Genomic DNA, 72089 nt, shown 5'->3' on the forward strand with positions numbered 1-72089 from the left:
TAGAGTCAAAGTCAGGATTGCTGTCAGAATTGTCATTCATTTTGAGGAAGCTACAAAGCACACGTACGGAATCATCCTTGTTATCATAACTTGTGCTATCCCATCAGGTCAAATTTGAGAACTTAACATTTGTTAACTAGAAACAGGATGCTGGATATGATCAAAGTTCCCTGGGAGAGTGAAAAAGGCTTGTTGCTGGAGGACCTCAGAAGACAGATAGTTTGGTCTACCTTCAAAGGAACACAGCCGTAAAAACCCTATAGAGCATTTACACTGTGCACACAAGGGAACGCTGTGCCTCAGAACTGATGGGAAGTAACAACAACAAACAACAACAACAACGAGATACAAAGGGGTCAAGAACAAAGCTGAGCTTCTAAGTACAGTGCTACAATGTATATAGGCACATTCACCTCATATATAATGAACTAGCACTCTGTGAAAATCCTGTTCACCATACTGGAGGTAAAAATATCAATAATACAGATATTGAGGAATTTATATGAAACTTAGGAAATAACTATGTGAGGAAGCAAATCATTGTAGATCATGGCAAGTGACATGCAAGAGAACGGAGTGCTAAGTTATTGGGAAAACCAAAGGAAGGAGCTCAACTCCACTTGGAAAACTAAGGCTAGCTTGAGGAACTTCACGTACCATCTCTGGATTTTCAGGTTGTGGAGAGCTCCTAGGTGGCGCAGGTTGCCTCAGCTACTAACCCAAAGGTTGATGGTTGGAAGCCATCCAGGAGTATTATAGAATAAAGCCTGATGAGCTGCCTCCACTAAGATTATGGTTTCTATCTGACTCAATAACTTTGGATCTGACTATTGGTCTTTATGGGTTAAGCATGTTGCTTATTCCTAAAGTACAAGAACAGGGTTAAAGGACCGCATCGCTACTTGCAGTGTGTGCTCTAGGTCAGGGGTTAGCAAACTGCAGCCCTCAGCCATATGTGCACTTTCGGCACACACATGCGGCTCTGAAGTAAAACCAAAAAATTAAAGGACATTATACTGGTGATTTCCTTTATTAATATATATATATAAATATATGGCCATCAAATAATTTTTAAGTTGTTGCGAGGGAAAGGATTGGTTTTCCCATCTCAAAAGTTTGCCAACCCCTGATTTAGGTAGTTCTTTTTTAATTAATCAGAATAGTAAACATGACGATAGTTAACATTTATTGCATGCATATTATGCACCAGTGTTTCTTGAATTCTAACATTGATGCTCACAACAATCGTGGAGGTACCAGTATTATTTGCATTTTATATACACGGAACTTAAGACACTGACAGGCTAAATGACTTGCTCAAGGTCAGGTTACAGAACCAGAAAGCAGCAAGGAGAGCATATGAACTAAGCAGTCAGTCCCCAGAGTGTGAGCTTTCTTTTCAATAAAGTGATGTATTATGATTAAACATTAAGCACTCAATTTTGAATAGAACCTTTGGTAAATTTTTCTTCATTGTGTTAAATGCCTAAAATAGTAGCCTGCTGTCCAGAATCACCTGACTCTGTGTGTATTATGAAGTTAGCTGGTTCTAAGCTTCATAGCAATATATGCTTGCGAGCAGATAAGAACCTGGTTTACTTTATTCCTCGGATTTTGACAACGTTTATTTTTTCATTTATCTGCTGTTCATAGTGAGATGTAAACATCTTACTTCCCAGTGTGATTCTCATATCATCAGTGGGTCAGTTCAAAATATTGGGAATCAATATGTTATAAAACATCAGCCAGTACTAAAAAGGCAGACCCAGAGCAAATTCATTGGCTGTCAAATAAAAAATAAACATCAACAGTTAAAAATGTAATAAGATAATAAATAAGAGCAGAGAATTTAAAAAATCTTAACCCAAAAGCAATTTGACAAGTAAGATATACCTGTATTAAACACAAAGCCACTTACAGTACAGGGAGCAATGAATTTTCATGTAGATATACAGAATAATTTTTTCTAAATTTAATAGAATACATGACATTAGTGCCATTGATGGTGGGATTTGGGAATTGGGAAGGGAGAGAATACCGGAGTCTCTGTGAAGATATTCGTGTAGGCTTTTCATTGTTATTGATTTGTGTAGACATTTAAGATGAAATATTTTTAGATTGAGGGGTTCTTTTCATCTTACATAGATATGTATATATTTCTATGTGCAGGCGTTCGGCTCTCTCTCTCTCTCTTTGCTTAATTTTATATTCTTCTTTTCATCTAATTCAAACTGCCACAGTCTGATCATACTACCAGGTGGCCAATCTGCCTATGAGGCATTATTTTATTGACTTATCTTTGAGCTCACAGTGCTCTAGAAAGCCCTATAGCAAGTGACAAAAGAAGTAGAGCATTGCTTTACTTTGGGCTATTTAAAATGCAATGTGCAAAGACCAACAATTAAAAGGAAACAAATAATATTATCGAACACAGTTGCCTGAGCCAAATAGTCAGGACCATGAGGGTTGAGGAAGTGTGATTGTGCTCTGAGTCCTTTCAATTCACTCACTGAAAATTCTCCTCCTGATAGGCTTCTGCATGTTCTTGGCAAATATTTCCTTTTAGCAATGATGTGTCCTTTAGAGATAGGAGATCTCTCTGGTAACCCGAGCCTTCTGTGTGGGCACCTTTTCTCCCCAACTGCTCTTCCTTTGGACCCTACATGCCAGCCACACCCAGGACACTCCGTGAGGAGTGATTGTGTAAACACAGACACAAAATAGTGCTCAGGAAATGTTTTCTCGTTTTTAAAATAGTTTTATTAGTCCTTACTCAGATCTTAGCAGCCTAAAATATGCATATATATATATATATATACACACATACATACATACATACAAGGGGACTTCACAAAGTTTGTGGGAAAGTAAAACTTTAAAATAATGACATTTCTCCATGAACTATTTAAAAACCCCTTTTGTGTATTTATAAATATATGTGTTATTTTTAATCAATAATATTTTAAATCTCTTTCATGTCTTACCATGCCTGTGTCTGGGGAAACGCACAGTGCTTTCCTTCAAGCTCCTTTCTACAGGAGTGGAAACAATGCCGTGTGTTCTGCATGTTTGGTATCTGATGACTCGAGCTACGCAGCTCTAAGAGGGCTTTATGGAATACAGAGAAAAGGCACCAAATCATCATGCATTTAGGAGAAGGATGAGGATATCATCCTGTAAATTATACCTGGACTCTTACCTAACTGAAGAATGGAAAGAGGTTTCCTAGACAGAAGGAAATTCTTAAACAACAACTGCAGAATAATCTCTGTGAGGATCAGAAGCAATTTAGCTTAGAGCAGCATAGAGATCAAGGTAGAACCGAGTAGAGGATGAAGCGATAGTTGAAGGGTTGGGCTCAGTCACAAAAATCCTTGCTTGCCAGGGAGAGGGAGCACAGAACTGATTGTGATGATGCACACACAACTCTTTTTAAATGTGATTTAACTATGCAAGTGTATGGTCGGTGACTACTATATCAAGGAAATAACTAAAGCAAGACAAACAAAAGCCACCAAAAGCCAAAGAAACCAAACGTGACCAATGACTGTGGTGGGTGAAGGCGAAAGTTGTTGCTTGTATGGCATTGCGTTTATGTTAAAGGTGGTGGGATAATTTGGAAGAGGGACAATAATGCTTGTATGACACAAAGAGTCTGTCTCTGAATTATACATGTAGAAACTTTTGAATTGGAGAATGTTTGCACATACTTTTGCCACAATTAGGAAAAAAATACTCACATCAATACCGCTGAGTACTAGAAAGAACAAAATGTTCTAGAAGTGAATGTGGTGATGATTGTATAACTCTTCTTGACATGATTAAATTGTTGAATTGTATGACATGTGGATGAAATGCTAATAAAATGTCTTTTTAAAGGCCTTACGTTCCCTTTTGTGCAGGCCATAGCAAAGGTGTGCTCTGCATGGTGGGCGTTGGTGGGGGGAATGAATAGACTGGAACGAAGGTGACAGTGGAGAAGACTAGAGCTAGGAAGCCCAGTTAGGCAGCCCTTTCGGTAGTCAGAATTACAGGAGGTCTTGCTTAGTGCTGGGGTCGTTCTGATAATAAGGGTGGGAAAAGCCGAGGTGTATATATTAAGCATTCCTGCATGTGGTGAGTGATAAGAATAAGAGAGGGACTGAGAGTTACCCCTTGCCATCATTCTTTGGCCAGACGAGAAGCCATCAAATGAGATGAAATACACCCAGAAGAAGGAATAAATCTATGGGAGATGGTGAGTTGGAATGTGGTTAATATGTTATTAAGGTAATGAAGTCCACTGGAAATCTAAATATTAAGGTAGCATGTTATATATAATTTGGGATTTATCATGTTTAGATAATTTTTACAATTCTGAGAGTATAGCAAGTGTGAGTAATCATAAATACATGAAGAAAAACATGGTCCAAAGTTGAGCCTAAGGAGGAAACTAAATGAATCTGAGGTTGATATGACAGGGTACAAGAACTTCAGTAATTTTAAAGAGAAGAGGAGTGATTTACAAAATCAAGAATTTTCAGCAAAATATTCTGATACAAACTACTTATTTTATGACAGAAACTCTTACTGACCGCAAAATTAGATCTGGTAAATAGATATGAACAAAAAAACAAATGCAGTAGGTCATGGAGAAAAAAATATATAGCTGTCTCTCCAAATTTGGGATGATATAGAAGAAAGATAATTTATGAAAAATGTTTTGTATTTCGTGATAACGACTTGAGATGATCGTAAGAAGAGCAGGGCCAAGCAAAGTATGATAGGTGGGGAAGAGAGAAGAGGAGATCATTTAAAAGACCTTCCCAGAGAGAACAGGAGGTAAGAGATTTAAGGTATGGTTGAAGATTTTTGATCTGCATCAAAACCAAGAGAATGTCAATGTCTGTGAGTGTCGGGAACAATGAGAAAGCACATGGGGGCACCGATCTAGTTAGTGATGACCTCAGGTAAAGCTTTCCAACAGAGTGAGGGAAGAATAGGGTAGAAGGACTAGAGAAAGAGAGAGATAGCTTCTGAAAGCGTGTAGAGAGGGAGCTGATCAAGTAAGACAATGATGAACAGAGAAAATAGTCATGCAGATTTGTACATCCATTGACATGATCTTGATAAGGATGGGCAATGTGTTTGTATTTAATACCCTCCCAAAAGGCCTATGGTAGCTCATTAGCGTATTTCTTTTATGCTGAAAAATTGTGAGAAGATGCAGAAGGTGAGGCATTCACCTACTTAGTCACTTAGGAGACCAATCCTGTCCTAAGCTATCTCCATTGGACATGAAGATGGTGCCTCAGACTTTCAAGAAACAATACAACTGTTATAAATGAGGGTTTAACCCGGTGGTACCATCCACTACATGGGTGCTATTTCAAGTTGATCAAATTAGAGACACAAAATATTTTCATAGCTTTGGCAAAATGAAAGTCGCTACTATTTCTAGAGGGGTGGAACCACAAAAGAAATAGCTCAAATGGAGAATCTCAGTTTACATTATCCCCTACCTCAGATTACCTATTTTCAAATTTATATTCCTCACCAACTGCACGGTGATTTAGATCAGATGTTTCCCACAATATCAGCCTCTCATCAGCTACTCAAGGTCAATGTGGCTCTTCTATTGCCCATGATATCTGCATAACTGACCAAAGGAGACATAAAACCCCTGTATGGAACATATTCAGGCCTTTGCCCTGCTTGGATAAGAGATACTTACAACTCTCAATAGCAGGTATGCCACCTGCAGGGACCTGTACTACAATTGGTGTTGTTTCTCTTTACTGGTGATCTAGAACCTGCTATCCAAAGTGGCCCAGCTCTCTCTCTCTCTCTCTCTCTCTCTCTCTCTCTCTCTCTCTCTCTCTCTCTCTCTCTCTCTCTCTCTCTCTCTCTCCAATGTGACAAGCTTGACAAGGATTATAGTTTGGGTTTTGAATATGAATCTATGATATTCTCAGCATAAGGACACCAGGAACAAAAAATGTGCTTCATTGCAAGCTTTCTATGGTGAGGGCATCTCCTCCCTAATTACTGTGAGACTGCATCCTAACATATACATTCTCAAGGCCAGCCCTCACCCGAACGCCAAAAAGCCACCAACCTCCTAGGCAAACCAAAAACCACACAATCTATAGAGTGAATTACAAGTAACTTCTGGGGCTAGTAAGCAAACCAGTCATAGTTTTAGGAGTAATAATTTTAGGAGGATTAACAAACCTAGTACTAGAAAGGCGCTCTAAAAGAGAAATCTGCTATTTCACATTGATTCACCAGTTCTTAGAAATAACAGGTTCACCCCTTTACCTCCTGTCTGCATGGCAAACTCTGACTTAGAATGGTCTTCATTGTGTTTCTCTGATCTCCAACCTGAACCCCTTGTGCAGAGGAGGCATGAGTTATGTGTTTTATCTTGACCAATCAATTTGGACATTTGCTGTCAAATATTTAACTGAACGCTCTTTTAACTGAACGCAGATTCTGCTCTGTTTACTCTCGATTTATCATTCATTTTTTTAACCATTACATTCATGAGTCCTCCTTCCATTTAACGTGCATTTTTGGTCACTTAACGGGTTCTAGATACAAGCCTAATGATTTTTACACTATCTTAAAATAACGTCTCTATCACACAGCTTTGTTTCGTTGAAAGTGAATGTCCCCTATCACTAATGGATATGTGGTAACTCATGTGTCCTACTTCCAGTGTGATACTTCTAATAATAAAAATTTCAAGGTAGTAGCTTCCAAGAAACCCTGGTGGTAATGTGGTTAAGCACTCTGCTGTGAGACCAAAGGTTAGCAGTTTAAATTTATCAGCCACTTTGCATTAGGAAGATGTGGCAATCCATTTCTGTAAAAATTCAGTACCCTGAGCCTACGGCTCTTTGTAGGAGAGCTATGAGTCAGAATCCACTTGAGAGGATGGGTTTACTACTTTCCTAGTTCTACCTATTTTAACAAAATGGGTGGATTAAATCAACAGAATTGCATGTATCCACATTTCGGTAGACTGTTGTTGTTTGGAGCCATCAAGTCACTTCGGACTCCGTGACCCTGACCCCTTCCCCAGCAGAATAACATGCTGCCACGCCCCGCACCATCCTCATGGTTGAGCTCCATGTTGTAGTCATAGTATTAATTCATCTCCTTCATGGTTTTTCTCTTTTTCGCTGATCTTTTGCTTTGCTAATTCAGGATATAAGCTTGATGTTACTCTTTCCACAGATTCTAGAGCAGTGCTTTCTAAATTGGGTAAGACCACACAGTGGGGGTACTGCAGCAATGCAAGCAGGCTGCAAAAACAGATACCTATACTTTATACTAGATTATGAGCTATAGTCCAAAAGATTTTCATTGCAAGGAGGTGATAAGCAATGGTGGAAGTAAGCCAATTATGTGTGGGAACATGTTCTAGAGCAGCGGTTCTCAACCTGTGGGTCACGACCCCTTTCAGGGCCGAACAACCCTTCCACAGGGGTCACCCAATTCATAACAGTAGCAAAATTACAGTGATGAAGTCGCAATGAAAATAATGTTGTGGTTGGGGGTCACCACAACATAAGGAACTGTAATAAAGGGTCCAGGCATTAGGAAGGTTGAGAACCACTATTCTAAAGGAATATACTTCCCCCTTTCTTGTAGCTTTTGGTGACTCTAGGATTCAGTTTGCTACAATCTACTTCCAATCTCTTATCTTCACAGAGCCATTTGCCTTGTGTGTATCTTCTACTTCTGAAAGCTAGCAAGCAAATTAAAAAATTGCCATGCTCTCTAACAACTCTAGGAAACAATGCTTCCTTGTATCTTCCAGGTTCTCATAACCCAAGGAATTTCTTGGTTTATTGCACCTAACACCAAATTCTGCCCCTGACTTCTCATGAATTTCTTATTTCAGTGTATACGTGTATTTTTCCTATTTCCTTTTCTTATAAGGACATACGTTATATTGGGCTATGTCCCAGACCCAGTCAGTATGAAATCAAATTCAGTGATGACATTTGTAAACATCGTACTTCCAAAGAAAGATCACATCCACAGACTAGAGAAGAGAACATGATTAGACCTTTCTGCAGGATATAATCAAATACATGAAATAAATGTTGCAAACGGTAAAACTTGTTGTTGCTTCTCTTACTGGTGCCCTCCGTTCTATTTGTAACCTTGCACTCAACAAGAAGGAATGTTTACAATGAAAAGATGCTTGAGAAGAAGTGCTTTCATGGGGATATGATTATTTTTCCATTTGACAAGACTGAGATTTAGAGAGAGTTTGGTCAATGTTTACAAATAGCAAGCAGTAGTGATTATTTTAACCTAGGTCTCTGTGAAGCCCAATTTCAAGAATCATAAACTGAGAATCTAGAAATGGTTCAATTTGTGGCAAAAAGTAAGTAGATTTATATCTATAATGTGAGGTATAAAATTCATTTCTACTTACAGATAAAAATGGGTTTTCCTGCATGTGTTTTTTACCGTAGATTTCCCTTCCTCATTTATTATGCCTAGACTAAAGTTACAATGAATGCTGAAACTGGTGATATAAATATTCCACTTGTATGTTAGTTTGCTGTGCTGTGGTGACTTGTGTGTTGTTGGGATGCTGGAAGCAAGGCCATCTGTATTTCAAAGACCAGCATGGGCGCCTGGGGCACAGGTCTCCGTAGAGTTTACAGACTAGGAAGCGGGATTAGGCTCTTCATGTCTGAGGGATTAGCCACTGCAACCTTATCAAAAGCAGCAGAAACTTGTCAGCTATAGTGCAAGAAGAGGATGGGCTCCTGCTATTGAAAGGCACTCAATTATGACTGGGAAAGAGCTGCCTACTCAAAAGAGAGTGTACTTTAATTGAAAGGATGGAGCAACACTTTGGGACCTTCATGTGCTGATTGGGCATGACTCAAAATGAGAAGAAATCGCTGCCAACATCCATTCCTACTCAGGATGAGCAATGTGAAAAGTATGATTCTAGGAAAATTTGAAATTGGCATAAAACTAAATGAAGTGCAGAAATACTGATACCCTAGGCATTAGTGAGTCGAAATGGACTGGTATTGATATTTACCATGTTGAGTTTACAATCTTATGGTTTACAATGCCAGAAATGGTGAATTAAAAAGAATTGTATCACATTCATCATAAAAAAGAGCATTTAAAGATCTATTTTGAAGTACAATTCTGTCTACTATAGAATAATATCTACACATCCCCAAAGAAGTCCAGGTAATAAAATTATTATTCAAATTTGCACACCAACCACTAAAGCTTTTGATAAAGTAATTGAAAAATTCTACCAAATTCTTCAATCTGAAATTGATTTATCAAGCAACCAAGAAGCACAGATAATGATTGGTGAATAGAATGTTACGGCTGGGAATAAACAGTGAGTTAGATCAGTACTGGAAAATAAGGTGTTGGTGAAAGAAATGAGGTTGTGGTTGGAATGAATGAATTTTTCAAAGTGAATAATTTCTTCATGACAGATACCTTTTTTCAACAACACAAATGGCATTAGCCAGGGGCCAACAGTGAAACAGATAATAAATTACCCATATGTAACTTCAAGATAAAGCTAAAAAAATTAAAACAAATTCACAAGAGCCAAAGTACAACTTTAAGTATATCCAACCTGAATTTCAAGAACGTCTAAGGAACAGATTTGATGCATTGAACACCAATGACAGAAGACCTGATGAGCTGTGGGAGGACATCAACATCATATATGAAGAAAGCAAAAGGTCATTATAAAGACAGGAAAGAATTTTCCAAAATAGATGCATCATTTCACAGTCCTACTAAGAGTGTATGCAATTTGCAACCTCTCCATATCCTCACCATTGTTGCTTTCCATTTATTTAAGCTTAGCTATTAGTGCTGGGTTAAAGTGATATCATTATTGCTTTTATTTGATGGCTTGTGTACTATATGTTGGACTGCTAATCACAAGGTCTGCAGTTCATAACCATCAGTCACTTTGAGGGAGAAATAGAAAGCTTTCTACCCGCATAAAGATTTACAGCCTCAGAAACTCCAAGGGGCAGTTTCAGTCTGTCCTAGAGAGTCACTGAGTTAGAATTCATGCCATGAAAGTAAGTTTCAATGGCTAAAGACTCAGCAGTTTTTCATATCTGTTGACAACCTGCCTGTCTTCTTTAGTGAAGTATCTGTTTATGTAATCTACTCATGTTTAACTAGATTATGTCTTTTTCTTTCTTTTTTTTTTAATCATGTCACTGGGGGCTCTTACAGCTCTTATCACAATCCATCCGTCCATCCATTGTGTCAAGCACATTTGTACATATGTTGTCATCATCAGTCGCAAAACAATTTTTTTTCTACCTGAGCCCTTGATATCAGCTCATTTCCCTCCTTCCCCACCTTCCCTCTCTCATGAATCCTTAATAATTTATAATGTATTTTTCATGTCTTACACCGACCGCTGTCTCCCTTCACCCATTTTTCTGTTGTCTGTCTCCCTCGGAGGGCGTCATATGTAGATCATTGTGATTGGTTCCCCTTTCTCCCCCCACCTTCCCCTTCCCCTCCAGCTATTGCAACTCTCCTTATTGGTCCTGAGGTATACTAGATTCCCTGTGTTTCAATCTCTTATCTGTACCAGTGTGCATGCTCTGGCCTAGCCAGATTTGTAAGGTAGAATTGGGGTCATGATAGTGGTGGGGAGGAAGCTTTAAAGAACTGGAGGAAAGTTGTATGTTTCATCAATACTATACTGTACCCTACAGGTTTATTTCTTCCTTATGACCCTTTGTGAGGGGATGTCCAGTTGTCTACAGATGGGCTCCCCTGCATTCACACTGACATGATTTTTTGTTATGGGTTGGGTCTTTGATGCCTGATAAACTCTTCTTTTTGTTGTTGTTGTTTCATTTTGTTGGGGTGGAGGTTCTTGTTGTTCTGTTTTCTTTTGTTGTTTTGTTTTGCTTTGTCTAGGTTTTGTGATTATTATTGTCTCTACATGTCTCTGTAGATAAGATAGGCTGATTAAACAATCCAGAGGAGAAAAAAATGGACCAGTGGTTCCAGGGAGGAAATGGGAGAAGTGGAGGCAGGGGAAAGGAAATGGGGAGTCAACAAACCCAGGGATAAGGAAACAAGTGATCTAAAATGGATGGTGAGAAAGGCGTAGGATACTTGGTGTGGCTTAATCAAGTGTAATATAGCATCAAGGACTTACTGAAACCCTAATGAAGCCCAAACATGATAGTGAGACCAGAGGAAAGTAAAAGGAATTAGAGGAAAGAATTAGCAAGCAAAGGACATTTATAGAGGTCTAAATATAGGAATGTACATATGTAAATATATTTATATGTAACAATAGGGAAATAGATCTATGTACATATATTTATGTTAAGTATTAAGGTAGCAGACAGACATTGGGCCACTACTCATGTACTCCCTCAACACAAGAACACCTTGTTCTAATAACCTGCCATTCTGTGATGCTCAACTTCCCAACAATGCTGAAGACAAAATGGGTGCATAAGCAAATGCGGTAAAGGAAGCCAATGGTGCCTGGCTATCAAAAGGTATAGCACCTGGGGTCTTAAAAACTTGAAGATAACAAGTGGTCATCTAGCTGAGAAGCAACAAAGCCCACATGAAAGAAGCACACCAGCCTGAAGTATTGGTGGGATCAGGTATGTCTTTTTCTTATTGAGATGTTGATATTTTCTATAAACTTTAGAGATTGGTGCCTTGTCTGACATGTCATTGCCATTTTTTTCTCCAGTATGTTGACTCTCTTTTTACTTTTTTGATAAAACTTATGATGCACCTAAGTGTCTACTTTTTAGGAGATATCAATCATCTAGCTTGCCTTTTATTTGTGTTTCTAGTTGTTAGGCAGTATAGTTGTATCATGTTATAGAACCTATATTTGTACCTATTTTTAGATTTTTGGTCTATCTGGAGTTGTTTTTTATATACAATGTGAAAATGAATCTTGTTTCATTAATCTGCAAATGCATACCCAATATCATTTGTTAAAGAGGTAGCCTTGTCACCATTTAAAGAAGTTTGGTCCTTTGTCAAAGATCAACTGGATATTGTTGGATGCATTTACTTCTGTATCCCCAATTAAGTTCCAATGTGTCTTTGTGTTAGTACTAGGGGTTTATACTACCATGACTGTGGAGTGGGTTTTGATATGAATGGGAAATGTGAGAAATCCTAATTTGTAATGCTTAGTAGTACATTGTTTATCTATGGTTGCTTCCCTTTCCATATAAAGTTGGTAGTTTATTCTTTTAAATATATATATATATAATGTAGGAATATGGGTCAGATTGTATTTTATCTGTATCACTTTGGGTAGTATTGACATTTTAAATGTTGACATTTCCTATCCATGAACATAGCAAATTCTTTAATTTATGAGGTATCTTTTGATTTCCTGTAGTAATGTTTTGAAGTTTTCTTTATGTGTTTTTGTTTTCTATATGAGACTTTATATAAATCTCTAGTAACATTTATTCTTAAATATTTCATCTTTAAAAACATTGTTTTCCTGATTTAATTTTTAGTATTCACTTTGTTAGTGTAAAGGAATCAAATGAATACATATATGGTATTATATCATATCATATTATATTTACATATAATTTTTATTGTGGATTAGATGGGGGTTTATATTTCAGATCATTGATGTTGCACTCAATAGCTTAAACCATTTAGCAAACTTCCTAACAAATTGTCCTGCTTCGCCCCTTTGATTTCTCTTCTCCCTCTTGTGGAAAGCAGTCTTCCCTGCACTCATGTAAAACTTATTTTCCTTCTAGCCTATTGCATTTTCTTTCTTCCAATAACCTCTTGACTGAAATATTTTTTCCTTGGGTATGAAAATCTTTGTCCTATGTTTTTCTCATTTAACAATGAAATAATTTTCTCATAAAATATTTATCTTTTTGTAATTGACTAAGTTCACTCAGCATAATGTTATCCAGCCCCATAAATGCCATGAGATGCACCATAGTTCATCCTGGGTCATTTTTCTTTCCATGTAAAAATGGGGAATTCGTTTTTCCATTTTTTTTAAGGATGAAGTTTGGAACTGGGTGGCAATTTTATTGTATTTATAGATTGCTTGTGTTGGTCTCTTGGCCTCAGGCCATAGACAGCAGTGAGTAGCCATAGGGAGTGATTTGAGTGGGCTCCTACTGTTCTGTCCAGTGGTCCCTTTCATGAGCTCTGTGGGCTGGCTCTTTCCTCGGTCACAAAGCTGCGGGGAGTGGGGGGATGTTGTAGCTGGCATCCCTGTCCCATAACTCTACAGGATTAGGGGAATAACTTCAGGCTAAAAGCAGCAGTACCCTGGAATAAGAGACGAGCCAAGAGTGAGCAGGCACCACCCTGTGGTTAGTCTCACCAATCTTGCGAGGAATAAACTTGCCAAAAAGAAAAGAAAAGAAACTGTCTCTGATGGACTCTGTACCCAGGCCTACAAGGGAAGGTGTGCTTTTACCTCTTCTGAGTACCTGGGAGCCCGTGGCACAGTCCTCACCGGCACTATGGGTCTGCGTTTTATCTCCTACTTCTGTCAGTTACCCCAGCAGTCAGGCTATGCGGGATTCCGTTCAGTTAACTTTCATCTTGTCTTGTAAGGCTCCAGGAATCTGGTTTTCCGTTCATGTTTGTTTTCTCCTCTTTCGCTCTGGAGGGATTTTGTCATGCTTTTGTCTAGATGGCCATCTTGACCTGGAGCTCAAATTTGACTGCTTTTTGTTCATTTGTTTTGGACGTTCCCACTTAAATCTTTTGATTCGTTTCAGTAATTTTCTGCCCGAATCTGAGTTTTGATTTTTTTTTTTTAATGTACTGGATCATTACATCTGAAAATAAAGATAGTTTTACTTATTCTTTGCCAAAGTGGATCCCTTTTATTTCCCGATTTTGCCTTAGAGCCCTGGCTAAGTCTTCTAGGACAACTTGAAATGGGTTTGTTGATGAGGACATCCTTATCTGGGTTGTGTTTGCAGAGGCAGTATTTTCCGTCTTTATCGAAAAACCCAATAAAACCTCACGCTGGGCATTGGATCTGCACGTATGCACTTTAATGTGCTGAGAAATGTTTCTTTTCTTCCCATTTTCGTGCGTGTTTTTATCGGGAATGGGTGTTGGGCTTCATCAAATGCTCTGTCTTGAATGGTATGTTTCTGCAGTGAACCACGATCATTGTTTTTCTAATGTTGACCCATGCTTGCATAGCGAATATGATATTTTTTGAAATATTGTGGTTTCTATCAGCTGATTGAGAACTTTTGCATGTTTATTCTTGAGTAATATTAGTATATAATTTTCTTTGTAAGTGAGATTGTCGCCTGATTTTGCTGTCAGGGTTATGCTCAATTCATACAATGAATTCACAAGTATTCCATTTTTTTCCTGTATTCCAAACATTGGAGATTTGAATGTGCCCTTCAATGCCTTGAAAAAAAGTCATGGTCATCTTCTCCCTAAAAATCATCCCGTTGAAAACTGTATGGCTCCCACTTCGATTCCGATACACATGAGGTTTTCATGAATTGGAGTTGAGAAATGGCAAATCTTTTAAATGTTCTGGTCTGTATGTTAAAATAGGACTCAAATTTGCACAGGAGATAACATATAGTTATACATATAGATAACATATAGATATTTTCTTAAGTTTCTCTCAACACCAGAGACTTTGAGGTTCATCGATCCAATTGAGCACCACTGAAAATACAGGTTTTCATATTTCCCCAAAGATTCCTATGGTCACAGAGCTCCCAGATCAGGCTATGTGGTAGACATCGCTTGTCAATGTGAGGATTAAGAGTGCAGGGGTGGAATCTAACTTGTCAGTCAGATCATGGCCAATGAGGCTTCTGTGTGGGCATGGCCTTCTGAGAATTCTGGGAAATCTGGTACTTCCTCTTTGGAGGCAGGAGACCCTCTGCCACTCCCTGGGAGACATTGCAGTTGACAAGACATATGGAACTACACTAGTGCCTTAAGTTGGAAAAGCTACATGAACCTACCCTGATGCAACCAGACCTCTGATGCAAGCCAGAGAAGCCACGTAGAGACCCCTGCCAGCGCTGAGATGCTTACAATGCCACTGGATCCAAAGACTTTCTACCCTCTGGCCTGTGATCGTCCTGTATTCAGCATCATTGCATGTGTTTCGTGAGTCTGAAAAGGACTTTATAGATTGGCATCAGACATGGGCTAGTATTGGACTTATGTACTTGGACTGAACTGGGTTGGGATGATTTCTCAATGTTCAATTCCTTTTGTATACAAAACTCTTTCTTACACAAATATGTGTGTCCACGGATTTGTTTCTCTAGCCTACCCAGACTAACACAGGCTATCATGTCATGAAAACCTTTTCCAATTCTTCCTAACTCAGATACTTTATAACATGTATGTAGATGATATATTTGAAATTGGAAAAAAAACTTTGATATATAAACAATCACTAACTTGTTTTATTTTAAAGAAAATTCTCCTTCATTGCTATCATTTCTAAATTTTATTTCAAGCTATCGTGTTTTTAAGAACAAGGTAATGTTTCTGAAAAAATAGGCTGTAATTGTTTCCAATTCCTTCCTTTCCTTTCACTCAGCCCACTTCACTGAAACTAAGGCCTATTTTACACCAAAGACTTTTTCTGACCTCCACTTGTGCACCCGCCTGACTTAATAAAATCTTCTCTGAAAAGTCTCAAAAGATGTTAGACAGAAAATATTCAAAAGAAAAATCTCTATTTCTCTCTGCAAACTTGTTCCTCTTCCAGTCTTTGACATCATAGTAAAAGACACTCTGTACCCCTAGATGTGGGAGTTCCCAGAAGACTCAGAATCCTGTTTGATTGCTCTTTATACCTTATCTGCATTTGTCCATCAGGAGTCCTATGAATTCTGCTCCAAAAAGCAGGACTCAAATCTCTTCACTCCTCTTTCTCCAGGCCTTTGCTCACTCATCTAGACCACAATCCCTGCTTCCTAGCAGATTTCCCCACTTCTATTCTTGTCTCTCTTTTATCCTTCCTCCTTGCAAGGTTCTTAGTGATCATGTCTAAAATATTATAGAAAGGATGATTTCCTTCTGGCACTTATAGAACTTAGAATAAAAGCCATACTACTTAACCTGACCTGTAATTTCTTACATCTTATAGATCCTTCCTATCCCTGAGTTCATCTCTTATCACCTGATCCTCTGCCTATGGCACTTGAGCCATTTGGCCATCTTCTTTTTCGGGATCTTACCAAACACTTGCCTGCCTTACAGCCTTTTTCTCTCCCTCAGAATTGAATGCTTTTCTACTGGATTTTCATTACTAGTTCTTCTGATTCAGTTTCTAGGTTAAAGACTAATTCCTTAGACAAAATGTCTTTGTTATCTTATCCAATCTACCCCATATTTGCATCTTGACATAATCCTTTTATAATTTTTATTTACCTATTAGAATGTATAATTTCTTAATAAATTTCATATGCATTGCAAATAATATTATTAATTTCTTCACTATTTGTGCTCTTGTTCTTTCATTAGCTTAAAAATATTTATGTACAGGAACCATGTCTATATTGTGTAATATTGGAACCCCAGACAGTATGGAGATATCGTACTAAATGCTCAGTACATAGTTTAGAATACCAGCTCATTAAATGACTGACATGAAAGAATGAATAGATGTGTTAATTAACTTCCTGTTTGTCATATCTATAGTATTAGTTTTACTGGTCCCTGTCAGACGTTTAACAATATTCTTATTCAAATTTTGAAGTTGTTCTGTTTTGGATCCATTCATGCAACCTTGTTATTTCGTTATCTCAGGCTCTTCTGACAGAAGAACCATACATGAATGGCTTCAACAAACAGAGATGGATTAGCTTACAGTTAGAAGGCTGGAAGTCTGAAACCAGAGTGTCAGTTCTAGGAGAAGGCTTTCTCTCTCTCAGTTTGGATGAATGTCCTTGTTTCCGTTTAACAACTGTGGTCCCAGCGTTTCCCTAGCGATCCCCATCTGTCTGTCTGGTCATCAATTTCCTCCAGGTCTAGCAGATTCTCAGTGTAGAAACTCCAGGACAAAATGATGTGATTTGCATCCAGCTCTTCTTTCTTGATGGCATTGAGGTCCACTCTCTGCTTGCTTCTCTCTCTCGCTCTCTCTCTCTCTCTTCAGAAGATGATGCAGGCCCTCCCTCAGAGAAACTCTCCTACCATCATAAAAGAGCTGTGCGCTAAGACCACCCTAATTCTTTAAAACAATTATCTGATCACATCACATCATGGTAGATGATTACATCATTACAGTACTATCAAATTACATTAATCCATAAATGCCAAAAGCTAAAAATCATGGTTCAGCTAAATTAAAACAGATTAGGAGAAGGAGTCACAGCTCAATCCATTACACCTGGCATTCTTACTGCTTGTAAAACATATTCTCCTTTCCCCATTTTCTTTCTCCTAAACATCCCTTTACAAAAAGCATCCCTTTACAAATAACGATGGTTCTTTATTCATCCTCGTCATCAAAGTTATTTGAACAACCTCACTGCCATTGAGCTGACTCATAGCAGCCCTGTAAGATAGAGCAGAAGTGCCCTTTGAGTTTCCTGGGCCAATAGAAAGTCTCGTATTTCTCTCTTGGAGTTATGGCGGTTCTCGAGCTACTGATTTGGAACTAGTAGTCCAACGCATAACTCACCTTCCCTAGAATCCCTGGTTGGCATAATTGATATAAGTTAGTCTGCATTTCAATTAAAATTTTTCTTTTAAGAGAAAGACAATAGCAGTAAATTTGCTTTAGAGTTTAAAAAGAATGATGGTTGTAGAGTTAGCCATGTCTTACATTCTAATAAACAAAACAATATCTTTATCCAAAAATATCCTCATTGTGTTTTCAAACTGTTATCCACTGCCTGGTTAATATTTCTAAATTTATATTCCCATGCCTCTCAAATTTATGATTTCCAAAATTATAAATCCCATCAATTTCCTTTCTGAATTGTTTCATCTATATACCCATCTTTATTTATAGCACTACCATTTATCTTGTAATCTGAGCCATGTCTTCACTTGTTCATTCTTTTAATAAATATGGATTGAGTGGTTTCTGTGCCCTAGGTGCTCTTGTGGACATGTAGGATAGATGTGTTATATAGAACATACAAAACCAACAGACATAATTCTGGCTTATATTTGTTTTAGAATCCTTAATCATCTTAGAATTTGTTCTTTTCTCACTTTCTATTCCTGGTCTTCAAGCAAATTTCATAAATACTAATTACTCTCGTTTTCTCAATTTCATCTCTTCTCATTTCATTTCTAGTTTTTATCATCTCTATGATTACAATAACTTTTTAAATTAACTTACCAACTTTAAGAAAATGCCCTCTTAAATCACCTCCACAATGCAAAAGGACACATCATTCTAAACAGCACGTTTTGCCATTATCCTCCCTATATCAAAATACTTTTAAAAGCCTTTTATTACAGAAATTAAGAACAATATATATTTTGGTTAATCTCTATCACTACAAAAGTGAATGCCTTGTTTGTACATATGCAAAAACCAACTCCAGAGGTGTGAAGAGAGACCAGGACAAAATTAGAATTATGTAAAGGAAGGAGAGGAGAGAGCCCTAGGTGGATGCCCCAAATATTCCTAAGTTTTTATTATGGTATATCATCATAATATGAAATGTGCTGGCACCAGCTGGAATAGATGAAGCAGATCCAATCAATTTATGTGTGTACTTTTTCACCACGGAAATACTGCTTTCATTTTCTAGCTCTCATTCTTTGTGCTTATCAAACATTCTTATTTTATACTATTTGTTAAATTATTAAGTTTAGTTTTAACTTCCAATTCCTTATGATTTAGGAATATACTGAGCTAAACAGTTTTTAATGTAGATTTCTATGAATCATGTGAGTCATTTATACTAAATACACAAATACCATAATAAATAAAGCTTCCTTTATATGTAGTTCTCATTTTAATCACAATTTTTCTTTTAAATAAAAAGATTTTAGTGAGTAACAGTTTGTCACTTGTCGACTCCATCTTGATTGCTACTAAATTAATAGTACTAAACAAATTGCTCCACTATTCTTTAATAACTTTTAGGATGATATTTATAAAATTATTACTTATTTAGAAGTAAAAAATAAACTTACTCTATGGTTACTTTCAATTTTTTAAACTTATATATAAAACTGACAGTATGGGTATAAACAAAGATACAAAATCACTACTATCGGATCAATTCCAAGTCATAGTGACCTTATAGGTGCAGATTATATTATTTTAAAGTTATATTAATTAAAGTCAGATCAGATCATTGTTTTTCTTAGTTGGATTATTCAGTCAGTAAATCTATCAATTAAATATGTATTAGGCGTCAACCAGGAACCTGACATTTATCGTATCAGTTTCTGCGCATTGATGAAATAGTAGTCAAAAACAGGGAAAATCTGATGACAAACTTTCAATGAGAATGATTCATTTGGTTGCTTTTTGTTTTTCTAAGTTTCATCAATATGAATTGAATGTCTATACCAATATATTTTCATGCTAAAACACTATAAATTACATTATTTTTATTTTGGAAACCAAAAGTGTTATTTATAAGCTGCTATTAAAATCTCCACGCTATTCATATTCCTTCAAGGGGATATGCTGTTTTCTAGAGCCCTTGTGATGTGCACTAACTTTATATAATTACTCCTGATTCAAGCAAATGTGCTTTTGTACTACAGAATCACAGCCCTGGGTCACTCAGAAGGCCTGTTTGGAAGAAGCTCGTTCTGAGCTTGGTGCTCTTTCCTGGTGAACTCCAAAACCCATTGTTCTATACGATTCTGCATTTATGCACAATATGCACTTGAACTCTGAACTTGACTTAGGTAATCCCTGTAGAGTTTAGTCCCAAGAGGCCAAACAAAGTGTCAATAGAGCTATGCTTCTGCTAAATCAACAAAGACCAATTGCTGGGGGTTATTCTGGGTCTTTATATATAAAATATCCTCTTCATCTATAGTTTAAAATTGTGCTTACTATAGACTCCAAATTTGAATTGTATCAGGAACTATAAAGTGAAAGAAATCTCTTTAATGTGCCTTTCTCTGGGATCTTTGTCCCTACATGAGCTAGTTAATAGATTAGAGTCACCATATCCCCAAGTGACTGAATCAAGCAGATTTCTCTGTATATCTAATTACTTCATCAGTAAACAATATTTAAACATAACAGTTCAGGGTAGTCGAATAAGCACAAAATATATTCAACTAAGATGTAAATTTAGTGGGGATGGGAAACAGGGGCCAGTAAGCAAAAGCCACCTTCTTTTCAATCTCTTCAGAAATTAGGCACATTTTTGGAGTTCTGTCAGATGATCTGAAGACTTTTTCACAATCAATTGTGAGCCGATTCTTCACTGTTAGCCTACTACACATATTGGTATCAAGCTTTCCGTTTTCATGTATTTAAAGACTTTTGAGGACATATGAACAATATATATATATTTATTAAAATTCCACCTGAAAGCAGATATCCAGCATTTTCCTACAGAGTACTCAGTAAATATAATTTCATATCCCTGCTGTGTTCTCTTTCTATTCATTATATCCTCCAATGATCACACTAATTAATCTGCTTTATTGTGTTGTCTAACTAGTGTTACCATTCTGGTTTAAAAAATTAAATTAAGTCAGATTTTTAGTTTAGCCTTTATATAAAGTAATTTGAACATTTACTAAGAATTTGAAATGACTATATACAAAGACCTGGGATTACTAATTTTAGATGCTTGTTCTAGGGAAATAAGATTCATGCATAACTATATTCATTGTGTTATCTAAAATAAACTTATGAGTTTAACGTATTGACATCAATGGAATTCCAAACCTAAATATAATGTCAATATACATAAAACTAATAATTAAACGGGGCTAAAAATTAAAAGAAAAATTTGAGCAAAATATTCAAGGTGCAAACATTTGCATAATTTTGTGGATTACAGTGCTTTTATTTATGACGCTACAAATAAAAATTCTGGATACCTCAGGGCAGCAAGAGATGATTAACAAAAAGAGCACAAAGAAACTTTCGGGAGTGATAGAACTGCCACTTCTGTGTCTTTGGGGGTACTAATTACATGGGCAGACTGTATCCCCATTTGTCAGAACTCAATGGCCTGAACACAGTCATACCGTTTTATGAAATGTTAACCTTAATGAATAATGAAACTTCCATGCCAATAAGCTACTTACTAATGATCGTCATCTTTCAGTTTCAATTCCATAATTTTGTTTCCTGGTTTGTGGGGCAGAGCTGGGACTGTGTAAGCCACTGTTCTCTTTATGCAGCTAGCTCCATCTTAGCCTCTGCCGTAGCCAGTGGTAGAAGGGAATGTGAGGCTAGCGGAGAAAGAATTGGCTGGCTCCTCCGCCCCTTCCAATTGCTAGCTAGTTGTCTGCTCTTGGTGGCTTGAACAACATTCTAGTCACACTGTGTCACTCTCATATGAACAGTCCCATTCTGTAGCAGCAGCATTAGTCTCCTCACTATAGCCCAGAGTCACAAGTTCCTGGCTAGCACCTGCTTTTCAGAATTATGGGTCTCACACCTATGGGACCCTCTTCTTTGAAAGCAGAAAATAGGAACTATATGAAAGGTGTTTTTGCTTCAGAAGTCTGGGTTTCAGAACCACTGAAGCCTTTTCTAAGTTTTGTGATGTCACTTTAGTTTTTTTTATTTTCTCTGCCTGTGCTACTTTCAGGATGCCTTAGAGTTTACATTTTAGTTGCTTAAACAAACAAAAATCAGCTACTGTCAGGGTGGACTCATGGAGACCTCATATGTATCAGAAAGGAACTATAATTCCTAAGGTTTTTAGTGACTGATGGTGTAGGAAGTAGCTCACCAGGCCTTTCTTCTGAGGCATCTCAGATGGGACTCAGATCCTCGACCTTTAGGCTCACATCCCAGCATGCTAACTATTTACGTTACGTAGAGATTCCAACTATACTTTGGTAGCAGTTGTATACATATTTTTCTTTTTAAATAGCTAGTTCATAATTTTGCCTCCTAGCTGGATCTGAATTGCATTCGTTTCCTACGATTTCCATACTAAAATACCACAAAGTATATAGTTTTGAAGAATAGAAATTTACTTTTGCACAGTTCCACAGGCTAGTAGTCCGAATTCAAGGCACTCATAGGACAACACTGTCTCTCTCTGCTCTAATGGAAGATGCTTCCTAATCACTCCCCGAGTCTGGGAGTCCCAAGTGTCGCTTAGAATCCCTTGATGTATCAATATATACTTTACATGTCTTTTGTCTTCCCCTATATAACCTTGACATTGTGGTTATCCTCCTCTCATATAAAACACCATATGTAAGATGAGAACCTGCCCTTCTTAAGTCTTACTTACCTGAAACTACTTCCAAAGAAAGATGCCCTCTCCTCTAGGAAAGGTTATATTTCCAGATGAGTCAGGAACCTCACTAGTCTTAACAATTTTTAACTGGACTCATGTGGAGCCCATACGTAGAGAAGCTGGCAGTTGTTCTCCACCAGGATAAGGGAATACTAAATAGTTTAACATCCAGACGGGTGTGGGTCAAGGTGGTATCCTTTCACCACACTTATTCAATCTGTATGCTGAACAAATAGTCCAAGAAGATGGCCTCCCTGAAGGAAAATGCGGCATCAGAATTTAAGAAGGACCAATAACAACCTGTGAAATGTTTATGACACAACTATTCTTCCTAGCAAAGAGGACTGGAAACATTTATTGATGAAGATCAAAGATATCTGGCTAGCTCCTGAATGTAGAACAAACGAATATCTTCCCAACTGGACCAATAAACAACATCATGACAAACAGAGAAGATTGACGTTCTTAAGAATTTTGCTTTACTTGGATCCACAACTAGCCCTCATTGAAGCAGTTGTCAAGAACTCCACTAACACCTTAATAGGGAAAATATGTTTCACAAGCCTCTTTATAGAGAGCAAAGATGTCACTTTGAAGGATTAGGGGATGCTCGACCCAAGCTGTCTTATCTTCAATTGCTTCCCAAACACGTGAAAGTTGAACAATGCATAAGGAAGACCACAGATGCATTTAAGTTATGTTGATGGTGAAGAATATTGAAAGTGACATAGAACAAATAAATCTCTTTAGAATAAGTCAAGTCAGAATATTCCTTAGAAGTAAGGGTGACAAGACTTCCTATTACATAATTTGGACATGTTATCCAGAGAGACCAGTCCCTGGAAAAGGGCATCATGCTTGATAAAGTAGGTTTGCATGTAAAAGAGGCAATACTTAAGGAAATGGATTGACACAGGTCTGTAATCATGGGCTCAAGCATCAGAATTGTGAGGATGACATGGGCTTAGGAAACACTCTGCTGTCTGGCACATAGGCTAACTATGAATCGGCACTGACTTGAATGCCACTGAAAACAGCAAGGGATTAAAGATCAATATACCTTATAACAGAGGGGTAAGGGAAAGTAGTTTATAATTAAATCCATGATCATGGAAAAAAGTGGTCTACTTTTATCTAATATGAACTGATGCACGTTTTTCCTTTCTCTGAACCTCATTTCATAAAATGGGACTCATACTGTGTTGTAGCTAGGTGTTGTTTAATCACACCTGACTAATAGTGGCCCTCGGTGGAGCCAAACTAAACCAGCCTGGCTTGGGCTGCCATCTTCATTGTTGTGATGGTTGAGCCCACTGTTGGGCCAGGGTGACTTCCTCTTTTGCACGGCCCTTCTCTTTCACCCAGCGTGATGTTCTTCTCCAGAGACGAGTCTCTCCTCACAACATGTCCAAAGTATGTGAGACAAATTGTTGCTACCCTCCCTTATAAGGACATTCCGGTTGTACTTCTTCCAGACAGATCTTTTTTGTACTTTAGCCCCATTATTAATAATTTCGATATTTTTTTGCCAGCACCATATCCAAATGTACTCACTCTTCTTTGGTTTTACTTATTCAATATCCACCATCACCTGCATACGTCAGAGTCTTCAAAGTAGCATCCTGGCTCGTCAACACTTTTAAAAGGTCTTGTGCAGCAGACTGACCCAATGCAATGGGTCATCTGATATCTTCCTGTTGCTTCTATGAGCATTGATCATGGATCCAAGAAAGATGACATTATTGAGCACTTCAATCTTCTTTCCAATTATCGTGATGTAACCTGTTGATTCAGGTGTGACAAATGTGGTTTTCTTTACACTGAGGTGTAATCCATACTGAAGGCTGCAGTCCTTGATCTTCATCAGCAAGTGCTTCAAGTCCTCCTCACTTTCAGCAAGCAAATTTGTGTGTTTTCTCTCAACTTTAAAGTCACAAAGAGGTTTTGAAAGGGAGCCAGAGCAGATAAATAAACATACACCCAGGAATGGGTTTGGGGCTCTCACTAAATCCTATCTCAAACTTAAGAACAATTAGTTCTTCCATGTTGGCCCTGCTAGATACTTACCCTCAGGAAGGGAACATAGAAAATATGGATGCTATAGCAAAGTGCGGAGAAGAAATTATATGGTGCCTGCCGATCTGATAAAATAGTGCCTGGGTCTTATAGGCTTGTTTCCAAACAATTAGTTATCTAAGTGTGATGCCAACCAAGTCCACCTGGAAGAAGCACACCTGACATCAGTGACCAAAGGATTGTAAATCATATAATCCGAAGCTAATGGAGGGAATAGTATCAGATCCTAAATTGTGAGAATTTGGTTTTCAGAAGGCTACGGATTGCAGTGGGAACCCAAGATGTGTCCGTGGAAATAAGCCTCCAGGTATTCCCTCTACCCATAAGGGAGGAATGGGAAGAAACCAGTGACCAGCGTGCATTGGGGAGATGACTATAGGAGATCAAAATGAAACTGACTGGAATGGTTACAACCTTGTCATTTAATGCCCCCTCTGATGAATGTTAAGTCTGATCTGGTTTTCAACATTTTCAGTATTTTGGGTTTTATTGTTCATATTGGGGTTTATCTCAGATGTGTTTTCTCAGTGGAGGTGACCCTCTTGAAATTTTATTATATGTTTTTCTGTTTTCCAGTATATACCACTGGGATTGATGAACCTATAGGGACAGTGAGTAAACTAGGGGTCTCTGTGGGGGTACAGTGGTGGTGCGGGGCATAACAGGGAGCTGATGTCAAGCAGTTCAAGAGAGATAAGACTTTTGAAACTGATTGTGGTAGCTATTGCACAATACTGCTTGATGTGATTGAACTATGGAATGATGCTGTTATTAGTTCATAACAATATGGTTCTGAAAAAAGTTAAAGATTATATCAATAAAAATATATTGAAAATAGGTAAAAAATACAACTGTACCTTCTGCAAATTAAAGGTTGTAAATAAGCCTTCCTCCAATCCTGATGCTGTTTTATGCTTCATGTAGTCCGGCTTCTCTGAGTATTTGGTCAGCACAAAGCATGTATAAGAATGGTTAAAATATAGCATTGCCACACATCTGTCTTGATTTTAAGCCATGCAGTATCCCCTTGTTCTGCTCTAAAGGCTGCTTTTGGATCTTTGTACAGGATTGACGTGACCACAAAATAACCCAAAATAAATTGCTTTCTTCAAGGCAATGCTGCTCATAGCTACCCACTGTGGGTTTCTGAGACTGTTTAAGGCCAGTTTTTCTCCCCAAGGAGCTGCTGATGGTTTTGCACTGCCAACCACATGGATCTTGCTGCTGACCATGTGGATCTAAGCCTAATGTGTAACCACTACCCCAGCAGGGCTCCTCTTGACTATACAGGAAATCCCCCAAATTTCAATGTTAGGCATAGCTGGTTATGATCTACGCACTAGAATACAGTTACATAATCAATAAAACACAACATTTTCCTGATATTCCTTCCTGCCTGTGAACAAAGATCCCTGTGGCATTCGCTATGATATTCCTTATTCTACATCCTCATCTGAATCTAGCCTGAATTTCTGGTAGCGCCCTGCTAATGTATTGGCGCAAGGGTTGTCGAATGTTTTTCAGCAAAATTTTACTTGCATACATTTTTAATGGTTTTGAAAATACTTTCGGCATTCTGTGAGGTCACCTTTCTTTGGGATGGGTATAAGTATGGGTCTCTTCCAATTAGTGGGCCAAGTAACTGTCTTCCAAATATCTTGGAATAAACAAATAATTGTTGCCAGGGCTTCCAGCTTGTGGAAACAAGTCGATTGGTATTCAGTCAAGTCTTGGTGCTTTTTTTTTTTTTTTTTTTTTTTTGGCTAATGCCTTCAGTACAGCCTGGCCTTCTTTCCTCAGGATGAATCAAAATGGTTGAATGTAGACTGATTCTTTCGAGAGATTGACTCTGTGTATTCCTTCCATCTCTGTGGATCCTGCATCATTCAATATTTTGCTCATATCTATTAATATTACCATTTAAAGGCTTGAATTTGTTCTTTAGTTCTTTCAGCTTGATGTATGCGGCATAGTTTCTTCATTTCTGGTTTTCTAATGCCAGGTCATTGCACATCTCATTAGGATATTTTGTCTTCTTGAACTGCCCTTTGAAATTTTGTGTGCAGCTCTCTAACTTCATCATTTCTTATCCATGCGTTAGTCACTCTACAATTAAGAGCAAGTTTCAGAATCAATTTGATTTATAATGAAAAGAGAGGTCATATGCCTGCTCCTATCAATCAGTAAATATTCTTCACCTCTTTAAGCCTCAGTTTCCTAATCTGTAAAGTAATAGTAAAACAATACTCAATTCTATTATGAAGAATAAATTAAATAATATATGTAAGTGTAAAATAGCTGGCAAAACCGAAATACTCAATTTTATACCTCACCAAGGAATTTGCAGTCTGTAAAAATATATAATGCAAGTATTTTCTAACTCATAAATGGCATGTTAGGGGCATCAATATTCATTGTTTTAAATTGTATCTATCTATATCTGTATATGAAGGGGGCTTCAAAATTGGTGGAAAGATTAAATTAAATTTTCCACAAATTATTTGAAAACCCTTTAGGTGTGTGCATCTATATTACGACTACTGTTCATTTCACAATAAATAAAAATGATGGTAAGAATAGAGCTTGAACATGAGAACATTGTTATGAGGGACTATATATCATGTGCTCAGATTCATGTAATATATTTTTAAAAGCAAAGTTCAAGAATCTATGCACTCAGAATATAAAAATACAAGTTTTTCATTCAATTTTATAAAGTGAACAAGTATAACTCATAACAAAAGCAAATAAATTCAAACTGTTAAAGAAATGAAAAGATTTTTCTGTTACATGAAAAGTGTTTTCAATTAGAGGGAATTCACGACCAATGTGGTACCGAAAGGGAAGCATGGACATGTTCTTCAACCATGTTCCTCACAGCATCACCCTCTCTGTCATTCTCTACTGGGGCCATAAACTCCAAATCCTGAACTCTGCTGGGCAATCTTGCTGATCCTAAGGTTCTGTGATAACATGTAGAATGTTTATTAAGGTCCAGTATCTGTCAATCTTCAGAAATCTGGTGTGTGTGTGTGTGTGTGTGTGTGTGTGTACTCAGGTCACGAAAATGGAAATTCTAAGTGAGAAAAAGTATCAACAACATTTTTAAGATTGAGGTGAATGGATGAGCCACATTTGGCTAGAAGCTGTGATATCAAAGCATAAATAACTACAATAGAAGTCAGTAACAAATAAGACAATTCAAACCACAGAACCTAGGAACTAGAGAAATAATCAAGGATGGGTCTACAAACAAATACATTCTTGGAAATTTTACAATACGTTAGATTCCGTATCTATGTTGACCTAAAACGCTTTGCTTTTTTAAAATTATCTTGATGTGGTTAAATTAACAATAGCAATTTCAAACCATAAATGGCCAGATTTAGTAAGTTTAAGGGACATAGAAAAAGTTAGTAGTGATGAAACTGCATGGATTGACATAATGATCATGACGGCACCGTGTGAAGAATGGAACGAATCGTGTAGAAATGTTCAAACTGTTGTATGCATTGTTCATGTTTCCTGAATATGTAGCGTATCCATTTTAAGACATTTATCTTTGGAACAGTTGAATGTTAATGTTAACATTTAAGAGAGAAAACACATGTCACATACTAAGCAACATTCCCAAGAATGATATCCAATTATTCAACAACAAGAGAAGTTAGAAAACAAACAAACAAATCCTGTAAAATTCTAAGCAAAATATATTGCCAACCAGCATGCTTAGCGAAGCTAAAATGTAATAAGTGTGGAGTGAATAATTATATTGTTACATAAGTGAACTGTCAAAATGTGCTTTCCATGTACCTTTTCCAAGAGGCAATTAGAAGCTATGTTCTCTCAGAAACGATAATGCAGTGTATTATTTCATATGCCTCTTCTAGTCACAACTTTGGCTACTACCACCAAGCCCCATTTGTTCTCCTGAAGGGCCTAGGGGAAGAATGTAAGGGCAGATACTGATTGGTTTGTGATTCAGCTGTGAGTTATTATGAACATGATTAATTATTATTGTCACTCTACAAGGTCTAAAATTCACCATCTCATGAGCAGGGGTTTCACTACCAGTGGGCGCAGAAAATCCGGAGTGTAGCGTGTCTTTGGATCCTGTGATCCCTACCTACGGAATCTCCTTGTTCTAGGAGACAGTTTTGACACCAGAAACATGGCAGAGAAGAAACAACAGCAGAATCAGGAGCTAGAGCATGAGGCAAGTGGGGGACTTCCCAGGCCACCGAGCAAGTGAAGCTGAGTGCTTTAGAACAGGAGGCTGGGCAGGAGGCTGGTTTGTGGTGTGAGGTGCCTCTGGACACATGAGAGATCTAGGTTTGCTGATAACAGAGCTTGAGCTAGCTGTCTCCTCATGCCAAGGCTCATAGAGGAGTGGCATGCCTTTTGGGAATTTATTGGCAGATCTAAAACAGCTTTTTAAAATTACTCAAGATGGGCAGAGGCTAGGCCACCTTGTTGAAGACCAGAGGATGACCTGCTTTCAGACAAGGCTTAGAAGAAACTTTCCAGAGTGAACAATGGCATCCTGAGTATTTTTCACCTGTTAACTTCCTTAATAAGCTACATATTGTGAGTATTGACTATGAGTTATATGTGGCCATTGCAATGAATTCCTAACCTCACCCCCAGCCCCACCACCCACAGCCCTAGAAAAAATAGAGTGTTATGAGAGAGACACTGTCAGAAAAGGGTAAAGGGGATGGAAGGTGGAGGTTGGTTTGACCTCAGCCTCATAGAAATTAGCCTTGTGGGATAATGACGTAGGATTTGGTTTTCCGTCTTCCTCGCGTAGCAGGAGGAGGTCAGATGCCATCCCCATTTCCCTTTCTTTTCTTTTATTAACATAAGCCAACATGGAAGCCAATTCAGAAAGGAAGAAAATGGAATTCCCAAAATAATGGTAATAGATGGGATTACATACAAGTACAACTTGTTTAGAGTGAAATGTTTTTAAAAGTAGGCTCTGGTATTACTGAAAAAAACAAACAAACAAAACAAACCTAAAACCAGTATGGAGTGGCATGGTTTTCAAATCTATTTGACTGTGTTTTTCTTAGATATCTCTCCTATTAGTACTTAAGTTACATGAGGACGGGGACTATGCATGTAATTTTTACTATAATATTGAGTCCCCAAAGTTAAGCATAGCATCTGATACTTAGGTAGATACTATATAATTTATTTGTTAATATTTAAAAGAACATTTTTCTTTTACTTTGTTATATTATACTCCTACTCATAATATTTCAATGTAAAAAATGGAAAGCACAAGTCCAATGGTGCATTATCAAGTCTAGCCTAACGTGGCATAAAAACGAATTAAAAATAAGTAAGTGCTTGAGATTATGTATATGTAATTTCCCCCATATTTTCAGGAGTGCATATTGACATATCTACTAAACTTTTTAAAGTACCAACATTGCTGACTCAATATTTTCACTAGATCACTATAAAGAAACGACTCATACATATTGTATTGGAGGATATCAAATTAAACAAGTTGCCAAAGAGTTCATTTGGATTTATGCTGACACCATATGTTACATATGAAAACGCTATTGAGTTTTCAATGGCTGAGGGGAACTTATTAACGATTTGCATCAACCAGGGACTTCTGTAATACTCTTGTGGTTGTTAGGTGCCATCAAGTAAGTTGTGGCCCACATCACAACAATCATGACCCTGTGCACAACGGAAGGAAGCACTGCCTGGTCCTGAGCCAGCCTCACCATTACTTCTGTGCTTGAGCCCGTTGTTGCAGCCACTGTGTCCATCCATCTCAGGAGGGCTGCCTTCTTGCTCACTACCCTTCTATTTTGCCAACCATGATGTCCTTCTCCAAGGACTGGTCTCTCCTGACAGCATGTCCAAAGTATGTAAGATGAAGTTTTGTCATCCTTGCCTCTGAGGAGCATTCTGACTTCTATAGAAAGGTCTATGTGTGAAGAGATGATTAATGTCACATTCATTGTGCTAGTAAATACAAGAAATAAACTATTTTTTCATGTGATAGGATATAGATAGAAAAAGCTCTTGCACAGTCATACATAGAATATAATGTAGTTGTGAAAGAAAAACAAGGTACGCATGTATAGGCCGAATTTTTCAGCACATTTTTGTGGTAAAATTAGGTGCCTCGGCTGATATTCGGGTTGGCTTATACTTGAATATATATGGCATATATGTATGCGCTAACTTAGGAAAACTTTCTGAGATAAATTATTAAGTGAAAAAAGCAAGATGTAAAACATAGGAATAGAATAGTCTCACTTGTACAAAGATAATATCCATAAATCATGTGGGATCATGTATATGCATTTCCTCCCACTGTTAAATCGAAACTATTCATTACAAATACCATACAGTGAATTAAAATAATCAATACATTTAGATTTGTGAGTGAAGTAACCTGATAAATGTCTAACACCTACTCTTAGAGGGAAAAAAACCTCTAGCATGCCATTATTTTCCAATATTCACGGTGCAAATATCTCATCATAATGTTTGTGATTTCACCTTCCCAACATCAAGTGTAGAGTCTGAAAGAAATGCTCACAAGTTGTTCTCTCCAGCCAGGACGAGCCTGCTCTGGCACAGCAATGGGAGTTACCACAGATGAGCGTACGCACGAGAACAAGCGTGATCTCTGGCCTCAGGCATCATCATTCTTTCATGTATTTTTTGTTGACCAGCAAAGAGGTCAGAAAGCCATGCATCGAGGCAAAAACATTCTGTGATGTTTAGCTTCTCTAGAAAGCTGGATTAGGGGAGTTGTGAAGTTTAGCTTTTGCTCTGAACAAAGAGCAGGCAATTTACATGCATTTCCTTTGCCTCTTTGGGGCTCTTGGATGTTTGCATGTAGAGTAAAGAAAATATTAGGTATAACAAGAATGAGCTATCAAATTGATATTTCCTGACCTTTTGAAATGGAAAACACACCTTAAATTAACAACACATATGGAATAAATGCAATAAGTTATGCCCTTTGATTTCAAACTATTTACTTTCTAGATATGTATGTATGACCATCAACTTTCTGACAGAAACCCTAATACTAGCTGTTTGGAAATCCCCACAGTAAATTCTTAGTTAAATAACAAGAAAGGAAAAATGATCTTTCCTTTTAAGTGAGAGCTGATCCAAGCAGCAGTTTCTTCATTTGCTCAAAGCAATGTCACCTATCACCTATCACATGTGGCCAAAGGTCACGCATCCACAATGTTTATCTATGGCTATGTTTATTCGCAACTGGAAATAGGCAGGAATTGCAGTTATATAAAAGGGGGGAAAGCGGATAAATTCCACATGCAGAAATAAGCAGATTTCTGTTACAATATTTGAACCGTATGCTCTCTATTGAGGTCCCAACAGGTCTAAAATGCTGTGATCCTATTAGAGGAACCAGAATATTTTAGAAAGGAGATTGAGTATACAATTGATAGTTAAACTTCCATAAAACATGAGCTCAGACTGTCAGGAGATGTGATTATATCAATAAATTTTAAAGGCATACAGCTGGGAGTGTTTTGGTGAACTAGTTTAGCTACATAAAATCAGTTGTCCCTGTGGCACATAGCGTCACTTTGAATTGGAACCTACTTGATGATATATAACAACCACATGTCCAAGATCTATGGAAATGGGGCTCAGATGAGTAGGGGAAGAAATGAGTTACATGTGTAGATAATACAAAAGATCACGCTATATAACAGATGGTGTTAAAATACATTGGCCAAGTTACAGTGATACTTTGAAATACTGAAACATATATTATCTGTATATTATATATAAAAATGTGCACACACACATATAAAGATAATTGTGAGATTGCCACTGTCTGGGTAGTGTTTCATTCTGTTGTACTTAAGCTAACTCAACATATAGATTTGAATCCTGTTTTATAAAAATTAAATTATTTTTGAGGGATGAAGAAAATGTTTACTGAATTAACCATGCTTTGATTTTAACTATAAAACTGCATACATTTGGCATTTATAGGTGTAGTTTTAGTTTAAAAATCTACCTCCACTTATTTAATGCAGTTACATTTAGAAATGCCAATATGCTTAAAATAATAAAACTAGTATTAATAATCAACATTGTGCAAAGTGCTTAATGTATAGAGCATTATCTTAAAGATATAAATAAAAAGAAACTGTATTTTAATCAAGCATATCATTTCAAGGAGCAAATTCTATCACCCTTTCTAAGGTAGTTTATTGTGCCAACCTGGCCGATAAACCCATGTGGGGCTAATTGAAGGGCAAAAGGATAAATGGCTTAGTGAGCCTCGCCTTTCTCATTCTCAGGTCTCTTGATTTGTGATGGTCAGACCAGGGTGCAGCTGGTTTAGCCAGTTCCCTGCTTCAGCTGGCAAGACACTTCCAGCAAGACATCCCTGAGGAGAAGTCACATGGACCTACACCGATGCAGCCCTGGGTGCTGGAGCAGCCATGTGGAGACCCCTTCCAGTGCTGAGATGCTTACATGTTCACTGACTCAGTTTTCCTCCTGCAGCCGGTGTCATTGCGTGCGTTTTGTGAGTTGAAGGAGGACTTTGTGGATTGTTATCAGACATATGGGTTAATGTTGGACTTGTGGGCTTGGGCAACACTGGGTTGGGATGTTTTCTTGATGTACACTTAGCCTTTATATAAAACACTCTGAGTTTCTGTGGATTTGTTTCTCTAAAGTACCCAGACTAACACACTTTCTTTCCAATATCTTACAACAGAATCAAATTTCTTCTCTTTGGTTTGAGACTATGTTTCATGATAGTTTGTGAAAAGTGCTGACATTAAGAAATAGAAAAGGTTGATGTAAATTAAATGTAAGAAAAGATTTTAAAAATAAGAGACAGACTCTCAAACCACAGCAATAAATTGCTTTGCACATCCACATTTGTTGGAACTTATACAATTTTAAATAATGGGGGATGACATTTGTCCTGAGTGATGATTCAAGCGGCAGTTTTCCAGGCTTTTCTCTTTAAAGAGGAGAACAGAAAACTCCCTGAAGTGAGACTTCAGTTAATTCATGTCAAAACAATGCCCTGAATTATCAATTCTGTAATGGCAAATTTTTGTAGCTAGAGTTCCTGCATTACAGCATGTACCTGCAAGACTTAACAGGATGTCACTTTTCCCATTAGACAAAACTCTGCTCAGACCCTGGCTTGAGTAAAATGCCAGGGTCTGATATTTTAAATCAAAAAAGAATGTGCAGTGCATAATTAAACTAAGTTTTGCCTTGCTAGAGCTAGAAATAAAACCTTTCAAGGTGCTCCTGACTGTATTTAGGTCACATAAGCCCCGCCAACCATAGTCAGTCTAAGACTTTGATTAAAAAATATTCTAAAATCACTGTGGGATATTTAAAAATTACACTCAAATATTCAAAATTTAATATCTCAAATAAAATTTATGTTATCTCGGTTATCAATTTTAACCTGGTAAAAGATAATAATTGTTTGAATTGATGGGTCTAGTGTATCTATGAACTCAAGGTAAAAATCATGACTTGAACATGAATCTCAATGATCATTATTAAAACATCTGGAGAATAAAACAGACAAATGAAATATGAATATTCTTCAAAACACAAATGAAATACTGAACCTAATTTTAAAAATTAATTCTCCAGAAAAATTTTAGCCATTGCATTATTCACCTGTTCATTCAAAAGCTCAATTGTCAACTTTATTTTCCTATGCCAAAGAAAGCGCCCACATCCTTGGGATATTTACAATTTGTGCAATTTATTGAGACAGATCCAATTCCTTTTTTATTTGTTTTCCCAAAGCACCTATTTTTTTTGGCCTTTGCTGACCAGTGCAAAATCATCCTCACTAATGTTTATAAAATACCACATTATTGTTAGATATCGAATCCAAATGCAAGCACTGCAGGTTCTAACAGATAGGAGCTTGATGGAATCTGTCTTTAGATTGCTGCTGTCTAGACGACCTAGGCAAAGATTCTGTAAACGTCACTAACAAGAAAGAATGGAAAGGAAGAAGATAGGTATATGTGTAAGCGTGTGCACACACATGCTCATATGTACATGGAGATATGAAGTTGGGGAAGAGTGGGAGAGAATTGTACTAGGAGGGAAAGAAGGGGAAATCCTGTCTATGGAAAATATTTTAAAACATGGCTACAGAGATATGACAATATCTCATTTTGCCCAATGACAGACCACCCTAAATTAATATCCAACCTAACACGGAATTGGAATTTGTACTTGAAAACAGTTTAAGTTCTTAATTTCAGATGACATAGATTTTACAAATCATTTACATTTCAGATTCTTGGATTTTTCAAAGCAATGCAGAATGTCAGGTAATACCAATACTAGAATCCACTCTTAAACTTGGTAGTGCTCACCAAATTAATAAGTGAGAATCTATGCCCAGTATTTATGGTGGCCCCAAATTTTAGTTATTTCTCCCACAGTCTCTACTACAATTCTGCCTCTTTGAACAATGAAGAGGCCTTGTAGACAAACTACCCAAGGTTATAGAGAAATGAAATGCCGACTAAAAAGTACATGTTTAATACAATCAGCCATACATCTAGGTACATTTACAAGCTAAGCCTATGTAAATCTTGATAAATTCCTTACAGGACTAATAAGGAAATTTAGAATATTTAATACCACATTTATAAATGTGTGGCTGGGTCATTCATACAAATTGTATTTGTGTTGCTATAAAACATGTATAACTATTACTGGGGATAACCTACAGTCTATGACTATTGTTTTTGCAGAATGGGTTAATGATTCCTTAGTTAACTAAAGAAGTGATTATAAGCCAATATAGATTGACTATTAACCCATGTAAAAATCTACCAGATAAAGCTATAGATTTAGTAAACACTACCAGATAAAGCAAAGTTTCCTAGACATATTGCAGAAAGAGTTACTATCACCTGGAAAGAATCCATTCTATCTCAAACAAAAGATTAGAGGAGGATATTTATGGGTTATTAGGGTCTGAATTGAAGGAACTTTAAAACAAATATTGCAAGGTTGTGACTGAGTAGATTTTATGACATAATAGCTTTGGATTGGGAGAGAGAGGGTAAGTAAATCTTGATGAGCAAACTGTTAGTCTTGTTAGGTAAACCTTTCATACGGAATCATAGTCTCATCTTCAAACAGCAAGTATTCCTAGATCATATAACTGAAGCATCTGTACTTGTTCAGTGCTGTTTCATTTAGGACAGAAAACGATGATCGTCTAGGTTTTCATTTGTGTCATACACTATATATACTGCTTCCATTTTATTTCAAAGGCTAGTATCTTTTCTCAATCCATGTTGTTTCTCACATGAAGAATGAAAATAATCAATGAGCAATCCCTCAAACCTGGCTTTAGGTAAATCTTGTTATTAGGTGCTGTTGAATCACTTCCAACTCAGAGCAATGCTATTGACCACAAAATTGAGTACGGCCTGGTTCTGAGCCGTTCTCGCATTTGTTATGCTTAAGTTCATTGGTGCTCCCATCTTGTCAATCCATCAATTTCAGGATCAGCTCCTCCTCCTCCTCCTTCTTCTCTTTTCTTCGTACTCTTCTTCTTCTTCTTCTTCTCCTCCTCCTCCTCCTCCTCCTCCTCCTTTTTCTCCTCCTCTTCCTCCCCCTCTTCTTCTCTCCCCCTCCTCCTTCGCCTTCTCCCCCTCCTCCTTCACCCCTTCCCCTCCTCATTCCCCTCCTCCACCTCCTCCTCTTCTCCTTTTTTTCCATAGACCCTCTACATTATTGAGCATAATGTCCTTTTCCTGGCAATGGTCTTTCCTAAAAACAAATCCAAGTACTTGCGATGAAGTCTCACTATCCTCACTTAAGGAGTCTTCTAGTTATACTTTTCTAAGACAGATTTGTTTGTTCCACTGTCAGTACACGGCACTTTATTCTTTGCTGTCAACATATGTTAAATGCATCAATCACATAGGGTCGTGCTTACTCATTAGGCAAATGGAAATGCCACTTGACTCAGGTGCACCTTAGTCCTTAAAATGACACTCTTGCTCTTCAACATTTTAGAGAGGTCTTGTGCAGCTTATTTACCTACTGTCATGTGTCATTTTATTTCTTGACAACTGCTTCCATTAGTGTTGATTGTTGATCTAAGGAAAATTATACCCTAGAGAACTTCAATCTTAATCTCCATTTTTCATGCTGTTCTCTGTTGATCCAGGTGTGAGGATTTGGTTTTCTTTACATTGAATTGCAATACATACTGAAGGTTAGAATCTTTGATTTTCATGAGCAGGTGCTTCAAGGCCTCCTTTCAGCAAGCAAGACTATCATCTGCATATACCAGGTTGTGAATAAGCCTTTCTTGAACACTGTTTGTTGCCATCTTCTTCATACAGTCTTTTTTTTCTTAGCCTACAGACTTAATAAGTGTGGAGGAAGATTGCATCCCTGATGCACACCTTTCCTGATTTCAAACCATGTGCTAGTCACTTGTTCTGTTGGATCAACTGCCCCTTGGTCTATGTACAGGTTCCGTATGAACACAATGAAGTATTCTGGAACTATCTATAGTTTGTTGTGATCCACACAAATATCTTCTCACAGTCTTTAAAAACAAATAAATACCTTTCTGGTATTAGTTGTTTTCAACCAATATCCATGTTATACCAGCAATGAAATCGCTCATTCCTAGTCCTCTTGTTAGTCTGGCCTGATGACAACTCCTTGTCTACGTTCAGTTGCAGGATTTTTTTTAAATTATCTTCAACAACACTTTACTTGCATGTGATATTAATGTGACTTACAGATAATGTCTTTTCTCTGTGAGGTTGTCTTTCTTTATAATAGGTACAAATACGGACCTCATCCACTTGGTTGTCCAGGTAGCTCTCTTCCAAATTTCTTGGCATAGAAAAGTGTGTTTCTAGCACTGCATAAACTTTTTGAGAACTTCGGTTGGTACTCCATTACTTTCCAGACCCTTCTTTTTGGCTAATTCCTTCACTACATCCTGGACATCTTCTTTCAATACCCTCTGTTCTTGACTATATCTCTTGAAATGGACACATACACCAATTATTATAGGTGCACTGTTATTATGTATTCCTTCCATTTTCTTTGGATGCTTCCTGTATCTTTCAATGTTTTTCCCCTATAGTCCCTTGATCTTGTAACTAGAGGCTTGAGATATTTCTTCACTTTCAATTTGAGAAATCCTGAGTATATACTTCCTTTTTGCACTTCTACCACAGAGTTATTTTGTCATAAGGTAGTGGGTTGTGTGTTATTGTGATGCTGTGAGCTATGTGACCAGTATTTCAAACACCAGTAGGGTCACCCAAATAGAACAGATTTCAGTGGAACTTCCAGATGAAGAATAGACCGAGAATAAGGCAACCACTCCCCACTTCAGAGGAAGTGGCCATGTTATGCATAGCACAGAAGCATTGTCAGATATGAAGACCTAACAACTGTAAGCAGAACTTCCTTGGATAGTACTGAGGATGGGCCCCTCTGGTCCAAAGGTGCTTGAAATGTGACTGATGAGCTGCTTGCTCAATATAGATTTGACCATGGTGACATGACTAGAGTAAAACTAGTGGGAATGGAGCCTTCCAGTTTTTCACTTGCTGATGTGTTATAATCAAGGTCAGAAAAGACAGCTGCAAAAACATAACCAGAACTCAGGATGTAGGAAGTATGAAATAGGAAAATTGCAAGTAATCAAAATTGAAAGGGAAGGAATAAAGATCTATATACCAGGCAATCGTGAGCTGAAGTTGACTGGTATTGACTGTTTTGAAGCAGAAAAACATATGGTTTATTATGCTGGAAATGACTCGATTCAGAGGAATGGCATTGCATTCAGGGTGAAACAGACATTTCAGGGTCTACTTTACATCTATTGCTGTCTGTGGTGTGATTATATATATGAACATTCAAGGAAATTCAATCAATACAACTATTATTCAACTTTATGCACCAAACACTAGAGCTAGTAATGGAGAATTTGAAGAATCCCTCAATGCCTTCAGTGAGAAATTGATGATTCAGTCCAGATGGATTGATAACTATTAGTGATTGGAATGCAAAAGTTGGAATCAAAGAATACCTAATAGTTGGGGAATATGGCCTCGGTAATAGAAATAAAGCTGAAAGCTACATGACAGAATTTTTCAAGTGCAACAACTTGTTCATAACAAATACCTTTTTGCAGCAATCCAAACAGTGACTATGCACATGGACATCTCCAGATAGAATACACAGAAATCAAATTGACCGCATCTGTGGGAAGAGATAATACAGAAGCTCAATATGAGCAGCTGAAGCCAGGCCTGGGGTTTGGCTGTGGAACAGACCATCAATTTCCCTTATCTAAGTTCAAGTTGAAGCTGAAGAAAATTAAAAATAAGTCCATGAGAGTCAAAATACAACCTTGAGTCTTTCCACTTGAGTTTCAAGAACATCTCAAGAACAGATATGACATATTGAACCCTGATGACAGAAGACCTGATGATGTGTGGGAGGACATCAAGAGCATCATTTATGAAGAAAGCAAATGTCAAATATGGGAGCTGGAGGCACAGGGAATCCAGGGTGGACGATACCTTCAGGACCAGGGGTGCGAGGGGTGATGCTGGGAGACTGGAGGGTGAGTGGGTTGGAAAGGGGGAACTGATTACAAGGATCCACATGTGACCTCCTCCCTGGGAGATGGACGGCAGAGAAGGGGGTTGGGGAGACTCCGGATGGGGAAAGATATGACAAAATAACAATCTATAAATTATCAAGGGCTCATGAGGGAGGGGGGAGCGGGGAGGGAGGGGAAATAAAAGAGGACCTGATGCAAAGGGCTTAAGTGGAGAGCAAATGCTTTGAAAATGATTAGGGAAAAGAATGTACTGGTATGCTTTATAGAATTGGTGTATGTATGTGTATGGATTGGGTTAAGAGTTGTATGAGCCCCTAATAAAATGTAAAAAAAAAAAAAGGCAAGAAAGAAAGAAAAGAGCAAAGTAGATATTCAAAGAGAATTTGAAACTTGCTCTTAATCTGAGATCTAAGGAGCTAAGGCAAGTGTAAGAATGATAATGTCAAAGGACTGAATAGACAATTTCAAAGGGCATCTTTAAGAAGCACTGGGAACATTTATTCGTCTATGCCAGGAAATGTTGAAGACACCAGCTTGGCCAAGAGACTAGAAGAGATCCTTTTTGTACTCATTCTGAAGAAAGACACCCAACAGAATGCTCAAATTGAAGAACAGTATCATTTATATCACATGCAAGTAAAATTTTGCTCAAGATCATCCAACAACAGTTGCAGCGGTACTTTGACAGGCAGTTACCAGAGGTTCAGGTCGGATTCAGAAGACAAGAAACAAGGATATCATGGCTGATGCCACATGGCTCTTGGCTGAAAGCAAGGAACATCAGAAAGATACTCACTCAGTTTTTATTGGCTACAAATATTCAACGGTATGGATCAGAACCAACTAGGGATTGTCTTGAGAAGAAAGGAAACACCAGAACACTTCATTGTGCTTATGTGGATTGGAAAAGAGAATCAAGAGGTAGTTGTGCAAACAGAAAGATAGACTATGGATTAAAATCAGAGAAGTTGTGTGTTACGGTTGTATTCTTTCAACATACTTATTAAATCTGTATGCTGAATAAATCACCAGGGAAGCTGGATTATATGAAGAAGAATGTGCCATCAAGTTTGGAAGAAGACTTATTAACAACCTAAGATGTGCAGATGACCCAACCTTGCTAGCAGAAAATGAAGGGGAATGAACTACTTCATGATGCAGATCAAGGATTGTAGCCTTTGGTATGGATTATGACACAATGTAAAGACGTCCATAAGTATCACAACTGGACCAACTGGTAAAACCATAAAAGGAGGAGAACATTGAAGTTGTCAAGGATTCAGTCCTGATCTCAAGCATGGGAACAATTGTGCAGATGGTGCAGCATTGGGTAGTGTTTCGTTCTGTTGTTCATAGGTCACTATGGGTCAGTATGGACTAGATGTCACCTAACAACAACTTCCAGGACATTGCATTTTTCGTGATAAGATCTTACTTTCCCTTCTAGTGCTCCCTTTAGAAATTTTCGGTTCAATTGTTTTACTCCATCATTTCTTTCATTAGCTTTAGCCAATGAAAGGAATGCTTGAGAGTCTATTTAGCTAATGCAGAATAAGCTTCAGAATCTACTTTCGACATCTACGTTGATGTGTTATATCTTTCCTGATTTTTTAATGACCACTTACCTTCTTTACTGTTCAATGTTTCTTATTCCATTGCATCGCTCATCAGGTGTTCGTTCTGATGTTAGTTTTAATGCTTAAAATCTGTTCTTGAGATGTTCTCCAGATTCAGGTGACATATACTCCAGGTTGTATTCGGCTCTCGTGAAGCAGTTTTCATTTTCCTCTATCTCTATGCGAACCTGCATGTAGACAGTTGATGGTCTGTTTCACGGTTGCTCCCTAAACTTGTTATCATCACTATCTGATTATATTGAGCTTCTTCATCATCTACTTTTACAGATGTAGTCGATTTAATTCCTGTGTACTTTGTCTGTTGAGGTTGACATATATTTATGTTGTTGAAAGAAGATATTTGAAAATGTTGTATCATTCACATCACAATCTACTTTTCTGGCCACTGAGTTAGATAATCCATGGTAATAGATACAGAGAACTCATAGACAATATTCTTGTTTACAGGGTTTATTAAAAAAGATAATAGGTAAAACGATATCCTTGGTGACTTCAGTTTCTCTGTTATCATGATGCTGTCTATTGATCTGTGAGGCTTTCTGTTTTCTTTATGCTGAATCAAATGACATAACACATTGGGTAAATCTGTTGAAAGATCTCTAGAATATGGTAAAAAGCAATGAAGTGCCTTTGAAGACTGAATTACTCCTGATCCAAGTTATGATATTTACAATCACTTCATATGCAAGATAAAGTTGTCCAATGAATAAGGAAGACTGAAAGTAATTAATGTGTTTGAATTATGATATTGCCAAAGAATAGTAAATCAACCGTGTACTGCCAGGAAAAAAAAAGATAATAGGTTGCAATGCATGTAAGAAATGCTCAGGATAACCATTTTCAGTCAGGATATGTTGCAAAGTTCTTTCAGAGCTGCTAATAAATGCTCAAAGAGCATGCCACTCCTCTGTAAATTTCAACCCAAGGCATTCAGCACCAGCTCTTTGGGTCCGTGAACCCAGATCCCTGAATTCAATGTCCAGAGGCATTCCACCCCAGTAAACCTCAGCCTGAAGGCATTCAGCTCCATCTCTATGAATCAGTGAGCTCAGTTCCCCCAATTAGGGGCTGAGATGCATCCCACTCCATAAGCCAGTCTCATGCCCTCACACACTCAGCATAATTCACTCTGTGGTCTGGAAGTCAACCACTCTGTCTCATGCTCTGGCTCCCGGTTCTGCTGCCATTGCTGTGAATGACTCCTGGGCCAGGCCTCAGATGTAAAAGCTGGATTCTGGATCAAGGAGGTTGACTGCACAGGATTCATGGAGCCAGAGGAGGCACTCCACTCCCAGCTCCTGCTGGTGGCGAGATTCCCACTTGTGCTTCTGGAGGGCTCCTTGTGTGGCCAACACAATGGCAATTACAATGTATCTGAATAACAGCTGAATGAAGTGGACTTCCTTGTCAGTCTACAAATGGAAGCCTATCACACACAGCATTGTACTTTAAGAGAGATGTTCAAATGTTCTTTTTGAAATTGAATTTGATATGACAGCATTCTTCTTGAATTTGTCATTCCCAATACCATATAATTTTTGGACGTAAATGACCAGTACTAGTCATTTTAGCTCATTAAAGCTTCATTAATCCACTTGGTCTTCATTATCACTTTGTTTCAGGCATTTAAACTTTCCTTTCAATTACAAGAGGGAAAATATTCTTTCTTTTGAAAATGAACCTGTATCGGGAGCTAACATGTGTTTTTTAATTTATTATTTAAAAAAAATAATTGTATTGAAGGTTCATACAACTCTGCTCACAATCCGTACATATATCCATTGTATGTCAAGCACATTTGTACATCTGTTGCCCTCATCATTCTCAAAACATTTGCTTTCTACTTGAACCCTTTGTATCAGCTTCTCATTTTCCCCTCCATCCCTACTCCCCTTCATTAACGAACCCTTGATAATTTATAAATTATTGTTATTATGTCACGTCTTACAATGTCCGACGTATCCCTTCACCCACTTTTCTGTTGTCCATACCACAGGGAGGAGGTTATATGTAGATCATTATAACTAGTTCCCCCTTTCTACCCCACTTTCCCTCCACCCTCCCAGTAATGCCATTCTTACCATTGGTCCTGAAGGGATCATCTGTCCTGGATTCCTTGTGTTTCCGGTTCTTATCTGTACCAGTGTACATTCTCTGGTCTGGCTGGATTTTTAAGGTAGAATTGTGATCATGATAGTGTGGAGTGGGGATGGGATGAAGCATTAAAGAAGTAGAGGAAAATTGAATGTTTCATCATTGCCACCCTGCACCCTGACTGCTTGGTCTCCTCCCAGCGATCCTTTTGTAAGGGGATATACAATTGCCTACAGAAGAGCTTTGGGACCCCAATCTGCACTCCCCCTCATTCACAGTGGTAAGATTTTTTGTTCTTTGATGCCTGATACCTGATCCCTTGGACACCTTATAGTCACACAGGTTGGTGTGGTTCTTCCATGTGGGCTTTGTTGCTTCTGAGCTAGATGGCTGCTTGTTTACCTTCAAGCCTTTAAGACCCCCAACCTTATATATGTTGATAGCCAGACATCATAAGCTGTCTTCACCACATTTACTTATGCACACATTTGTCTTCAGCAATCGTGTTGGGAAGGTGAGCATCATGGAATGCCAATTTAATAGAACAAAGTATTCTTGCATTGAGGGAGTTCTTGAATGGAGGTCCACTGTCCATCTCCTACCTTTATATGAAACCTATAAATATATTTCCCCATCATCATATAGAAATATGTTTACATATGGACATGCCTTTATTTAGACCTCTATAAATGCCCTTTGCCTCCTAGTTCTTTCCTCTGTTTCCTTTTACTTTCCTCTTGTCCCACTATCATGCTCAGCCTTCACTTGTTTCAGTGATTCCTCTTGGTTACATTGCCCTTGATAAATCCCTACCAGACCTACTACACCCTCCTTGCCACTGATTTTGGATCATTTGTTTTTCCCTTGTCCCTGGGTTGGTCAACACCACCACCTTTCCCTCACCTCCCCTCTTCCATGTGCCCCAGGAATCATTGGTCCTGTTGTTTTATCCCCCAGACTGTTCACCTAGTCTATCGTATCTAGATAGACCTGCAGAGACAATAATATGCACACACACAAAAAAGCAAGACATAGCAAAACAAAGCGACAAAAGAAAACAAAACGACAACAAAAAAATGACCAAAATAATTAATTAATTAAATTTTTAAAATTAAAAATAAAAAAGAGAGAGGGAAACTGGTAAATAGTTCAAGGTCTGTTTGTTGACCTCTAGGACTGTTCTTCAGTCCAGGTGGGTACCACGCTCTGACCCCAAAGTCTATCTTTTGCACTCCCTGGGGACCTCTCTGCTCTGCTCCCCCAGCTGCTCTGCCCCATGCCCTTAGTGTTTTGCTTCAGTGGGGTGGGGCCAGACTGGACCAATCCTGACATTGTGTCTCCGGTGTTGTCCCCCGAAGGCCATGGGTCAGTGATGGCCATCATGTCTCATAGTGGTACCAGCCAAATGATCCACTCTGTGCGCTGGCTGTTCTGAGCGGGGATATCGTCCTCCAGGCTTGGTGGGCCAGGATGTGCTCCACCCTCTCTTCCTCCTCCTTCATTTTTTCCTGTGTGCTCTCAGCAGACATGTCCCTCTCCCTGAGCTGCCATGTATGTCTTTATAATCCCTTCAAAATAAAGTTCACCCCAATATCTTTCATTTATCCTATTTCTTCATGGTTACATATTCTTGCTGCCTCTTTAAAAATGACTTGAAACAAATCCTACAAAAACCAAAGGCTTTGATACATATGATTTAATGCACTGATCATCCAGGAGGAAAGCAATACAAACAAACTAGGAAAGTCATGACATTTCCACATATATTCTCAAAGTCTGGAACAAGGGGGAACATGAGTTTAGAAAGTGATTGCGAAGCAATACCCCTGCTCTTTAAAAGAAAACAAAGAAAAATACTATGCCTTTGGGTGCTAGTTGCAGATGCACATTTAATGAAAAGGGACTACTAAGAAATTAAAGATCATAAATGTGGTTAAGGTTAAACTCATTGATGGATTAGAGTTTGGGACAAATATAAATAACCCAGAGTCAGTCCTTGATTCAACCCCAAAAGATGGATCTGACTGTCAAAGAAGAGACAGAGAAAGATACACACATACACTTAAAGAAAGTAATTGATTTGGAGAAAGCAGTGTGACTTGGAGAACTGGTAGGGCAGATTAAGTTTAATCCGTATTCAAGCACTGAAAGTCCTGAAGAGTGAACCATTCACACAAATGAAATCAAGGCAGAACCCATAACTGAGTTTCTCCCAAGGACATGCCACAATTGAGATGTGAAGCCTCTATTTCGCTTAGACCAACGGTTATTAACCTTTGGGTTGCGAACCCTTTGGGGTTTGAATGACCCTTTCACAGGGGTCGCCTAAGACCATCAGAAATATCAGAAAGTATCATTGGCATGAAGACTATAACGCATGCTACACCATGTTTCAAGACAAAATTTCATTTATTGAACTGAAATTTAAAGTTTCATTTATTTTTTGTATTTGTTAGAAATAAATATTTCACAATATATAATTACTTTTTTGATTCATCACTATGCTTTAATTTCAATTTGTAACAACGAAAATATATCCTGCATATCAGACATTTGCATTACAATTCATAACAGTAGCAAAATTACACTTATGAAGTAGCAACAAAAATAATTTTATGGTTGGGGGGTCACCACAACATGAAAAACTGCATGAAAGGGCCGCGGCATTAGAAAGGTTGAGAACCACTGGCTTAAACACATAAGAGCTGCATGTGTGTGTGTTGATAGAGGTCAGAATCCGGAATTTTGCTGAAGGCCAAAGAAGAAATGAATCATCTTAATTTATGGGGATAGACCATGAAGCTTTCACTCTAACCTCCGTGCCACTTTGGGAGGAAAGCTGCTAGGACCAAATCTCTCCAGCTTTCTTGGCCACATAAGATGGAGTGAAAGGTTGTCCAGAAGAGACAAGCCCATTTTAAATAACTAATCACCCAATGGGAGTGTAGAGCGGGATGAAATAGTAAGGTAATTGGAAACAGATGGGTAGGATGCTATAGGTTGTTGTAATATTCTGGGATTTTCTCTAGCTCCCAAACCTCCAAGAACTGAGATAATTCATTGGTGAGTAGCTTGTTATAAAATCAATAATTAAAAAAGGAAAACCATAGGAAGAAAATACATTTCAGAGTCATCAGCATCAAACTCCACTTTAGCCTCTCTAGACGTCTACAGCAGACCTTTCTCAAGCTGACCCATCTAACAAGGGCCAGGTTATCAGAAGATTGCCAAGAAGGCAAACCATCAGCAGGGGTGATGACTTTTTTAATATGGCTCTTCTAGCCAAATTCTCTAATTTCCACCAAATAACCTCGCCCTGCATGGGTCTGGTAGGAAGGTTGGGGAAGATACTGACAGGATTCACTGGTGAATAATTTCCAATAAGATTCCCTGGAGTGACATCCTGCCATGAATAAAATGAGCTCTCTGAACAGACAGAGATTTCACTGTGCTAACCATGTAGGAAACACGTTCTCTGGAACCAAGATCCCTGAGCAGGGAACCTCTTGGATCCAGAAGACAGCTATACTATCTGAGGAGCAGTAACAGAACCTGGAGCTGGAACATGGACCAAAGTAGTGGATTTCATACCCCACGGAGCAAGTGAAGCTGAGTGCAGGAAACTGGCTTGTGGAGTGGGTGCTTCGGGGCATTGAATTCAGGAAGTTGGGCTAGCTAACTCATCAAAGTGGAGCTGAGTGCCCTCAGACTGAGGCTTACTGAAGTGGGGTACCTCTGGGCACTTAATTCAGGGAGCTGGATTTGCTGACCCTGGGAGCTTGAGCTGAATGCCTTTGGGTTGAGGCTTATAACCAAGGGATATACCCTGTGGGATCCTTATCAGTGGACCTGAATGAATTTTGTAACATATGTCTTGACTGAGAAAGGCAACCTTGAGCATTTCTCACTGGCATGACGTGACAACTTGTTAACTTGCTTAATAAATCTTTCAATCATGGATTTTTATCTGTGTGTTCTGTGTAGCCATTGTGATGGATTTTAGAACCCAGAAATGTAAATAGAGAATTTTAATTAAGACATCAAATCATCCAAGGATATTTAACCTACTGTAGATCCAAGCAGGAAGCAGAAAGATTTTTTAAAATTTGTATGAGCAGACACAACCAGTGTTTTGCTCCATTGTCGTTAAGTAATTATGCTATTGGTTGGATGAAAATCATGGGTGCAGCGGGGTGGAGGAGTTGCAATCTCAGAAATTCAGAGGGGCAGGTCTACCTTGTCCCACAGGGTCACTATGTGTAGGCATTAGCTTCATAGCAGATTGAGAAATATATGTACATGTGCAAACACGAACTCTTAAAATATAAAATGGAATTTCTATGCTAGAGAAGCTGGCAGGATCTTACGTAACACGTCATCAATTTCAGTAGTGATCTATAAAGCACTTCTTCAGGATTCTCTTCAAAATTCTAATATGCTCACTTTGAAAACAGTTGAGCATATTTAAACATCAACTATCCTTTTACCATGTTACTTTTCATTTTCTTCAAGCACCATCATTTTGCTAAAATTGATCTCAGAAAGATTTTAAATGGTCTCCTTTTAATAAAATCGAATGGTTTTTTAAATCAGTTTTATTTCTTTACAATCTTTTCCTTTGTTTATTTGAAGTTCTAGCTCTCTTATTTGAGAACATGTTAGAGACCTTTTTAGGGAAAAATAAAATTACTGCCAGAGGTTCCCAAGGTTACAAATATTTGTGGGAGCAGAAATATTATGTTTCTCCTAGACCTTGTGAGATACTAGTAGGTTTGAACTACTGACCTTGTGGTTAGCAGCCAATACATAACTTGCTTCTTCACCAAGACTCCTATCAATTGTTGAATTTTCCCCCACATTCTCTGATCATTTGCTTTGTTATCTTAGTCAGTTTCCTGATCTTGACTCCTGGCAAACATTCCTTGAGCTTGAAACCTAACTCTCCGATGTCCTGTCTCTCCAAACAATTTCTCAGTGAATTAATATTTTCCCACAAAATCATTTATGACCTCTCAGTAACAGTCCATATCTCTGATTTCCTATCACACTCCCTAAGTGGCAAAAACCTTCCATGCTTATTCACCGCTTTGCCTTAAATTTTAGCAAGCTCAAACTGAACTCATGATCCCCCTCTGCCTCTCTTTCCTCAGACGTTCCATTTCAGCATTACAATCATTTCCCCATTTCTCAGAAGTAGAAATTTAAACTCACAGTTTACTTTTTCCTTCCTCCAAATCAATCCCCATTTTGTCACATTATTTTAGCAAATCTCAGATTCATCTTTTTCTTCATTCTTGCATTGGCATTAGTCCTGCACAGCTTCACATCTGGTTTGTTGCAATAGTTTCCTGCCTGAATATTTTTCTGGGTCTATTATCTCACACTATATGCCATCTCCCATATAAATGCCTAATTAATCTTTATACATTTCTTCTCTTCCAACAGACATTGTATACTCTGCTTCCTTCCACCTTCTTCCGTCATGTTGTCTATCGCTAATCACTCGTTTCCTCTCCCATCTGTTGACCCCCCCAACCAACCAGTGCAAATGATCTCGCTCTGGCCGCTGCTCTTTCTTTGATCTGCGCTTTTGGTTTTCCTTATAATATATGCGGGGCCCTGGTCACATAGTGTTGATGCATTAGGCTACGAACCACGGAATCAGCAGTTTGGAATCACCAGCCACTCCTCAGGAGAAAAACGGGGCTTTCTATCCCCCCCCACCCCCCCCAAAGTTGCAGCCTTGGAAACCCAGAGGGGCGGTTTTACCCTGTCCTATGGGATTGCTATGAGTCAGAATGGACCCCATGACAGTTATTTTGGTTTTATTGGTACACAATAAACAAAACTTTTTGCCATTTCTCACCCCTCCCTCATTTCTTCTTCAGGACTTTTTTTATGCTTCTCGGTAAAGAAACATGCTTCTAGCTCATAAAGTTTTCCTTATTTTGATAGAGATATTTTATTTGTGCTCCCTGTTGAGGGCAAAAATCACATTATACATATTTTATATCCCCTGCAGCACCTAGAACAGGTTTGAGCTCAGTGTTGAGAACATGATTGATGGATTCATCTGTCCCTGTCCTCATTCTAACTTGTCACCTGTCCTTCCCCAAACAGGAATTGTTGAAAGATTGCCATCTTCCTCCCATCTCTTTTACAGAGAAAATAAAAGCTGTTGAGTGAGAATAACCCAATTTCTCTCCTGTTCTTCAAATGTCCCTGTCCTTTTATCAATACTCCCACTCATGCAGTCTCTTAAAAGGATGGTGTTTTCTTAACCTATCCCAAGGTTAATCCCTCTCCTCAGGCATTTGATCCCATTTCCTCCAATAGCATCAAGTTTTATTTCATCAATATTTATTTTTCTCTCCTCTGACTTCTCAACCTATGCCCTTCTAGATCTTTTACTTCCAATGGGCCTTTTCTGCCCTTTCCGACCAGTGTTTTCCTTCCTCCTTCCACCAAGTGCCTCACCGGACAGTAAACACGTGCACTTCTGCACCTTCCAGTGACTGCTGAGTCTGCTGCAATCTACCTCCCATGCCTTCTCTGCTACTGAAAGCATTTCCTAAGTGTAAACCTGGCCTGTCGCATCGTCTTAGCCAATGCCCTCTACTTGGCGCCCACTCTATTTGAATTTTCAAAGTAGTTATCTTGTATTCACTCTTACTTTTTAAATGTCTCTCTTTCCAATTGCATTTTCCATAATTTCCTTCCATTTAATTTGTCATTAGCTATAGCATACGGATTATAAATTCTGATGGGCAATTTTACCTTTTAGTTCTGCTGCTATGGCTGCACGCATTTCTTTGAGCTCAAAAGCCTCACTTCGTGTCATTCTTCTTGAAATACTTCCCTGTGCTAGAATGAAGGCCTTTCTCCTATGGAGTCTCATGCAACTTCCTCAAGTATCTCTCAAGTTGTTGTAATGACTGCAGTCTGATTTGGACTCACAACTACTTGGCAACATTAGATGAATAATAAATCCTACATGTATATATAGAGATTTTACAGACAGCAATATTTACCTCCAGTTTTAGATATTTTCATGTATTTTCAAAAGAAACCCTATCCAAAAAAGTTCTTTATTTCATTTCTGTAAAATGTGAATAGCCTACCGATATCACAATCGCCCTGCCTCCACTCACCCAACCCAGGAACAAAATAAAACACTTGATGTAACATCGCTGTGAAAAGTGTAAGGCAGTATACAAATGTATGACATCAGTGTTGCAAGCAGTCTGGCTGTCATGGCCTCGAGCAGCTCTGTGTCACCCTGGCTAAGTTCATACATGCTAAATGAAGCATCGTACCAAGGCAATCATGGTATATCTCAGGAAAGATCAATAGTTATACTCTAAATAAATAGATTATTGAAGGAAACGTGTTTTGATTTCAACCATTCAGACATTGCCTCAATTCTACACTTTATTTTGTGAAGACAAAGATTACATAAGAGTTGTGCTTTTAAATAAAATCAAATGTATCATAGCTTTCTTTGAGAAAGAAGCATACCTTTGAAAATTCCTTTAAAAACTTTTTAATGTAGCTCTTTATTTTAAAAATAGTTGTTAGCATTCCCTTTTGAATAGTAGCCCCTTTACTAATAAAATATTTCCATGTTTATGTTTTCATATCTGTAAATAAGATTCCATTTGAACTAAATGCACTTGACAAATATTTGGTAAATGTCCAAAGTCATGTTATGATGTGCCATATATTAACATAAATTATGACACTAAAACCTTGATGCATATAGTGCTTTTGAAGGAAATACTGGAAAGCCAGTGCATTTTTATGGAAGGATGATCAAGGAAGGCCTATGGGCAGCTTGTAGCAGCCCTGGAACTTACAAATTGGCCTGCCACCTGCAAGGTTAGTGGTTGGAGCCCACCGGTTGCTCCGTAAAAGTAAGATGAGGCTTTCTACTCCCACAAAGTCTTACCACTTCAGAAGCCCTGAATGACAGTTCGACTCTGCCTATAGAAAGTCACTGTGAGTTGGAATCAACTGGATAGCAGTGGGCTATAGATAATTTATAAACAGAGAGGGTGTGATCAGTACTAACTTAACTTGTACTCAGTGGATGGCAAGGGCGATATTATGGAGAACACAGCCTTTCAATGTGGCAACCTATTTATTTTGGTATTTTGGGTCTTTCTAAATGTTTAAGGTCAGGAAAAAAAAGCAACTTTTCTCCTGATTATAGCCATATTTTTCAGCTTAGATGAAAACAGTCCCAGGGCAATTCACCTCCTCCTGACTTTATATCTATGTTTGTGCATCTTTGAGAAGTGGGATTAGAGAGAAACCTGCAGGCATATTAATAAATAAATTTCACATGCTGTTAGATATTAAGTAAACATACAGATAAATATTCCTCTAGGGATTATGATCTCATAACCCAAAGATTTCTGAGTTGGTGCCTGTGACATATAGGTACTTCCCATAGGGGTTTTCAGTAAATTAATTCTTATATATTCAATTTTAAAATATGTATAACCTACATATGTGAAAACAATATATTTCATATCATCTTGTGATTGAATTTGTATAAAACTATTACAGAAGGTTGTTCTGTTTTTAGATTATATCGTTTGAGCATATAATGATGTCCAAAATAAGTATTTGGCCACAAACCATTGAACATTCTATAGATAAAGATTTAAGCTACTTAAAGTGCTTAAATTTTTGAAATGTATAAATTGGGCAAAAAGCAATCAATCAAATTTCAAATGGCCATTAACTACATGTTTTAAAGTCAGTAAAAATGTAAGTAATATCTGGAAAATTATTAAAGTATTAGAATAAATATTAACAGACTAAGAAAACAGCTCAAAAGCACAATTACTTTATTTCTTTAACAGTTTTATGGACATGTAATTCACGCATCATACAATTCAATAGTTCAATTATATTAAAAAGAGTTGTACAATCATGTCCACACCAATATTAGAATATTTTCTTTTCTTTTTTTTTTTGAAGCAATTTATTGGGAGCTAATACAGATATCATATCATTCCATTGTTCAATCACATCAAACAGTGTTATGCAATTGCTACCACAATCAGTTTCAAAACATTCTTTTCTTTTTTGAACTCCTTGACATCAGCTCCCTTTTACAAAATTACTTTAAATATGAACTAATTCTTATAAGTATATTTACTATATGTAATAAAATATTCCCAGGTGTAATAAAAAAACAAATTGTATCTAGATATATGAAGTTTTCAAAAGAAGGTAAATGCTTTTCAGGGTTCATTATTGGATCAAATTGCTTTAAATAATTTTGTATATTTTTCTATGGATTTTTTAATGTAGGAAGGACAATAGTCTATTAGAATTCTACATACAGCTTTAGCTCTATCAGCCACTGGCATAGTTATGCCAGGTCTCTAGGGTAGGTCTCAATAAAATGCTTGGTTTTGTCATGAAAGATTAAGAGAAGAATAAAGAACAGAATAAAGAGCAGAGAACCCAGCTATTCTCTACTAGCCAACAATTCTTCTGGCATCTACCCAGATTAGAAAGATAAGCAAGAAAGAGGATCCAGGGACCAGGAACAACAAGGCAGTAGGGTCAAGGATAGTCAATGCCAAATAATTTTTTTTTTTTAACTACCATCAATTGACTGAAACAGCTGTAGTTGAAAGTAAGGAATGACTTTGTGAGGCAAACGTCTTGCTGTAAGCTTGCTCAAATTTAGAAAGATGGTTAAACTACCAGGAGCCCTAGTGACACCAGGGTTCACTGATCAGCTGCTGCTTAGAAGCTACCCAGTGGTCAGCTGGAGAAAGATCTGCCATTTGGTTCCCTAGAAGATTGAGCACAACCCAAACCCAAACTCACCACTTCCCAGCAGCGCGTTCATACTAGCAGTCAGGACAGTGGAGTCCTACTCCCGATCCTGCCATGGAGTTGTCCTCACAACATCAAAGCTCATATCTCCACAAAAAAATTGAGTAAAAAATACCTGGCACCATCCTGAGGTCTTAAAAGCTTATAAGTGGTTATCTAAGGAGCAATTATTGATTTTTCCCTGTTCAGAAGGAAAAAGAATGACAACATCAAAGATATGGAAACAATTAGTCCAACAGACAAATGGGTCCTAATAACATCAGAAAGCATACCCTTGATGCTAGAAAAATTGGTGGTTGACAGCTAACCCTGCCAACTACTTTGAAAGGGATCATACTAGAAGGTTCTGGATAGAATGAGAAAAAAATATATGCAACACAACTCCAAATCATAAAAGAGGTTTTCTGGTCGGATTTAGATTGGTGGGCATTTGCCACTTGTCAGGTCTGGAACTGAGCTCACCCTGTCACTCAATTTTCAGACAAACGAGAGAGGTTCAGCACGATGCAAAGCAACAACAAAACATGCTACTGTGCAAATAGAGCAATGATCCCAAGAAGAAAATGCTCTGAAATTGATTGCAAGAATGAAGGCACAAGTTGCATGAAACGTGAATTATGTGCCAAGAAAACTTCAAAACTGGAAAAAAGGTAAAAGTGTGAGCAACTGATAAATTCATAACAGCTACATAAATATGCACTGCCAAATATGATAACAAAGGTGAAAGGACCTAGAATTAGAGTTAAAAAGGGAGGAACAGGCTCAGCATATCTGAAACTGTAAAAACTCAAGAATAATTCAATCCTCAAATTGCAATTCTGAAAGATTCTCTAGGCAAACTATTGAATGATGCAGAAAGCATCAAGATAAGATGGAAAGAATACACAGTCACTGTACGAAAAATATCTAGTTGACACTCCACCCTGTCAGGAGGTATCATATGAGCAAGAAACAAGGGTGGTGCTGAAGGGAGAATTTAAAACAGAACCAAATGCGTTACCCAAAAACAGGGCTCCAGGAATTGATGGAATATTAATTGAAATATTTCAACAAGCTGATGAAGCACTGGAAGTACTTGTCTATGCCAGGAAATTTGGAAGACAGCATTTGGCCAAATGACTGGAAGAGATTGATATTTGCACGATTCCAAAGAGAGGTGACCCAACAGAATACACAAATGGTAGTATATATCATTGATATTGCACAGAAGTAATATTGTACTTAAAATCACTCAGCAGCTCATTGACAGGGAACTGTCAGAAGTTCAGACCAGATTCAGAAGAGGACGTGGAACAAGGGATATCATTGTTGACGGCTCACATAGGCAATACCAGAGAGATGTTTATTTGTGTTTTATTGACTATGCCAAGACCTTCAACTGTTTAGACCATAGAAAACACCGAATAACTGTGAGAAGAATGGTGACTGCAGAACACTTCATTGTGCTCATGCAGAAGCTGTGCGTGGATGAAGAGGCAGTTGTGAGAACAATACTGCAGGTTATAAAATCAGGAAGGGTGTGCATTAAGGTTGTCTTCTCACAGCATACTTGTTCAATCTATAGGCAGAGGAAATCATCAGAAAAACTGGATTATATGAAGAAGCGTGCAGCATCAGAATTGAAGCAAGGCTTATTAACAACTTCAGTATATAAATGACACAACTTTGCTTGCTGAATTTGCTTGCTACAATTGTAGTCTTCCCTATGGATTGCAACTCAATTTAAGGAAGACCAAAATCCTCACTACTGGACCAGTAGGTAAAATCATAATAAATGGAGAAAAAGTTGAAGCTGTCAAGGATTTTGTCTTACTTGGACCCACAATTAATGCTCATGGAAGCATCAGTCAAGAGATTGGAAGATGTATCACTTTAGGTAAATCTGCTACAACAGAATTCTTTAGAATACTGAAGAGCAAGAATGTTACTTTGAGGTAATGGTGTGCCTGACCCAAGCCATGGTACTCTCCATTGCCTCATACACATGTGAAATTTGGACATTGAAAAAAAAAGACTTAAGAATAGATACATTTAAATTGTGGTGCTGGAGAAGAATATCTAAAGAACCAAAGATGCTAAAAGGACAAACTGATTCTTATTGGAAGTAATAAGGGCAGAGTGCTCCTTAGAGGCAAGAATGGTGAGACTTTGTCATACGTAGTTTAGAAATATTGTCAAGAGCAACCAGCCCCTGGAGAAGGACATTATGTCTTGGAAATTTGAGGGGCTGTGGACAAGAGGAAGGCCCTTGACAAGATGGACTGACACAGTGGCTGCATCATTGGCCTCAGACGTAGGAACAATTGTGAGGATGGCGCAGGACCATGCAGTGTTTTGTTCTGTTGTGCATAATATTACGATGAGTCAGAGCTGACTTGGTAGCACCTAACAACAACAACAAGTTATACTGCAATTAACTCTTTCAAGTCCCTAAATATGGTAAAGCGGTCCCATTTGTTGTTGCATATTTGGTGTTTCTACATTAATTAATATAAATAAAGACTATGTGTCTTGTTATATAGAAAGTTCAGCGTATCTATTTTTATGCCATAAACCATGGAAACTCTTTGACAAATATTGAATAGGGCATAAAGTGCATATTAGAAAGGATAAATGAAAAGATGAACAACTTTAGAAAATATATCAACTATAAGACAATTCAAGTAGCACAGATTATAGAAAACTAAGTCAGAAACAAAATAATATCATCAGGTACGGGAGAGAGGGATAGAAAGACTAATGAAAACCAATACACAGGCCACTTAAAATGAAACCGATTAATGGTAATTTGTAGATACTAATCATCAGCCAAGGACATATATGAAGTGACTTCCAATTAATGCTACTTAACTAAATATTCTTGATTAGTTTTATTATTATGAATGAACATTGAATTTTATCTTTTTTACTGAATCTATGGAGAGAATTGTATGGTTTTACTTTGTTAATCTTTCATTGCTGTGAATCATTGATTGATTTCATGGTTAACAATTCGCCACTCCCAGAAGAGCTAACTTAGTTATGAAGTATTATTCTTTTAAAATTATTTTATGTATTTCTTGACTTTTTATAAAAATTTATCTAAGTAATTTGGTAATATTTAGTTTAGAAGTTTTGTATCTGTATTCACTGAATACAAGCAGCATTTTCATTTTCCAAAAATACTGTTGTTGTTTGTTATCCAAATTATGCTACCTTCGTAAAATTAGTTGGAGTATATTTCCTCTGTTTCTATTCTTTGAGAAAGTTTAAGAACATGGAATATTTCTTTGCCTAGTTGGTAAAACTCATTAATGAGACCATCTGAGAGTGGAGTTTCAAAAGATGATTCCATTTTTAATGTGTACATATTTACTATTTACACTTCCTCTTTCTTTTGGGGTAAATTTTGAGTGGGTATATTTTTTTGAGGAATTTGTGTATCTTATACAAATGTGCATATTAACAACTGTAAGATTATTCATATAACTTGTTAGTATCTCTTTAAAGGATTTATCACCCAGAATAATGTTCTTTTTTATTATCTCCCTCCCATCCCTCTCTTTTATCATAACCAGTCTAATTTGAAAGATGTCAATTTGAGAAGATTTCTTAAAGCAGTATTAGGAAACTTTTGCTTTCAATCTTACTAAGCATTTATTCATTTATCTATTTATTTATTTATTTATTTATTTATTTATTTGGGCCTCCTTGGCCTTTGGAGAACTATTTCATTGACTTCCCACACACCTTCTCTGGGATAAAATATGAATATGACTTTTTGTATGTACAGATTTAGCTACATTCCACAAGTTCAAAATAAACTAATATTTCATCATTAATATGATCAGTAAAGGTTTTTTTTTCATATTTCCTTCGACACAAAGTTGCTTTAAAATGTATTTCTTAAAAAAAAGAAAAGAAAAAAATGTATTTCTTAATTTCCAAATACAGGCAGTCCTGGTTCCAAATGCCTGACTTATAGACAATACTTATTACTCCTTTAATCTTATGTAAAATTAGTTTTCATTTTGAGATGATCGGACCAACCCCTAAAAAGAACTAATTTTTTATCATCGTCCCCTTTGCTTGTTGCAGGTGAAGCTTTGAAGTCATTAAATGCTACTGGGCCTGTCTTTGTTCTCACTCGGGCAGGTGCCATCAAACGGGTTTTGACTCACATTGACACGGCTCTACCCCATGCCACAAGGGCTTTATCCAAGGATGGCTCCTTCCTAAAGACATGTTCAAGGTACACAAGCCAACATCTTGTCATTCTCACATTGAAGGAGCATGCTGGATGTAATACTTCTAAGACGGATTTGCTTGTTCTTTTGGTAATCCAGGGTGAATTCAATATTCCTCATCAACACAATAATTCAAATGCATCAATTATTCTGCAGTCTTCCTCATTTGAGTATCTAACTTTTATGCGCAGGTGAGGCGATTGAAAATAGTCTTGCTTGAGTGTGGTGCACCTTCGTCCTCACAGTGACATATGTACTCTTTAACACTATAGTGAGAACTTGGTAGAATATTTGGACAATACAGTACATAATTTCTTCACTACTGCATCCTTAGCATTAATTGTGGGTCCAGGCTTAATGAAACTTTGATAATGTCACTATTTTCTCCATCTATCAATTAGCTGCTTATTGATGCAGATGCAAAGATTTTTCTTACCTTTATGTTGAGGTGTGATCCATATTTATGACTTTCGTCCAACATCTACAACAGTACCTTTCAGGAAACAAGGTTGTTTTGTGTGCATATAAGTTTGTTGGTCTTTCTTCCATCCTGATCCCACTATCTTCTTCATAAACAGCTTCTTGATTTAGTTGCACTGTTCATAGATTGAATAAATATGGGAAGAGTAAATGCCCTTGACACTCACCGCTCCTGCTTTTAGATTGCTGTCAGTATTTCTTTGTTTGGTTCAAACAACTGCCTCTTGATCTGTGCACAGTTTCCACATGAGAATAATCATGTTCTAGACAACTTCATCATTAAATTAGACTATTGTTTTTTATAAATATAATACGTGCAGATAATTCAATTCTGTTTATACTTTCTATAGACTCCATCTTGTCACTGTTTCTTTCCTTTCTTTTGAATTGATTTTTGTTTTGATTAATGGGATGATTCCATTGTTTTCTTTATCTTGATAAGTTGACAATTGTATTCCCTGTTTCATTACTTCCATGATTTATTGAGAAGCTAGTGGTCAGTCTTTTTTTGGAAATATTATCGCCTTTTCTCTAATTTTTTGTAATATAATCCTAGTTACCTTACTGCACTCCAACTCCACTAGATCTTTCTCAGTATGATTTTTTTTCTGCATTAGATTTGTTAGACTTCTGGAATCTTAATTGATACATTAGTGGTTTTCATTAACTCAGAAAATTTAATCTATTATCTCTACAAATCTAACCACGGAACCCATTCTCTACGTCATCTCCTTCTAGAACTTTATTAAAAACGTCGCAAACATTTTTGTTCTATAGTTCATATTTCCTGCATTTTCCAAAATGTTTTTCTTTTCTTTAAGTCTCTATTGCATTCTGGACATTCTTTCCTATTTTCCAAATCATTAGTTATCTGTTTAGCTGTGTTTCATCTGGATGGTGCAATTACATTTTTCTTTTCAAGTGTAGAAAATACATTTGATTATTTTTCAACTCTGTGTTGTGATTTATATAAATTCAAGTATGTTGCATATGGTTAAAAGATTTTCTCTAACTTCTTTAAACTTATAACATTTAAAATGCTGATATAAAAGATGCTAATATGTTTAAATAGTTTATATTTTCAATGCCTTGAGAAACTTCCCATTTGTTTCTCAATACAATGCCTTGTTTTCTTGATACTTAGTTATTTTTCACTTTTCACTGTTACTGTCCTTATGACATTTTTTAAAGGGCAGTGTTAAACATGGGATGTAAATAACCTTCATCTTACAGGCTGATTTTTTTCCTATTGAATGTAGTAGAGTAATACCAATCTAGGAGCACCAAAATGAAGATAAGTTTGAAATTTCCTTCATGTTAAAATCCATGGGCAAGCCAATCCTCACTCACTTCTCTGCTATTTTTCTTCTTTTTGTTTCCATTTCTCCCCTACTCTATTCCATGCCCAAACAATTTATAATCTTGAGAAAGTTGTATATTGTTTTGTTTTATTTTTCCTATTTGGTTTTTGCCTCCAGTTAACCTATGTGTAAAGTTCTCTGGACCTTTTTCCTTAATGCAGGAAAGACTTATATTGGATTTTCTACCTTGTAAAACTACTTGACATTGATTTGTTTTTATCATCAAGCTTGAGAAGTGGTCGAGTTTACCTAGATTAGTAAATACCCTAGGAGCCAATATAAAAATATATTTTTCACTAAAAATCTTATGTTCTTTTCTTGATATTCTTTTAACTATGTCAATTGTGCTATGAGTTGGATGGACTCATGGAAGTGAGAGTTATGAGCATAAGGTACATTGCCAAATTAAAAGAATGTGCTTCCTTTTAAAGAAATCCTAGTTTGATATATCATCAGCTGTCATAGTCACAAATTATTAGTGAAATATTTTGGCTTACAAATAACCCTATAAAGCTTCAGACACATGTATATGTTTTCTACTATTTGATGATAAAAACCAAACATTTTTATGTTTCAGTAGGATGAAGGATTGTAATTCTATATCTAAGAAATATTTTAAACATACCTATATACATATATATATATAGATGCACGCATATATATTATAAAATGTATTATTAAGTCAACATTTCAAGGTAGGAGTTACAGTTTACAGCACAATATGATTTGTTTAAAATCAGTGAGTTTTGAGTCTGATACTAGATAGAGAAGAATAGCTAAGCTAGAAGGAACATGGGGCAATGTTACTACCAGTCAATAGAAAAAGAAATTCTTTGGAATACTTGCCCACATTTCTAATGGAATCCTCAGGTCTTTAGATCTACATTGTCCATTTAGGCTCTAAGAGCCATATTTAATGATTCTATAATATAATGTATGAATACATTGAATGATTCCATTTAACGAACATGATATTAGGAGTTAGTCAAACTCTAAACTATCTCTATTTTCTGTACTTAAAATTTGAGTAGGATATGGTAATGCAGGAAGATGTTCTGGGGGGATTCATTATTTAATGTTTCTAAAGTCCTACACAAATGCCAAACTCATTAGAGTGTGCATGCTGGCAAGTGGCTGGGGTTTAGGAGATAATGCAAAGCACACATAAATCAAAATTTCAACGTGAACAACCTTCTTTTGGGGGGGACTACAGAATGATTAATCACATCACTGACACTGTGTATGCAGGTCCTTGTTCAATAAGTAACAGTTGACGCCCTTAGGTTGTACCTTCACTTCCCCCTCTCCCTTTTACATGGCAGGCAAGCCAGAGGGAGACTGTCAATGCTGTGTTGATGTGAGTGCCTTCATAAACCTTTGAATTACAGTCTAGTAAAAGCCCAGAATGTCTGGCTTTTTACCCTCCAGGGGGAAAAAAAAAGTTACAATCCAGGTGCTTTAGTCAATTATTCTAAGATTTTAGCTACATGATATAGAGATAACATACTATTAATAGCAGGTTTGTGTCTAAATAAATATTATAAATACAGAAACTCCTTGTATATTTCTCATCAACCACTTCTTCCTGGCTCTTATTAATAACATGCTGCATCTCTCCTCTTTAACATTATTAAATAGATTTTAATTTTAAAATTAAATGATCTATATTAGAAAGCTATAACTTTCCCTTTAGTACCAAGATTTTATTTAATATCAAAACAAGGACTTCATTTAGACCTTTTCCATTCATAGATATTATGCCTGTTCTCTTATTCTCTCTGCTTTATAGAAAGTTTAAAAGTTGTGACTGATGCTACAATTAACACAAATCACAGCTGGGAAGGATTCTGATATCCAATAAAATGGAATGACCAATACCAGTTTTATACTTAATGAAACAATTGTGACTCAAAAGGACAAATATTGTATGATTCCACTATATGAAATTTCTAGAATAAGCAAATAGATAGAGAAAGTAGATTAAAGGTTGTCAGAGGATGAAGAGAGGATAGTTTTTGCTTAATAGAGTTTGGGTTGATGAAAACAGCTTGAAAAACAGATGATGTGTATGTTTGCACAGTATAGTCAATATAATGAATGTCATTTAAATACATAGTTAAAACTGTTGAAATGACAATTTCAATTATGTATATAAAATCATAATAATTTTTACATGGTGACAATTGGTGAGCCACTTCTTCCTTGTGCTTATTGAAAATTGGCCTACTTTATCTTAAATCGAATTTTTAGCAAGGATTACCTTTCTAAGGATGGGGGAAATCTCTTCTTTTCTGCTCCCCTAGAATATAAATAAATCACTAAAAGATGAGGCACTATCGTCTCCCACAACTGCCCTATGAGAGCTCTGGATCTGGTAAAGGTGAGCTTAGTGGTTCATGTACAGTAACATATACTGGTGCAGAGCCCACAGGAAGTCATTAGGACTCAGCAAATCTTTCTCCCAGCTTTTGGATGTGCTAGTTGCTGACTGCTCCCTGTTATGTTTCTGAGAATTGCCCTCTACTGACAGAACTACCAGGTCAAAGGCCATCTTGTGCCCCTTTCTTAGGGAAAGCACTCTTCTAGGGATTAATTGGGTACATTTGTATTACCATTTAATTGGTCAATGTTGTGTGTATTTATATAAAGTGCTAGTCTGTGTTGACTAGAGAAACAAATCCAGAGCCCTCATATGTTTGTAAGAGAGGGCTTTACATCAAAGAACAAGTGTACATTGAGAAAACATCGCAGCCCAGTTCAGATCAAATCCATAATCCTGATATTAGCCCATATATTCAATCCTAGTCTATAAATTCCTATTTATATTCACACAACACATGTAATGATGCTGAATGTGGGAAGATCACAGGGAGGTGGGTAGAAAGTCTTTTGGATCCAGTGGCGGTGGAAGCATCTCAACACTGGCACAGGTCTCCACGTGGCTTCTCTAGTTCTCTGAGTGTCTCAACAGCAGGAAAGGGAAGGCAATTGTGCTAGGTAGGGTTGTCTAGAAAAGCAAAACCAGGACACTTATGATTATATATATATAATATATAATCATGTGCATATATATAATCATAAGTGTCCTGGTTTGTGTGTGTGTGTATATATATATATATATATATATATATATATATATATATATATATATATATATAGAGAGAGAGAGAGAGAGAGAGAGAGAGAGAGAGAGAGAGAGAAGCAATATAACAGCTTATTAGTCCACACAACACTACAAAGTTCTCAGTTCAACTCATTTCAAGGAACAGTTAATATACGAAAGGTCTTCCAACTCACTTGGGCTGATGGTCCCAAGGCAAGGAAGCATACAGCAGAGTTTTTCCTCAGACAAGGCAGGAAAAGTCTGTCTGCAGGCAGCAGACAACAGGGTGGGGAAGCAATAGTCAGTAGTGTGGGAGTAGTGAAGCAGGTCCCAGTGGGGTCTCAAGATGTATGCACTCCAAAGGGATGTATGCGTGGTGAAGGCAGGTCTGAATGGAACCTCAACAATGCATGGCAAGGTGACATTATTCATGGGCTGGCTCGGCCACAGTAATATAGCACACAGTTGAGGCAAAGAACTAGCTCAGGCAGCAGAGCACCGGTCTGATCAGCAGGGAGAGAGATTGTGGGTCCTTTCTCCAGTGAACTTTTTATCTTTGTGGTGCCTCCAAATGAGGTCATCAAGCTTTCTGTGACCTGATTGGCAGGCTTCACTTCAGAATCCCCTCAAGTTGATAGGAGATTATATAACTACTGCATCTAGTTTTTTATTCAACATTGAACTCATATGAACACTGTAAAATGTTTATTAAGCGATTATCAATTGCCATACTTTGTGTTACACAAAAAGCATGTGTTGTCCTTTTAAACTTTATTCTTCATACCTTTCTAATGGGAAAACCAAGCTTAACTGTTTAATGTTTTCAAGTTCAAAACAATCACTGATGTTCTTTAACTGAGTGTAAAACTATCCTTTCCATAACCAAGGAAAGACTATCCTAGCTTAGAGTCAATTACTGCTCAAGTTGTTGTTAGCTGTTAGGTGCCATCAAGTTGGCTCCAACCCATGGTGACACTATGCACAAAAGAATGAAACACTTCAGGGTCCTGAGCCATGCTCAAAATTGTTCCTACGTCTGAGACCATTGATGCAGCCACTGTGTCGTTCCATCTTGTTGAGGGACTTCCGCCTTTCCAGAGCTGTTCAACTTTACCAAATGTGATGTCCTCTTCCAGGGACTGGTCTCTCCTGACAATATGTCCAAAGTATGTAAGATAAAGTCTTACCATCCTTGAAGCACTGTGGCCTTACTTCTTCCAATAAAAATTGATTTGTGTGATCACAAAGTGTCAACTGGCACAAGCATAAGGCATCAGAAGGCCCAAAACAAACAATCATATAGATGCGAACAAGGGTGTCATAGTGGAGATCCAAAGCCCATCTGTAGACAATTGATCATCCCCTTACAGAAGGATCACAGGAAGGGACGAGCCAGCCAGGGTGCTGTACAGCACCAACGGAACACACAACATCCCTTAGTTCTTTAATGCTCCCCCACCCCACTATCATGACCCCAGTTCTACCTTGCAAATCCAGCTAGACAAGAGCATGTACACCGGTACAGATAAGAGCTCTCAACACATGGAATCCAGAAAAACTCTGCAAGAACAATAAGGGGAATACCACGAGGATAGGGGGAATGTAGGAGGAAGAAGGGAGAGAAAGGGGAAACTGATCTCAATGATTGTTGTGATTGTAATATAACCCCCACTCCCTACCCCTGGGGAGGACGAACAACAAAAATGTGGGTGAAGGTACACAGCAAATGGTGTAAGATATAATAATAATTCATTATTATTATTCATTAAGGGCTCATGAAGGTGGGAGGTTGGTGGAGGGAGGGAAAAAAGAGGAGCTGATACCAAGGGCTCAAGTAGAAAGAAAATGTTTTGAAAATGATGATGGCAACATATGATGATGTGCTTGATACAATTGATATATGGATTGTTATGAGCTGTAAGCGCCCAATAAAATGATTTATTTTTTTTTTAAGTTTGTTTTGTCCTTTTACCAGTCTAAGGTACTTTTAATATTAGTCAATGAATTCCTCTTCAGACTCATGCAGCATTTGCAATGATGCCAAATACAGGATGATCACAGGCTGGTGGGTGGAAAAGTCCTGTGGATCCAATGACAATGGATGTATCTCCAGGGCTCTGGCTGCCATCACCATGGCTCCACGTGGCTTGCCAACAGGAAGGCGAAACAAACAGAGAGAGAGAGAGATAGAGAGAGAGAGAGAGAGAGAGAGAGAGCCCAGAATCTTCATGAGAATGCTTGTCTACAAGGAGGAATCTTCAGGCTGTGACCTGATTGACAGGTTAGACTCCGCCCTCTACATTCTTTTATCAAGTTGACATGAAATTGTGTAATTACTACAGTCCTTATTCATTGTAGAACTTTCGCATGCATATGATGCAATGAAGAATACCGTGACTTGGGTCAAGCACAATTTATTCCTTGAAGTAACATCCTTGTTCCTCAACACTGTAAAGAGGTCTGGTGGAGCAGATTCACCTAATGCAATGCATTGATCTCTTGAATGCTGCTTCTATGGGCATTGATTGTGGATCCAAGTAAGACAAAAATCCTTGACAACTTCAAACGTTTCTCCATTTATCAAGATGTTACCTGGTGCAGTTGTGAGGATTTGGGGGCTTCCTTACACTGGGTTGCAATCCATACTGAAGGCTACAATCCTTGATCATCATCAGCAAGTGCTTCAATTCCTCAGCACTTTCAGTAAGCCCAGTTGTGTCATCTGCATGCTGAAGGTTGTTAGTAAGTCTGCCTCTAATTCTGCTGCCAACTCTTCTTCATACACTCCAGCTACTCTGATGATTTGCTCGGCATATCGATTGAACAAGTGTGGTGATAGGATACAACCTGGATGCACACTGTTTTAAAATTTTAAACCATGAATATTCCTGTGTTCTGCTTTCACAACTGCCTCTTTATTTGTGAACAAGTTCCACAAAAAATAAAAAGGCGCAACGAAGTGTTGTGGACTCCCCATTCTTCTCGAAGTTATCCACGGTTTATTCTGGTCCACACAGTTAAATGGCTTGGCATAGTCAATGACATAGTCAAAGGCATTGTAAGCATCTTTCTAGTATCTGCTTTGAGCCAAGATCAATCTGCCATCGGCAATGATATCCCTTTTTCTAAGTCCTTATTATAAGTGAGTGCTTCTAGTGCTTTTTCAGCTTTCTGAAACATTTCAATGCCTATCCCGTCAATTTTGGAGCCTAGTTTTAGCTAATGTGTTCAATGCAGTTTAGATTTCTTCCTTCAGAACCACTGTTCCTTGCTCATATGCTGACTCCTGAAATTGTGGACACTTGACTCGTTCACTTTGGTATGGTGGCTCTGTGCATTCTTTCCATGTTCTCTTGAAGCTTCCCGCATCATTCAATATTTTGCCTGTAGAATCTTCCAAAATTGCAATTCAAGGCTTGAATTTTTCTTGATTTTTTTTTTCCATTTCAGATATGCTAAGAGTGTTATTCCCTTTCAATTTTCTAATTCTCGATCCTGGCACATTTTGTTATAATTTTCGCTTTGGCTTCTCTAGTTTCCCTTGGAACATTCAGCTCCTTGACTGCGCCCTTTCTTCCACTTGCTTTAGTTACTATAAATTAACAGCGAGTTTCAGCACTTCTTCTGACATCCACTTTGATCTTTTCTTTCTTTATTGTCTTTTTAATTACTTTTGTTTCCTAGTGAATGATGTTTTTGATATCAACCAAGTGGTTGGTTTTGCAAAAATCTATCATGCGATCTCCAGCTTCATTTTTATCACCATGTCCATGTTTTCCAACTACTGTTCCTTCATCTTCGTTTCCAACTTTCATAATCCAATTACTAATAACAATGAGTGAATCTTGATTTCATGTTTGATGAAATTTGACTGAAGTGGTCTAAAGAATTCAATGTCTTCATCAATAACTTGTGGTTGGGACGTCCGGGAAGATGGCCGACAGGGACACCCGCATACTCTGAGAGCTCCTCCAAACAAAGCGGGATTGGCGACCAGGTAGCTGAATAGTAAGAGTCTGGTGAGTGAAATATCCCCCTGGGACAGCACCCCAGTCCCACCCCACGTATTTGTCCTGAGCAGGGGTCTAGGTGCAAGAGGACCGGACTCGTGGGACATCTCTGGTCACTAAGCTGCCGTGAGCTCACTGGCGACCTGCCTAGGCTCCATCCCCAAACTGGACGCCAGCCCAGAGCCGCTTGCCTGCCCTGCCTAGACAGGCGCAGCAGGTCACGCTCCCCTACACCAGCGGCCCACTCGCGGATCCCCACTGGGAGAGAAGCTTTCCTCTCCCACGGTTCCCCTCTCCCCGCAGGGCAGCGATCTGCCCTCGGGCCCGCATCCCTCCCTCCATTCATCCAAGCTCAGGGGAGCGGACCCGCGGGTTGTCTGGCGACCCCCACGGGGGACCATCCACCCGCACCGCTGCCGCGGACCTCTCCACCTGCCCTCCGTGCGCCGGCCTCCCACCCCCGCCCGCCCCTGCACGCCCCTGGCAGCCTAGCGCCAGCTCCACTCCTGGCCAGGACCCTGCGCTGAGCACTTCCCGCCGACGGGAGCCATAGCCCAACCCGCGCCTGTCCCGGACCCTGAGCTTCCGCGGAGCGCCGCGCCCCGCGCTGCTGAGTCTGCCCGCCAAGGGCCCCTCCCTGCGCAAGGCACAAGAGTAGGTGCCCTCCGCAGGGTGCTGCGGGACCCCAGCGGCCGCGACTCTGAGTCTGAGCGGAGGAAGGGTGCCATTGCCCCCTGCAGTTTCGCGCCTAGCCTCCTTTGCCGGCACCATTGCCCCCTGCGGTTTCACGCCAAGCCACTACGGTCCGCGGGGTTCTGAGCTCAGAGCAGGGCGGAGAGGGAACACCATTGTTCCCTGCAGTGTCGCGCCGCTGTCTGCGCAGCTGTCCGAGGGGCCTCCCCGTACCCGCTCACAGCCCAGGCAGATCAAACATTCCACCTGCAGTGGAGCCTGGGACTCGGCTTTGCAGTCCCTGAGGAGCCGTCAGTGAGCTCCAGCCAGCTCTCACCACCTGGGGGCCCTGTGGGGTCCCCAGTGCCAGCCCTAAGCCTGCCGCAGCCCGCCCCAGCCACCCCAGGAGACAGCACAGTGGCCTGAGCCTCCGCACAATAAGGTTACTCCTGTCTCCCAGAAGCATGGGGCCTATGAAAGGATCAAGGAAAAATCAACAGACCACATCACTCCCAACAAAAAATCAGAGAAACGAGGCAGTTTAACAGACCTAACGTCACTCATAGAAGAAACAGATATAGATCAGCCACAAAAGGAAATCTTCAGAACTCTGCTTGCAGTAATACAGGAACTTAGAGAAGCAAACCAAAATAAGGATGCAACGATAGAGGGGATGAAATGCACAATAGAGGGGATGAAGTCCACAATAGAGGGGATGAATACTATCCACCAAAAGGAACTGCAGAAACTAACAGAGGAGGTAGCAGAGGGCACACAAAAGGTCACAGAAGCTATATCTAGGCTTGAGGAGGCTGAGAACCGTATCAGTGAACTCGAGGACGCTCAAACCAAACGAAGCAAGCGAGAAAAACAATCAGATAGGAAAATTAAAGAAACAGAAGACAGCCTGAGATCAATGACAGATGCTATGAAGAGGAATAATATTCGAATAATCGGTCTACCGGAACACAACATAACACACAAATCGACTGCCAAGATAGCAAAGGAATTCCTGGAAGAAAATTTCCCCAACCTAACAAAGGAGAATCCGACTCTCATACAGGAAGCAGAGAGGACGCCGTCTAAGCTAAACACCAAGAAGAACACACCAAGACATATAATTGTAAAATTATCCAACTTAGAGGAAAAAGAGAAAATTTTATGAGCATCAAGAGAAAGGAAGACAGTCACATACAAAGGAGCGCAGGTAAGAATATGCTCAGACTTATCAGCAGAAACCATGAAGAGGAGGAGAGAATGGAGCAACATCTTCCAAAAACTGAAAGATAAAAATGCCTCCCCCAGAATCCTATACCCTGCCAAGTTATCCATTAAAATAGAGGGTAAGATAAGGGTCTTCCAGGACAAGGAAGAAGTCAAAAAATATACTGCAAGTCACCCGACCCTGCAGAACATACTGGCTGACTCACTATGGCCAGAAGATCAAGCTCCAACTAGAACCACCAGGAGACCACCATATAGCCCATCTCCATCTAGAAGCCAACATACCAGCAACACGTACCAGGACAACACGGTCTCAGATGGAAAAGAGGACAGGATAGAAACCCTCCACTCAAACGCAGTACACTGATATGAAGGAAGACAGGCAAAGACCCAAAACACAAAACAGAATATGGCAACCATGAAGCCAGAGATTGTAATAATCACTTTGAATACAAATGGGCTCAATTCATATGTTAAAAGAAAGAGGCTGGAGGATTGGATTAGAAAACATAACCCATCAATCTGCTGCCTGCAAGAGACACACCTTAAGCGAGCAGACAAGCATATGCTGAGAATAAAGGGCTGGCAGAAAGTTTACCAAGCAAATGGTAACTCCAAGAAGGCAGGAGTGGCTATCTTAATCTCCGACAAAATGGATCTCAAGATCCAAAACATAAAAAGAGACAAAGAGGGACATTACATAATGCTCAAAGGCTCAGTAAACCAGGAAGCACTTAGCATACTGAATATTTACGCACCTAATAATGGCGCGGCAAATTTCGTCAAACAAACTATTAAAAAAATGACAGAAGAAATCACGGAAACAACAATAATAGTGGGGGACTTCAACACTCCACTATCAGAGAAAGACAGGTCACAGGGAAAGAAGCTCAGCAAAGAGGCCAGAGAGCTAAACAATGTAATTAGGCAACAGGGCCTGATAGACATCTATAGAGCCTTTCATCCAAAAGCAAAAGGTTTCACATTCTTCTCCAATCCACACGGATCTTTCTCAAGAATAGATCACATGCTGGGACACATGGCCAGTCTGAGTAAATTCAAACACATAGATATTATCCAGACGTCTTTCTCAGACCACCATGCCATAAAGCTGGAGATTAATAGGAGGGCACCCAGAAAAGCAAGGGCCACCAATTGGAGAATAAACAACGATCTCCTGCGACATGAATGGGTTAAGGTCCAGATCAGAGAGGATATCAGGAAGTTTCTAGAAACTAATGAGAACGAGCATACAACATATCAAAATTTATGGGACACTGCAAAGGCAGTTATCAGAGGTAGCTTGATATCACTGGATGCATATATGAAAAAAGAAGAAAGGCGTATGACAGATATGTTAACACAAAACCTCCAACAACTAGAACAGAGTCAACAGAACTACCCCTCCAATAGCAAGAGAAAAGAAATAATAAAAATCAGGGCGGAGTTAAACCAGTGGGAAGACAAAAGAACAATGCAAAGTATTAACGTAACTAGAAGCTGGTTTTATGAATGAATTAATAAAATTGACACTCCCCTGGCAAAGCTTACCAAAGATAGAAAGGAGCAATCATCAATAGCCAGGATGAAGGATGAATCGGGGGCAATAACAACAGACCCCAATGAGATAAAAAGGATAATCACAAAGTACTATGAAGGTTTGTATTCTAATGAATTCAGAAACCTGGAAGACATGGATAAATATTTAGAAAAACAATCTATCCCTAGATTATCTGAGACAGAGATCAAGAACCTCAACAAACCCATAGCGAAGGAAGAAATAGAGAGTGTCATCAAAAACCTACCAAGGAAAAAGGCCCCAGGGCCAGATGGCTACACAGCAGAATTTTACCAAACATTCAGGGAAGAGCTGACACCGATCCTCCACAAAGTATTCCAGAACATAGAAAAGAACGGCAAGCTCCCAAACTCATTTTACGAAGCCAGCATTACTTTGATACCCAAACAGGGAAAAGACCCCACAGGTGTAGAGAATTATAGACCAATATCTCTAATGAACATAGATGCAAAAATCCTTAACAAAATATTGGCCAATAGAATACAAAGGAACATCAAACATATCATTCACCACGACCAAGTAGGATTCATCCCAGCGATGCAGGGATGGTTTAACATCCGAAAATCCATCAATATCATACACCACATCGAGAATAAAGAGGATAAAAACCATATGATAATATCCATAGATGCAGAAAAAGCATTTGACAACATCCAGCACCCATTCCTAATCAAAACACTCATGAAGATAGGATTGGAAGGTAAGTTCCTCAAGCTCATACAAGCTATCTATGAAAGACCAACAGCCAACATCATAGTCAATGGAGAAAAGACAAGAACAATACCACTGAAAAAGGGTACAAGACAAGGATGCCCCCTGTCCCCTCTTCTATTCAATATCGTTTTGGAGGTTCTGGCTAACTACATAAGACAGCGGAAGGACATCAAAGGGATCCAGTTGGGAGAGGAGGAGGTGAAACTATCGTTATTTGCAGATGACATGATCCTATACATTGAAGACCCCCAAAACTCCACAGTTGGAATACTTACAGCAATAGAGGAATACGGAAGAGTAGCAGGATACAAGATCAATAAACAGAAGTCGGTAGCGTTTCTATACACATCGGACAGGGCCAGGGAAGAGGCGATTAAGAGGGAAGTACCCTTCACAGTAGCCAAGAACAAACTGAAATACCTAGGAATATATTTAACAAAAAATACTAAAGACCTTTATAAGCATAATTATAAAACCCTATTACAGGAAACCAAAAGTGACCTTCACAAATGGATGACCCTCCCCTGCTCATGGTTAGGTAGGCTGAACATAGTAAAGATGACAGTTCTTCCTAAAGCACTCTACAAGTTCAATGCTATACCAATCCAATTACCATCAACCTTCTTCAAAGAATTGGAAAAACTGACCACCAACTTCATATGGAGAGGGAAAAAACCCAGAATTAGCAGAGAACTCCTCAAGAAGAAGGACACAATTGGAGGACTCGCCCTACCTGATTTTAATGCCTACTACACAGCTACAGTGGTCAAAACAGCATGGTACTGGCACAATGATAGACACTCAGACCAGTGGAAAAGAATAGAAAGCCCAGGAGTAAAATCATCAGCATATAGACAACTGATCTTCGACAAGGGTCCCAAAAACATCAAGTGGGAAGCAGATGCCCTCTTTAATAAGTGGTGCTGGAAACAATGGATATCCACATGTAGAAAGTTGAAACAAGACATCTACCTCACCCCATGCACAAGAATACACTCAAGGTGGATCACATATCTAGAAGTCAAACCCCAAACCATCAGGACCATTAAGGAGGGAATCGGGACTAATCTCAGAGCACTGGTCCAGGGAGCACATAGGCTCACTGCAGTAGGGAAGGGGACATACACAGGTGATCTGGAAATCGACAAATGGGATCTAATAAGAATAAAACACCTGTGCACCTCGAAAGACTTTGCCAAGAGGGTGACAAGGCAACCCACAGACTGGGAGAAGATTTTTAGTAATGACACGTCAGACAAAGGGCTCATTACTAAAATCTACAACACCATCATGACCTGCAAAAAGAGGAAAACAGTTAACCCCCTAAGGAAGTGGGCAAAAGAAATGAGAAGAACTTTCACTAGAGAGGAGATCAATATGGCCAATAAATATATGAGAAAGTGCTCGAAGTCCCTTGCCATAAGAGAAATGCAAATCAAAACAACCATGAGATACCACCTAACACCCCTGAGGCTAGCCCAGATCAGTAAATCAGAGAGCAACAAGTGTTGGAGGGGCTGTGGTGAAGTAGGAACCCTCCTCCACTGCTGGTGGTCATGCAGATTTGTACAGACACTGTGGAAAGCAATCTGGCGATACCTAAAGAAAATGGAAATTGATCTACCTTACGACCCAGCCATCCCTCTACTGGGCATATACCCGGTTGAAGCAGCAAATAAAACACGACCAGTCATATGCGCTCCAATGTTTATTGCGGCACAATTCACAATAGCAAAGACTTGGAAACAGCTAAGTTTCCATCGATAGACGAGTGGATTAGCAAACTTTGGCACATACACACAATGGAGTATTATGCAGCACTGAAAAGCACCGATGAGCACATGAAACACGTTATTTCATGGGAAGAGCTGGAAGGAATTATGTTAAGCGAGGTAAGCCAGACCCAAAGGGACAGGTACAACATGAGTCCCCTGAGGTAAGTACAGTCAGCATGACAGAAATAGAA

The sequence above is a fragment of the Tenrec ecaudatus genome, chromosome 6 (assembly GCF_050624435.1).
Source record: "Tenrec ecaudatus isolate mTenEca1 chromosome 6, mTenEca1.hap1, whole genome shotgun sequence".
NCBI classification, from domain to species: domain Eukaryota; kingdom Metazoa; phylum Chordata; class Mammalia; order Afrosoricida; family Tenrecidae; genus Tenrec; species Tenrec ecaudatus.